The sequence below is a fragment of the Staurois parvus genome, unplaced genomic scaffold (assembly GCF_062004578.1).
Source record: "Staurois parvus isolate SC_StPar_1 unplaced genomic scaffold, SC_StPar_1.0 ptg002942l, whole genome shotgun sequence".
Classification (NCBI taxonomy): domain Eukaryota; kingdom Metazoa; phylum Chordata; class Amphibia; order Anura; family Ranidae; genus Staurois; species Staurois parvus.
This window is the reverse complement of record NW_028320738.1, coordinates 8,696-80,784: the sequence shown is the minus strand read 5'-3', so window position 1 is coordinate 80,784 and position 72,089 is coordinate 8,696. Positions and strand designations below refer to the sequence as shown.

The window sequence follows — 72,089 nt, the reverse complement described above, 5'->3', positions numbered from 1 at the left end:
GACGTGGTCAGCAATGCCAAAATATCAGTCTTGGTAGTAGGCAGGAATGTGGTCCATGGTACAGATAGCGGGCAGAGGTGTGGTCAGTTCATGCAGCAGGCAAAGGCATGTTGGCAATAAGCTGGCAGCAGGCAGAAATATCACACTTAGGGTCTCGGTCAGGTAAGACCAGGGGGTAAAGGCTTCGTCCCACCCAATTTCTTTGAAGCCTCTGGACTAACAGACCCTTTTTCAGGAAATACAAAACCCAGAGAAAACCAAAAACGTAGTTTTCTCTACTCCGAAAAAACATTCTGAAGCCCCTCACATATGTGAGACCCCTGTGTTATCTTGAAGCCTACTACTACAGTAGCAGGGCAGAAGATCAGTCCAAGCAGTGGGCAAAAAACGTGGTCAATTAACAAGCCAAGGTCAGCTGAGATGGCAAGCAGAAACGTGGTTGACAGTTCAGAAGGCAAGCAGAGGCATCATCAATAAACAGGCCAGGGTCAGGTCCAGAGGAGGCAGAGGTATGGTCAGTTTAGGCGGCAAGCAGTGACGTGGTCAAATAACTGGCCAGGGTCAGTTCAGGAGCAGGCAGAGGTATGGTCAGTGTAGGCAGCAGGCATAGGAGTGGTCAATAAAAAGGCCAGGGTCAGTTCCAGAGCAGGCAGAGGTATGGTCAGTTTAGGCGGCAGACAGAGGCGTGGTCAAATAACCGGCCAGGGTCAGTTCAGGAGCAGGCAGAGACATGATTGAATGGCAGGAAGTTCAGAATTACATTTACCATACGTCACTAATATGGTAGAGAAGCAGAGTAATGGTGGGAACAGTCACCTATGCAGAGGCCTGGTTGGGAAGGACACTGGGGGACAATAACAACTGGTGTCTCGTCTAACTCCTCTTCTGGAGCACACAACATTTTTTTTTACATCTTTGACTTCTTTCTCCGAGAGGGAATTTTTCAGGAAAATGGAGTTCATGGAGTCTACTCTCTGCATCTGAGCGAACGCTTTCTGGGGGGCCTCCAGGGTACAAAAGGGCAGTGACAATTTCCTCCTGATAGTGAAGAAAGGACATGGGTGTCTCTGGATTCTGATAGATCACATATGTATTATAAATGGCTGAATTGAAAAAATAAATGGAGACTTTTTTGCACCAATGGTGGGTTCTTCTTACAGCAAGGTGGGGCTGGATCATCTGATCATTGAAGTCGACTCCCCCCATGAACAAATTATAATCGTGGACACATTCTGGTGTTTGGATTGTGCCATTTCTTCTGGTGATTTGCACGTGGGTGTCATTGTGAATTGATGAGCATGTAGATGTCTCGTTTGTCCCTCCACTTCATAGGCAATATCTCTTCATTCCGCAAACTCACCGACTCCCCTCGCTGTAGTCTGGTGTTCACCAACCTTTGAGGGAAGCCCTTCCTACTAGCTCTCCTGGTGCCACATGCTAGTGTTCTCCTTCGGTGAAGATTGTGGAAATGGGACAAGCTGGTGTACAAATCATCAACATAGAGATGATGACCTTTTCCAAGGAGTGGAAATACAAGATCCCAAATGACTTCTCCACTGGCTCCAATGTAATCTGGGCATTCAGGAGGATGCAGCTGGGTGTCCTTTCCTTCATACATGAGGAAGGCATACATGTACCTGGACTCCTGGCTGGGCAGTAACAGAGGGGGAGATGTTAGCTGCTCCAGAGTTAGGGGGAAGCCATAGGGGGGTTTGAAGGGCATAAGAAAGAGTGGCATGGGTCCTTTGGGGCTGAGGTGACACCTCACTAGTACCTGGCCTTTCTTGAGGTTCTCCATTTCTGGTGGAAGCCACGTCTCTGCTAGTGGATGTCATTGTGGTACTTGTGGTAGCCTGCTCCTCACCAGAAGGCCTTCATTTGGTGGGCACACGTTCTTCCTCCTCCCATTCTGTAGCAGACACACTGCTTAAAACGGGCTTGTAATCCAATCAGAATCAGACTCTGAGAGCTCCTCGCTGCTCTCCTTGGTCATGGTTAGGATTTGGTAGGCCTCCTCACAGGAAAATAATTGTTTACACATACTGGGGCAGATGTGGCTGCACTGCTGGGTGCTGATGAGGCTGCTGCTGGGTGCTGATGAGGCTGCACTGCTGGGTGCTGATGAGGCTGCACTGCTGGGTGCTGATGAGGCTGCACTGCTGGGTGCTGATGGGTGAGCACTGCTGGGTGCTGATGAGGCTGCTGCTGGGTGCTGATAGGTGAACACTGCTGTGTGATGATGAGACTTCACTGCTGGGTGCTGATGAGGCTGCACTGCTGGGTGCTGATGAGGCTGCTGCTGGGTGAGCACTGCTGGGTGCTGATGAGGCTCCACTGCTGGGTGCTAATGAGGATCCACTGCTGGGTGCTGATGGGTGAGCACTGCTGGGTGCTGATGAGGCTGCACTGCTGGGTGCTGATGAGGCTGCTGCTGGGTGCTGATGAGACTGCACAGCTGGGTGCTGATGAGGCTGCTGCTGGGTGCTGATGGGGGTGCATTGCTGGGTGCTGATGAGGCTGCACTGCTGGGTGCTGATGGGTGAGCATAGCTGGGTTCTGATGAGGCTGCACTGCTGGGTGCTGATGGGTGAGCACAGCTGGGTTCTGATGAGGCTGCACTGCTGGGTGCTGATGGAGGTGCACAGCTGGGTGCTGATGAGACTGCTGCTGGGTGCTGATGAGGCTGCTGCTGGGTGCTGACGAGGCTGCACTGCTGGGTGCTGACGAGGCTGCACTGCTGGGTGCTGACGAGGCTGCACTGCTGGGTGCTGATGAAGGAGCACTGCTGGGTGCTGATGAGACTGCACTGCTGGGTGCTGATGAGGCTGCTGCTGGGTGCTGATGAGGGAGCACTGCTGGGTGCTGATGAGACTGCACTGCTGGGTGCTGATGAGGCTGCTGCTGGGTGCTGATGAGGCTGCACTGCTGGGTGTTGATGAGGGAGCACTGCTGGGTGCTGATGGGTGAGCACTGCTGGGTGTTGATGAGGGAGCACTGCTGGGTGCTGATGAGGCTGCTGCTGGGTGCTGATGAGGCTGCACTGCTGGGTGTTGATGAGGGAGCACTGCTGGGTGCTGATGAGACTGCACTGCTGGGTGCTGATGAGGCTGCTGCTGGGTGCTGATGAGGCTGCACTGCTGGGTGATGATGAGGGTGCACTGATGGGTGCTGATGTGAAGTGATGAGATTGTACTAATGGGCACTGATGAGGTTGCACTGATGTGCAATAATGCACTGCACTGATAAACATCCAATATAAGATGCGGCGCTATATCACAAATATTTAAGCAAAAAAACCGTCCAAGATATGAATGTATAGTGATTAGGTGACTAATGTGATCCCAAACATTATGTCACAGAGTAACATGCAGTGCAAAAACAGTCTTAGTGACAATTTCTCTCCTTCAAAGTGCTGCTTCCATGCGGTGAACGTGGGAAGGATGAGGCTGCGCACTCACCAGACGCAGTGTAACTGCACATTTACAGATACGTTATCTCTATTAGATCCATTGGCAGCTCCTAAAGGTCAGGCCAGATATTCCTCCACCCACTGGGTGGAAGAGAGAGATAGCGGGAGATTCAAGCGGCTTCTATGAGCCACCTAAGAGAGAGACCGTGGATTATCAGCAACACCCAGCGGGTGGAGGAATATCTGGCCTGACCTGACCTTTAGGAGCTGCCAGTGGATCTAATAGAGATCTGTAAATGTGCAGTTACACTGCGTCTGGTGAGTGCGCAGCCTCATCCTTCCCACGTTCACCGCATGGAAGCAGCACTTTGAAGGAGAGAAATTGTCACTAAGACTGTTTTTGCACTGCATGTTACTCTGTGACATAATGTTTGGGATCACATTAGTCACCTAATCACTATACATTCATATCTTGGACGGTTTTTTTGCTTAAATATTTGTGATATAGAGCCGCATCTTTTATATTTTATGTTCCTGTAAGGTTTTTGGTGTCCTTTCTGATGCTGTGGCTGCTTTATTTTTCATAGCGCTCACAACTTCTTTTATACTGATAAACTTCCACTGATGTGCACTGGTGGGTGCTAATGAGGATCCACTGATAGGGTGGCACAGATGTGTATGAATAAGTGGCAGTGATGAAGCAGCACTGATGACCACTGGTAAGCTGCAGTAATAAGTCAGCACTGGTGGACACTGATGAGCCCTCACTAATGGGCACTGATGAGCACAGATAGGGCACTGATGAGCACAGATAGGGCACAGACGGGGCACTGATGAGCACAGACGGGGCACTGATGAGCACTGATGAGCACAGACGGGGCACTGATGAGCACTGATGAGCACAGACGGGGCACTGATGAGCACTGATGAGCACAGATAGGCCACTAATGAGCACAGATAGGCCACTGATGAGCACAGATAGGCCACTGATGAGCACAGATAGGGCACTGAGGAGCACAGATGGGCACTGATGAGCACAGATAGGGAATTGATGAGCACAGATGGACACTGATGAGCACAGATGGGGCACTGATGAGCACAGATGGACACTGATGAGCACAGATGGGCACTGATGAGCACAGATAGGGAATTGATGAGCACAGATGGACACTGATGAGCACAGATGGGCACTGATGAGCACAGATGGACACTGATGAGCACAGATGGGCACTGATGAGCACAGATAGGGAATTGATGAGCACAGATGGACACTGATGAGCACAGATAGGGCACTGATGAATAAATAAAAGGCTCTCCCTATAGAGGGAAGCTCCTCCCCTCCGAAGTGACAAACTTTGCCTGGAAGAGACTCACCTTTGCAGTGCCTTCTAGTAGGTTGTTAGTAGATTTAGGTACATTTTGGGTTTTTGGCTCCTCTGTAGCCAGTGAAGTTTGATTGCTTTTGGCTGTTCTGGGTCCTGCTGGTTGCAGCTCATCTACTTCCCCTGTTTAATAGTAGTTTCTAGAATATAGTGGGATGGGAGAGTGTAATGGCAATTTTGGGCCTACATCTTCATGAAGGTTATTGACTGTTGGGGGATTACAGTACAAAAGACTCAATGGAGCTGAGGGGGATGGAAGGCAACTTGAATTTCCTGTTCTCTCTTTTATTTAAACTGGTCATTGCTCTGAAGCCCACCCATTTGAGGTGTGATTTACTTGCATGGGTGGTTCTTGGGATGGTCTTTTGTAAAGTGCATAAAACACCTTGGACAAAGGAGAAGCCTCCCTTTTGTGCCATGTGCCTTCCACAGCACAGACCTCAGAACTTCAGGATGGCTGTAATGTATCACCATTGCTCTGTCTTTTTCTTGTAACTATCTCTCTCTTGTAGTCTTTGTATTGGTAACATTCTGTATTATATTTTTGTTGTATTTGATTAATAGAAAGCTTTCTTGCTTTGTAAATAAATTAGATGTTTATTTTTTGCACAGTGGTTATCTTTTAATATTAACACTATTGGCTAAATTCAGGTATAGACAAAGGGTTATAATCACTTATTACATTTATAATCTGTATAGAACCAAGTAAATAAGTGTGGGTAGGAAAACCGCCAAAACAAATGGTGCCCCTTTAGTGAGGAAGTCTGAATGTTTAGGTAAATGTTACTTCTTGTGTGGAATAGATAATTATTTACATCTTTCTTTGTTTTCATGCCTATCTTCCATTTCTGTCTAAAATACCTAGACTAGTAAGCTTTGTCGAATGTCATTTCTACCTTTTGTCTTTACTAAAATTTTGATGAGATGATTATGAACAGTATAATTGAAATAAAATTGTACTGAGAGTGTATGAGGAAATATCATAACTGCTGGGTTGCACCTATTGCAGCGGGGTGTGAGTGTGAATCTGTCCTCTTTGTAATTTACTAACTGTAGATTGTAAGCGTGTAGTTAGATCTGTGAGAACCAGCTATATTGTAACTACTACACACAATACTGCAAGTAGCTGTGTCTCACGCCTGATGCACTCCAAGCACTCAAATTTTGATTATTTAAGTTTGCTCTAATCCTTCTTGGGATAATAGGAGCAATTTAGGAAAAAATCTGTCAGAATACTTCAGAAACGTCCACGGGGGGGATTGAACTATCAAGTTCGGGTGATCCCTAGGCTGCTTGAAGGACTATATTACAAGTAGTGAAAAGCAGCAACGGTGACAGGGGCAGAACCTGTCAACCCAATCATTGGCCAGAGATTAGCTACCTCTGGGGGCAACCGCTTAAGGTTGGGGCAACCGCGTAAGGTTGGGAAATTATTCCGGGGTCCGGTATCCGTAAGGATGGGTAACAGCATCAACTCAAGGAGGGCGTCTAAGTGTGGCAAACCCTGCCAACTGACCCCAAGGGAAGAGATGATTGGTAAATATGGACCCTGGGTGGTAGAATATATACATGATTGGGAGCGCTGGACTGGAATGAAGTATTCTAAAAGAGGTACTTTTAAACCTAAGACCTGGGAAGACCTCTGGTATGATCATCGTAAAAAGATGACACGACCAAATGAAAGAGATGCTTGGAGTATATGGTTGTTAGAGTCAATGAGTAGGGAAGCAGGGAATGTTTTTAATATGGAATCATTCCATGAGAATGCATTCCAAACACTTGAAAGTAAATGTATAAAGGAACAGTCACAAAAGTCTAAACCCCAGAATTGTGGCAATGATGAACAGGGGGACAATGAGCAATCTTCAGGACTGGGGCCTTATGCAGTTACCCAGTCTTTGCCAGTGGAATTCTCAAGCACTGATATGGACTGTTATCAGCAGTTGATGAAAAGGGAGAGCCACAAGGTAAGGCCAAAAGACTGTGAGGAACAGGAACAGAATGAGGAAAACAGAGAAGTTAGTCAGAGAAAGGCCATACTGGAATTAGAAGATACAAAATCAAAACCTAGCGGGAAAAGTTATAGTAAGCGTGCGGGAAAGACTCCACTGATCTTTGCTGCCTGTTGGATGGCTAAGGAATATGAGCATCAGAAGGTGCAAAACGAATCACTACAGGAAGCTCTTGAAGTATCCAAAAGCGACCTGAGTAGTTTAAAAATTTCTGTAACCAATTCTGATGCTAGCCACCAACAGCTAACAAGAGATAACAAAACATTACAGGAGGAAATTGATCAGTTAGTAGAAAAATTGAAGAATGCAGAAAGTGAATTGAATCAATTTTCTGTGGACTGCCAGAAGCAGCTCGCTCATTTTCCCGTTAGATTAGATGATAAAAAGACTGATTTAAGTATTTGTGAAGTCAGTGAAAAATCATCGTCTCCTAGTGTATGTGTGAACATCTGTAAATCTCTGGATGGTGGGAGCGATTGTATAGCTGCCCCTTCATCTTGTAAGCAGCCAGAAAACATTGCTAATCAGGTGTCAGTCACTGAATATTCTCCATCTAACACAAAGCCTTTAGTTAATAGATGCCGGACCACCTTAGAAAAGATCAAATGTTATGCATGTGGATTATTTGGCCACATTGCACGATTTTGTTGATCCTCTTCTGCTGGAAAGGTAGTGAAACAAAATCCATACAGGACAATGAGACGTGATGTGGAAGTGTATTCAGCACGCTTTGGAACATGGCCGAGGTGTAGTAAGTATGAACGGCCGAGATCACGGGTCCCATTCCAGCAGATGAAGGTAGAGAATGCATCTACACAGGCCGAGATCACGGGTCCCATTCCAGCAGATGAAGGTAGAGAATGCATCTACACAGGCCGAGATCACGGCTCCCATTCCAGCAGATGAAGGGAGAGAATGCATCTACACAGGCCGAGATCACGGGTCCCATTCCAGCAGATGAAGGTAGAGAATGTATCTACACAGGCCGAGATCACGGGTCCCATTCCAGCAGATGAAGGTAGAGAATGCATCTACACAGGCCGAGATCACGGGTCCCATTCCAGCAGATGAAGGTAGAGAATGCATCTACACAGGCCGAGATCACGGGTCCCATTCCAGCAGATGAAGGTAGAGAATGCATCTACACAGGCCGAGATCACGGCTCCCATTCCAGCAGATGAAGGGAGAGAATGCATCTACACAGGCCGAGATCACGGGTCCCATTCCAGCAGATGAAGGTAGAGAATGTATCTACACAGGCCGAGATCACGGCTCCCATTCCAGCAGATGAAGGTAGAGAATGCATCTACACAGGCCGAGATCACGGCTCCCATTCCAGCAGATGAAGGTAGAGAATGCATCTACACAGGCCGAGATCACGGCTCCCATTCCAGCAGATGAAGGTAGAGAATGCATCTACACAGGCCGAGATCACGGCTCCCATTCCAGCAGATGAAGGGAGAGAATGCATCTACACAGGCCGAGATCACGGGTCCCATTCCAGCAGATGAAGGTAGAGAATGCATCTACACAGGCCGAGATCACGGGTCCCATTCCAGCAGATGAAGGTAGAGAATGCATCTACACAGGCCGAGATCACGGCTCCCATTCCAGCAGATGAAGGGAGAGAATGCATCTACACAGGCCGAGATCACGGGTCCCATTCCAGCAGATGAAGGTAGAGAATGTATCTACACAGGCCGAGATCACGGGTCCCATTCCAGCAGATGAAGGTAGAGAATGCATCTACACAGGCCGAGATCACGGGTCCCATTCCAGCAGATGAAGGTAGAGAATGCATCTACACAGGCCGAGATCACGGGTCCCATTCCAGCAGATGAAGGTAGAGAATGTATCTACACAGGCCGAGATCACGGGTCCCATTCCAGCAGATGAAGGTAGAGAATGCATCTACACAGGCCGAGATCACGGGTCCCATTCCAGCAGATGAAGGTAGAGAATGCATCTACACAGGCCGAGATCACGGGTCCCATTCCAGCAGATGAAGGTAGAGAATGCATCTACACAGGCCGAGATCACGGCTCCCATTCCAGCAGATGAAGGGAGAGAATGCATCTACACAGGCCGAGATCACGGGTCCCATTCCAGCAGATGAAGGTAGAGAATGCATCTACACAGGCCGAGATCACGGCTCCCATTCCAGCAGATGAAGGTAGAGAATGCATCTACACAGGCCGAGATCACGGCTCCCATTCCAGCAGATGAAGGGAGAGAATGCATCTACACAGGCCGAGATCACGGGTCCCATTCCAGCAGATGAAGGGAGAGAATGCATCTACACAGGCCGAGATCACGGGTCCCATTCCAGCAGATGAAGGTAGAGAATGCATCTACACAGGCCGAGATCACGGCTCCCATTCCAGCAGATGAAGGGAGAGAATGCATCTACACAGGCCGAGATCACGGGTCCCATTCCAGCAGATGAAGGGAGAGAATGCATCTACACAGGCCGAGATCACGGGTCCCATTCCAGCAGATGAAGGTAGAGAATGCATCTATACAGGCCGAGATCACGGCTCCCATTCCAGCAGATGAAGGTAGAGAATGCATCTACACAGGCCGAGATCACGGCTCCCATTCCAGCAGATGAAGGTAGAGAATGCATCTACACAGGCTGAGAATAAGCAACTGAAAAGGGAAGAATCATTAAAGGAATCTCAAACTTCCAAAATGGATTTTATGGAAGTAAAAAGTCCAGGTTATTGGAGAAGACATGCTGGTATTAGTGGTATGTAGAGTTTGTCTTTGAGATAACAAATTGTAAGAGTGTGTTTATGGATCCATGTTGTCTTGTCTGAAGGTAACTGGAATGTATGTGTTAGAGCTTCAAAAAAATCGAATGTCTTCTCAGCAGCTGACAGCCCACCAACAACTGACCCCCCTGTCTGTATAGCCAGGTCTGTGAGTGGAAATGACTATTCATATGCAAATGTACTGAGCTGTATTCACTATAATGTGTTTGTTTTTCTAGAAAGACGAGTTTGGAGAATTTTCTTGGTGAAGTACAACATTTTGTAAATGAATGGTAACACTAAAATGTTTGTTTTGAGCTGCTCATTTTTATTTTAACCATGGTGAACAATGTTTTTTTTTTTTTTTTTTTGGATATTAATGGTATACCATAAGCTAAATCCACGTGGTAATAATTAGTTGACGTCAACAATTTTTTTTGTAATACAAAAAGTGCACTCTTTAAACATCTGAGAAAATGTTTTTTTTTAATGTTCACTGTAAGCTGTGTTGCTGTTGTAAAGCCCTAACCATTGGTTGTTTATTTTTTAGGTGGAAATGTAATGTTTTATTTCTAAATTTTATTGGTGTTTTACCTCACAGGTTTTGTCTTTGGCTTTCAGGGCTTTCCGAACAGAAGGCGATCATCTCGTTCCAAAATGATCTTTCTCCTGTATTGTCTGTTTTCAGGTGTCCGTGTTTATGAGTTTCACCCCCCATTAGTTAGATGGTGCTTGTTTGCGTTTGTCAGTCAGGTTGTGTCTTACTGTTCAGGTCTAGGCGTGTGTTGTATGTTCTAATTGCTTTGTTGTAACCACGTGATCGTTCATTAAAACTTTTGGCCCCATATTGGTGATCCTCAGTGTGCTGGTGACAATTTGCTTTGCTTGATTCTGTTCAGTTCCAGCAGACGGTCGCTGCAGCACCCACTTATACACACCGCCATTGGTAATGCAGGAACGTGTGCGTTTGGATTGTACGCTTGTATGTCCTAATCTGACATGTATGGAGCTCAAGTATGAACAAGTTTCTTTGCTCCACTGATTGGTGACTAGGTAAAGCCAGTTTTCAGATGGAAATCTGATTAGGACGGCGCTAAAAAGTGTTACTACATCTATTGTGTTTGTGTTTTGTGAAGATATTCCTAAGGATCAGTAGGTATGATGGTAGATGTAGTGCCATGGCTTTACCTTGTAAGGTTTGGCTGATCCTTGTTGTCTCACAAAACTTGTGTTGTGGACTGGTTAACCTCCTGCTGTTAATTCAGTTAGCTACACCCCCACCCCCCAGCCAGGCTATCTCTTTTCAGGCTTGTCTAATTACCATAGGCTTGTCACCTTATTGTTCCTAGCAGCCTGCCTTTGTGTACCCAATTGTATTTTAAGCCCGTTTCCTGTCCAGTGTCACTGTGCCCCTCTACCTGTCTTCTAAAGATTTCGGTTTGTTTGCATGGCTGTTTTTATGTGTTTTTGTATATTTGTCCCCAATATCTGTGTGTCTCTATGCACACCTGTCAACTTGAATTTTGCCCCCTAATGTTCAGTGATCCCAGCGCCTCAGCGCTGCAAGAGATTCTTATTTGTTTATTGGCCAATTGAGCCCAATAGTAGCTGTTCCTTGAACACTGTGCCTCGGCTCTTCCAAGAGCCCATCACCTTGTGATACATTCGGGTATGCTGTAGTCTCCTCACATAGTACCCATAGGTGCCCTTCCTGTCCTAGACTCCTAGTGTACCTCAATTAATATTACACTACGGATCTGGAGGCACTCAGAATCAAATTGGGAGGTCTGATACATGTTGGTGAAGGGGTCAGGAAATCCAGCCTGTTCTGTCCAGTACCCAGGTACAATCAGAGGTGTCCCAGGACCTCGGAGGAATGATTGCCTCTTTCTCAGTGGGATAATTTCCACTTTGCAGAGACCCGGGTAGGGTAGTATCCACGTTTGCTATGAGTCATAAGGATTGGTGGATGGCTCAGGTCCATGGCTATCAATGCCTGACTTACGCTGTCTCATCCCTGTGTCCAGCTGCAGGGACTGAACAACGTGCGTATACCGCAGTCAATTTGGGTACTATCCTGTCGGACTTTACTGTGTTATACCCCCGAGTCCATCATGTTTTGATGGTTTATGAGTCCGGACATCCTCAGATGATTGATACTGATGGGTGCTGGAGAGAGGAGGGTGTTATGTTAGGCTTGGGGGTTTACAGGAGACAGCAATGCTGGCACAAAGAATAGCAGAGACACAGGGATATACCCCTATTACCTCAGGGAAAAGGCTTGGTCTCAAACCTGACACCCCCATACACCTACAGAAACTTCCTTTGGAATCTGAAGAAGAGTTAAAACGTTTGGTTTTGGGCAACCGGTTTTAGATAGCACCAACAATTTGTGCAGAGCATCAACAGGAGGGCCCAGCTCAAGGGGCTTATAATCTAAAGGGAGGGGGTGGTACAAAAAGTAATAGCTGCAGGAGAATGGTGTGATGGAGCTGGCTGAGGTATAGTTTTTAGGTGGAGGCAGATGAAGTTTCCCTAAATAAATTAATTATCTGGGATCACCTAGCGGTGAACAGGGTAGGAGTTGGCTGGACATACTGGGGAGGGGAGTTCCAGAGGTTCTGGAGCAGTCCTGATGATGAGCATGGGAGAAGGTAACAGGGGAGCTGGAGATCAGGATGTCTTGGGAGGAGTGGAGTGGTCAATTTAGGTGTTACCTTTGGATCAAAGTCGATTAATACAAGTAACACACACAGTAGAGAGATGCTAAGGTATGCTGATGAGTTCTAAGCAATATGGTAGTGTGACAAGAGCACCCCTACCTGAAAAAGAAGGTTACTAAATGATCCACGCGGAGTAATATGAATTCAAAAGAATTTTAACAATACTTTATTTGATCACATAGATCATAGGGAGGTTAAACATGAGCACGGTGTACATGTAAAAAAAAAAATAAAATCATGTTAAAAAACACTTAGCGTCTTCAATTTAGGGTCATCTTAGCAAATAGAGCACCATATAAGGCAGAGTTGTATAATGATGAGATGATTATCCTGGGTTTCCGTGGGTTTCCCGCTTATATTTGAGTAAACCATGTGTTCAACAGATGTGTTCCCAATATATGTCAGGGACCTCCTAGGATGTAAAAGCTGGAACACAAAAATACATAGTATATGTATAAAAAATATGAAAACCAATTCACATCCAAAATTCACCAGGCCTCCCTCCACATTTGTCAATGGATACTACTATTACCTTCTCAATAGTGAGACTATCATACCAGCTTCTCAAGTATAGGCACTTCCTGGATAGCCACCCCAAGTGAAACAAGGTCCACAGTACCAAATGATTCTGAGGATATATATAGAAAAAATAATAATAAATAATAGATATGTAGATCATGGGCATCAAGTGACCCCGAAAACAAAACACACACAAAATGTGGGTATATTACCATGAATAAAGATCAAGAAGACTCCTGTCAACTTGAATTAGGATCAGGTCCTTGATGCTTTTCAAAAATGCATATGGGGGTGAGGAGCCAGGTAGTCACAATGCGTGGATTCCGAACACATATATAATGTGTATGTAGTATATAGCAGGCCGTAGATACCTGAGTTTAATATACCCAATAAAGGGTTTCCAAAAATTGCTCAATTAGAGAAGGTTATTGCGGTTTTTTAAGGATGTGGCTATGTCACAGCAGAGAATGCCTGAATAGGATAGCGTATATATATATATACATGTAGATTATCCTCCAAGGAGGGTTTCCAAAAAATTCCCCGAATATACAGGGTAAATTAGGCCCATAAAACATGCCCTTTTAACACCATATATGCTCTATAAATCTCAACAGCCGTAAGCTTTAAATAACTTGCCACCGGTGGAAGGTATGTTTCCCTGAGAGATTGCCGTTTGCGAACCGCTGTAATATTAGCCCAGTGGTAGTTCTCAGAGGGTCTTAGGCCTTCCTAGCAGGGAGCTGTGACACCGCCGTTCCTTCCCACCTCGTGGGCGCCGCACCCAGTGAAGACGCCGAGCGTAGTGACGTCAATACGTTGACGCGTTTCGTCCGCCAATCACCGCAGACTTCGTCAGAACTGGGAGGGGACTTCAATCCTTCGCCTTATATGGTGCACTAATTGCATACCAAAGAGTCTCCACCTCGCCATCTTGTGTTGAAAGAGTATCACTACATTGGGAATATCCAAAGTGAATTAAAACACATATCTTGAATTTTAAAATGATTGCTGGATATGAAAGAGGAGCCTAATTGCTATAGATCAAATCATCTTCTAAGAGGATAATAAAGAGGAGATTATTATTAGCAAATTTCTTATTCACATATGGAAACATCAAGACCAGGTCCAGCTACCGGAATTTCAAATATCAGTCCTATTATTATACATGCTCACCACCCAAAAGGGAATAGAGAAGATTGCATAATTAAATTCATATTTTGTCCACAAAGGTCCATATTTAATTCATATATATGGTATCCCAATATAGATTATAACTCAGGATATATGAAGAGTTCAAGGGAATTCATTTCAAAAACACCCCAAAGTTGAGTTCTGTATTTAGTCCAAATGGGACAAATGCCCCCAGGGTATAGATCCAAAATTTTTCTTTTTGTAGGAGGACTTTGTCAAAGTCCCCCCGACGAGCCGAAATATTCAGCAAAAACATCCCTTTCACTTTCAAACCATCTGTTTTGCCCCCGTGTACTTCTCTAAAGTGTTGTGCCAATGGGTTCTCTTTTTCTCCCTTCCTTACATTCCTATTTTCATTTCTAATATCTCTCAGATGTTCGCCAATCCTAGTCCTGAGGCTTCTTTTTGTTTTACCTATATATATCTTTTTGCATGGACATTCTATCATGTATACCATTTTACTACTAGAGCAGTTAATAAAGCTTCGTATTTGAAATATCCTAGAGTTATCATTGTTGAAGAACTGATTGGACTTATGTACAAATGGACAAATCTGACAGTGGCCACATGGGAACATTCCATATACACCGGTCCTCCTAGTTAGCCAGTTTCTTTGTGGTGCCCTCTGAAATTCTGATTGTACTAGTATATCATTTAGATTCCGAGTTCGTTTTGCCACCATATGGGGGCTCTCTCCTACCACTTTCGCTATCTGCGGATTTTGAGTTAGTAAATGCCAATGAGAGTCCAGGGCCTTCTTGACTTCACCCCATTGTTGTCCAAATTTAGTTATGAATCTTACCGGTTGATTTACAGTGTTCACAGCTGCCTTTGGTTTTGGTTTATTAATAAGTTCCTCTCTTGTTTTACCGAGGGCTCTTCTTTTTGCTCTTCTTAGGGTTCTATGTGAATAGCCCCTCTCTCTGAACCTCTTATAGAGCTGGATAGATTCATGTCTATACTCTAATTCTTCTGTACAGTTTCTTTTTATTCTCTGAAACTGACCAATAGGAATTCCCTGTTTTAAACTCCTTGGGTGATAGCTATTAGCATGTAGAAGTGTGTTGGCCGCTGTTTCCTTTCTAAATGTTTTGGTGACCAATTCATTTCCGTGGATAGAGATTGACAAATCCAAAAAGGTTATCACCTCTCTATCCACTGTGTAAGTAAGTTTGATATTTCTGTCATTCTTGTTCAAAAATTCCATAAATCTTTTAAGCTCATCGATACCTCCATCCCAAACCATCAGTACATCATCAATGTATCGCAACCAGGTTATTGCGTATGGTTTATAGGAAGTGGAGGGATATACTAACTCCTCTTCCCATAAACCTAGATGTAAACACGCAAATGCCGGAGCCCAGGGTGCTCCCATAGAGGTGCCACATATTTGCTGATAGAAGGAACCCAGAAACTGAAAACAGTTATGGGTCAACATAAACTCCAGCAAATCCAATATAAATTCATTTTGAGCCTCCATTTCAGGAAAATATGTCTCCAAAAAACACTGAAGATTTTTCAGCACAAAGTCACTTATTTCTCTGTGGGACATTATCATTATATTATATTACTATTTCTTTTTTATTAACTGTTCAGTGTTTTTTATTTTTGCTTATGTGAGTTGATTTTTACAGATTCACAAATGCAGTCATTTATGTATATCATATACACATTTATTTGTCTAGATATATAAGATTGAAAGGTTGTGAGCGCAATACTACATTTTTATTTTCACGCTTTTTTCACATTGGTAGTTATGTGTTATAAGTTTGCGATCCAACAATAGGAATTTTTTATTACTTGGCTCGCAAGATTTCTTTCAAATAATTGAGACATGTTTAACCTCCCTATGATCTATGTGATCAAATAAAGTATTGTTAAAATTCTTTTGAATTCATATTACTCCGCGTGGATCATTTAGTAACCTTCTTTTCCAGGTAGGGGTGCTCTTGTCACACTACCATATTGCTTAGTATGTAGTCTTTGGGTTTATGTATCCACACTTATACAAGTGAGTCGGAGATATGTTAATGACACCAGCAATTCGTGTCATTTTTGGTGGCCTGTTTTTGCTTTATTGTTGTGATGCTGATGAGTTTCTTCAGGTACAGTCCTAAAGCCACAGCTTTCATAAACATCTTACTCCACCCTCCTCACCTGATTTGTGTAACCCTGTTGCTCTTCCTGATGCAATTAATAATGTGCATCACTGTCAGGAAAATGATCACCAAACTTATAAGAAGGTGTACCTCAATGAGGTATCTCCTATAGAGAAACGGAGAGGCCATTAACTGCTCTCTAAAGAACCTGATCCGATACACACAAAAGAAATTTGCACATTCAAGAGAGGACCCTAAAACAACATAAAGGAAAAGGAAACTCTTGATGTTCTTTGTTTCTTTTTTCCCCTTTTTTATTGGTTTTTTTGGTTTGGTTTGTTTTAGGGAGAAGCCTCTAAATTGGAGCAATAAAATGCAGTCAGGTTTATCTAAATTCTAAAAGTTTTTTCAATCAAATTTTTTTTACTCTCCCCGTTTTTGTGTACCTGACCTGCAAATATACTGTTGATTATAGTATGGGGGAGGACTTGTCTAGTGTCTAGTAACTGCTGCAATTTTTGCAATGTTTTTGTGTTTTAATGCAGTTACCAACAGTTTTCCCAGGCGACTATATATATATACAGTATATATTATAATTTTTTTCACCTTTTCTCATTTTTAACTTTTTTGTATGAATACAGATTCATTGCTCTTTACCAACCTAAAGTGAAGTAAAAGTCGTAGTTGGAGGGGCATTAAATCTGTACCTTTTTTTTATTTTTATTACATTATGTTTATGTTTATGCTTTTGCTTTTATTACTCTTTCCTCCATTTCTTTTTCCTTGTTTCATATAATTTTTTTTAGATAAATGAGCTGTGAATTATAAGGCTGTGGCATTCGTGCCCGACTCAGCTTCAAGAGTCCGATGGGGATCCACAGGCTTAGAATTGCTTCCTGCAGACATCCCTCAATCTGTATATAGTTCCACCCCGAGCTCTGTGAGTGGGTGGGGAGAACCCAGGAACTGAGACCTGACAATAGCATGCAGCATCGGCCATCCCCACCTTCAGGGGCCCTGGTAAATACCGGCTGTTGCTCAGACTCTGCATCCTGTGGGGATCCCGCTTTACTTGCCCACATTAAGACCCCTATGCTTAACAACCTTAAAGGCCAAACAACTGCTTCACGTTTTTTTTTTTTTTTGTATCCATGTATGATTGTCTGGAGGCCTGCCCTACCACCACCTGAAGAAACAACAACCACCACGTCATCTCTTCATCTCATCATCATCTCATCTCGTCATCTCAAGGGTGCAAAAGCTAGACCTTCCTCAACAATCTTTCACCATGCTGAATAGTGCCATTTTGCGGTCTGATCCAATCTTTGCAAACATTGCAGTGTTCCCAAGCTACGGGACTAAAGATACCAGGATCCCGCCATCGATTGTTGGAGTTCCGTCCCTCCAAGGCAGAGGGGTGAGGAAACATCACAGCACAGGCATTCATGGTGCAAATGTGAGGTCTCGGAGGCACCAGGACTTCTTTGTTTACTAGGAGTTCCTTCGTGATCAAGAAAGAAGAGGAGGCCGCAGTGGTGGTGGGGGGGTTGGGCTTCTGGGTGGTCATGGGTGGGTACAAAATCATTGAGGGAGGGCATAAGTTCTCCAATGAACTTTAGGGGGAAATGTAATGGCAATTTTGGGCCTACATCTTCATGAAGGTTATTTTGACTGTTGGGGGATTACACTGCAAAAGACTCAATGGAGCTGAGGGGGATGGAAGGCAACTTGAATTTCCTGTTCTTTCTTTTATTTAAATTGACCATTGCTCTGAAGCCCACCCATTTGAGGTGTGATTTACTTGGGTGGGTGGGTTTAGGGATGGTCTTTTGTAAAGTGCATAAAACACCTTGGACAAAAGAGGCACCCCCCTTTCGTTCCATGTGCCTTCCACAGCACAGACCTCAGAACATCAGGATGCTGTAACGTATCACCATTGCTCTGTCTTTTTCTTGTAACTATCTCTTTCTTGTAGTCTTTGTATTGGTAACATTTTGTATTATATTTTTCTTGTATTTGATTAATAGAAAGCTTCCTTGCTGTGTAAATAAATTAGATCTTTATTTTTTGCACAGTGGTTATCTTTTAATATTAACACTATTGGCTAAATTCAGGTATAGACAAAGGGTTATAATCACTTATTACATTTATAATCTGTATAGAACCAAGTAAATAAGTGTGGGTAGGAAAACCGCCAAAACATTACTGAACCCCAATTTTCTGTAAAAACAATAAACCCCCCCAGTCTATAGTGCGCCAAGCACAACATATTGCACCCCAGCACCAAAATCCCATCCCCCACAGAAAATAAAGGGGGAATCCCCTAAAATCCCCATCATGTCGGAAAGGCCAAGAAGGAGAGGCAGATTCTCACAGGCAGCTAAGAGAGGGCAAGCAGCCTCTGTGTCCACAGTGACCAGTGGTGGCCGTGGACATGGTGGACCCTCTGCAGGCAGGGCACGCTTGTCCTTTGTTTCTGGTGCTGGCCGTATTATTGAGCCACAACATGCAGAAGAGGTGGGGGAGGGGATAACTCAGTCATCCTCATCCTCCTCATCCTCTGTCACCCAGGATCATACTATTTTGCCTTCCACCGCAGCTGCCAAAGCAGCCTGTTCCACAGGCTCCTTGTCCACCACAGCTGCTCCTTCCGTAGCCCCACCATCATGCATGGAGGAGTCACCTCAATCATGTGATCCTGGTGTCAGTCCCATGCTGCTGGAGGATGGGCAGCAATCTGAATGCTCCGATGTTGGTTCCCAGGATGAGGAAAGGAGTGACGTGAGCCTAGAGAGAGGGGGCGCCAGTGAGGGAAAAGAAATTGGCAGTCATGTTCCCCCAGCCGCAGCACACTGCCAAGTTGGCTCCAGTGATGAGGAGGATGGGGATGATGAGGTCACTGACTGTACTTGGGTGAGAGAACAGAGGAGGACAGTGAGGAGGAGGCAGAACTCCAACGAGGCAGGATGTCCTCCAGGGACAGGCGTAAGGACAGCCAACCGATGGCATCACATGACAGAGCTCCTCAGGGGCGGGGCACTGCTGACTCCATGCAGACTTCCTTAAGTTCTCTGGTGTGGGCTTATTCCAATACATGTGCAGCAGATCGCAGCATTGCTATTTGTAGTCTCTGTCTGAAGCAGATCAAGCGTGGCCAAAACACCAGCCGCTTGGGCACCACATGCTGGACCAGACATATGACGAGCCGCCATGCGACCCATTGGCAACAGCACCTGAAAGGCCCACATCCGAAAACAGTGCAGACTTCTTCTTGGTCCTCATCTGGGATCTCTACCTCCTCTGTAACACATCCGGTCTTCTCAACAGCCTCCCCTGAGAGGAGTGATGGTACAGCAATGGGGGCCACAGGTCCTGCACCCCATCTGATAGCAGTACACCACCTGATCATTTCAGCAGGAACATTTCACTACCCCATTTGCTGAACCATGAAAAAATACTGCCCCACCCATCCACATGTCCCACCCGTCCACATGTCCCGCCCATCCACATGTCCCACCCATCCACATATCCCACCCATCCACATGTTCCAGCCATCCACATGCCCCGCCCATCCACATGTCCTATCCATCCACATGTCCCACACATCAACATGTCCCACCCATCCACATGTCCCAGCCATCCACATGTCCTATCCATCCACATGTCCCACCCATCCACATGTCTCACCCATCCACATGTCCCACCTATCCACATGCCCCACCCATCCACATGTCCCGCCCATCCACATGTCCCACCCATCCACATGTCCCACCCATCCACATGTCCCAGCCATCCACATGTCCCACCCATCCACATGTCCCACCCATCCACATGTCTCACCCATCCACATGTCCCACCGATCTACATGTCCCACCCATCCACATGTGCTATCCATCCACATGTCCCACCCATCCACATGCCCCACCCATCTACATGTCCCACCCATCCACATGTGCTATCCATCCACATGTCTCACCCATCCACATGCCCCACCCATCCACATGTCCCGCCCATCCACATGTAACAGCCATCCACATGTCCTACCCATCCACATGTCCCACCCATCCACATGTCCCACCCATCCACATGTCCCAGCCATCCACATGTCCTACCCATTCACATGTCCCACCCATCCACATGTCTCACCCATCCACATGTCTCACCCATCCACATGTCCCACCTATCCACATGCCCAACCCATCCACATGTCCCAGCCATCCACATGTCCTACCCATCCACATGTCCCACCCATCCACATGTCCCACCCATGCACATGTCCCACCCATGCACATGTCCCAGCTATCCACATGTCCCACCCATCCACATGTCTCACCCATCCACATGTCCCAGCCATCCACATATCCCTCCCATCCACATGCCCCACCCACCCACATGCCCCTCCCATCCACATGTCCCGCCCATCCACATGTCCCACCCATCCACATGTCCCAGCCATCCACATGTCCCACCCATCCACATATCCCTCCCATCCACATGTCCCAGCCATCCACATGTCCCAGCCACCCACATGTCCCTCCCATCCACATGTCCCTCCCATCCACATGTCCCACCCATCCACATATCCCTCCCATCCACATGCCCCACCCATCCACATGTCCCGCCCATCCACAAGTCCCACCCATCCACATGTCCCGCCCATCCACAAGTCCCGCCCATCCACAGGTCCCACCCATCCACATGTCCCGCCCATCCCCATGTCCCAGCCATCCACATGTCCCGTCCATCCACATGACCCGCCCATCCACATGTCCCGCCCGTCCACATGTCCCACCCGTCCACAGGTCCCGCCCATCCACAGGTCCCGCCCATCCACAGGTCCCACCCATCCATATATCCCACCCATCCACATGCCCCACCCATCCACATGTCCCACCCATCCACATGTCCCGCCCATCCACATGTCCCAGTCATCCACATGTCCCACCCATCCACATGTCCCACCCATCCACATGTCCCACCCATCCACATGCTCAGCATCTAAATGCTAGCCTGGCCAAATTGCTGCATTACAACTTCTGCCTTTCCATTCCAGTGGCAGGTTCTGAAAAGACAATTCTTATCACGTAAGTCCATTCCAGCTCTGTACCATCATGTGGAAGACAATGTTTTGGCCTCGTTGGACAGGGCGGTCAGCAGCAAGGTCCACATTACTGACACGTGGTCCAGCAGGCGTGGTCAGGGATGTTACATATCCTTCACGGCACACTTAGTGACTCTGCTAGCAGCTGGGAAGGATGCAGGACAGGGTTCAGTGCTGGAGCTTGTTCCACCACCACGCCTCAAAAATCTAGTGGTTATTCTGCCACATCTGTCTGCCCCACCCCCTCCTCTTCCTCTGCCTCTATGGCCTCTTCTGCTGAATTGTCCTCTGAACCAGCAGTGCTCCGTAAGCATTCAAGGGGCTACACAAGCAGTCAGGCTAAGAAATGCCACGTGGTGCTTCAGCTGGTCTATCTAGGGGACAGGAGCCACGCCGGGCCAGAGATTCTGTCAGCTCTGCAGGGGCCGGCTCAGAGATGGTTGACACCATGGAAGATTGAGCCATGATTGGTTGTGTGTGACTATGGCCCCACCCTTCTCTCCGCCCTCCAACAGGGACACTTGGCACATGTTCCATGCATGGCACACGCCCTGAATTTGGTGGTGCAGTTTTTCTTGCACAGGTACCCAGGCTTTCAAGATCTTCTGAGGCAGGCCAGAAAAGTCTGTGGCCATTTCCGGCGGTCATACACGGCCAGTGTTCGTCTGGCTGACATTCAACGGGAATTCAACCTGCCCACCAACCACCTCATTTGTGACATGTCCACCAGGTGGAACCCAACATTGGCAATGCTGCAGCGGCTGCACACACAGCAGAGGGCCAACAATGAGTACCTGTGTGAATATGGCACAAGGACAGGCTCAGGGGAGCTTGGCTTCTTTTCACCACACCAGTGGCTGCTGAAAAGGATGCATGCACTGTCCTGTCACCATTTGAGGGGCCACAGGGATGGTGAGCCGTGACAATGCATGTATCAGTGACATTATCCCTCTAGTCTTCCTGCTGGAGCACACGCTGCATGGAATCATGGGCAGGACACTTGAGGAAGAACAGAGGGAGGAAGAGGAGGATTTCCTGTCCTCTCAAGGCCCCCTTTATGCAGAAACCATTCCTGAGGGGCCACAAAACACACAGCAGGAGGAGGAAAAGAAGGAGGAGGAGGATTGCAGCAGCATAGAAGTAGAGGATCACATACAGCAGTCTTCAAGGAGTGGTGTTCAGTCCCCAGAAACCCAACCAGGAGTAGTACATGGCTGGGAGGAGGTAGTTCCTGATAATGTCATCCTCAGTGACCCAGAGGACTCAGAATCTCCTGCCTCCTCAAACTTACGGTGCATGAGCTCCCTGATTCTGCAAAGCCTGCGTAAGGGCCCGAGGATTCGTGGTATCAAGGAGAGGGATCAGTACTGGTTGGCAACCCTTCTTGATCCACGTTACAAGGGTGAAGTTGCAGAGCTCCTCCAGTCTTCACAGAGGGAGCAGAGGATGAAACATCTTGAGGACGCCATGAAAAAACATTTGTGTAGAACCTTTCCAGACAATGGGAGGTCACCATTTCCTGGACAACGTGTTTCTGGGGCTTCGTTCTGTCAAAGGAAGAGCGGTGGAGAAGGTGGCCGGCTGACCGATGTCTTCAAACAGTTCTTTAGTCCTCAGTGCCCAGGACTGTTAGGTTTAAGCACCCATCGGCAGGGTCTGCATCATATGGTGCAGGATTATCTAGGGACAAGAGCAGACTTGGAGACCTTTCCAACTGAACATCCACTGGGTTACTGGGTCTTGAGGATGGATCACTGGCCAGAACTCGCTCAATATACCATCGAGCTACTGACCTGTCCTGCACCCAGCGTGCTTTCCGAACGGACATTCAGTGCTGCTAGAGGTTTTGTGACGGATAAAAGAGTGCGTCTGTCCACAGACTCCGCTGACCAGCTGACATTTATCAACATGAATCAGTCCTGGATCAACAGCAACTATCTTGTCCCTGATGCTGATGTAACGGATTCCATTTGTTAGGGATCTGGGATCCCTTGAAGACTGCCTATGCTGCCTATCCTATTCCTCAATCCTGATTATGGTCGCTTCCAACTATTTGTTTGGTTTAGGGCCCCGCCAACACCCAAGGCACAATTTTATTTATTTTGTACCCCTTACTCATTAACAAGGGGGCAGCATCAGGGTGCCCCCCCTTATTTGAAAGGGCACCCTGATACTAATGAGCCCCCTGCCCGCAGACCCCCACAACCAGGGTTTTGGGGAAAAGGCCCTTGTCTCCATGCTGAGGGCATGTGTCCTGGTAAGGCCCAGGGAGGGGAGGGCCGCTCATTCATCCCCCCCTTTCCTGGCCTGATAGGCCTGTGCTGGGATCAAGGGTCTGGTAGGAAGTTAGGAGGGACCCGACACCTTTTCCCCTTATTTTTGGGAGTGTTGTTCCCCTTAGAAGTCCTACCAGGCCTAAAAGGCCTGGTATGGCTTTTAGGGGGAATCCCACACAGTTAAAAAAAAAAATTCACTTTGGGGTCCTCGCTAACCTTCCCACTGGGCCTAAAGGGTCTGTTATGGATTAGGGGGGACCCCACACATCTTTTTTTTAGTATAAATGTCAGTTGTGCTGCAGCAGGTCCTATACATTGTACAGATGTGCAACTTTGCAGGGAGTTTATGGGGACCCCCCAGGCATGAAATAAAAAATGACAGCCCTTTAAAAATGGTACTTTTTTCCCCACTGATTCCTGTCCCTCAGGGCCGTCCCCGAGTCCCCATACCACTTCTGGGGCCAATAACTGGCATAAAAGCCTTCAGAATGGACACTTTTCCATTTACAAGTTCCAGTCCCATAGACTTGCATTGAGTTCGAAGTTTGCAGTTGAACTTTCGTCAAGTTGGAATGTTGGACCGCGAACCGAACAGGGGGGTGTTGGACCCGTCACTACTTATTACATGTCTGTGTCCTTCTGTAGAAGAATTCTTCTAGCTACGTGACTCAGTCCCAGCCTCTCCCTGTGTAGGAATGTACACCTCGCCCCATGTAGGAGGGTACAGAACGGGTCACATTGGATACGGAGTGTCAGAGACTTTCCCCGTCATTCTGTCTTCTGCTCTCAGCGATGGCGTCTTCTGATCTGAGGAAGGAGCTGGAATGTTCCATCTGTCTGAACATTTATACAGATCCTGTAACCCTGAGATGTGGACACAACTTCTGCCGGGACTGTATTGGCCGTGTGTTGGATACACAGGAGGGGTCTGGAGGTTATTCCTGTCCTGAATGCAGAGAAGAGTTCCAGGAACGTCCTGCACTGCACAGGAACATAACACTACGTAACATAGTGGAGAACTTCCAGTCTACCCATCCAGAGCAGGAGGAGTCCGGGGTCTTCTGTACTCACTGTATTCACACTCCTGTACCGGCTGTGAAATCCTGTCTGCTGTGTGAAGCTACTCTGTGTGACAACCACCTGAGAGTCCACAGCAAGTCACCAGAACACGTCCTATGTGACCCCACCACTTCCCTGAAGGACAGGAAATGCTCCATCCATAAGAAGATCCTGGAGTATTACTGCACCGAGGACTCCAAATGTATCTGTGTGTCCTGCAGTTTGGTTGGAGAACATCGGGGACACCAGGTGGAGACTCTGGAGGAGGCCTCTGAGATGAAGAAGAAGAAACTGAGGAATGTTCTGCAGAAACTGATGACAGAGAGAGAGGAGACGGAGAAAAGAGTCCAGAGTCTGCAGGAACGCAGGAGGAAAGTACAAGGAAAAGCAGATGATGAAACCGAGAGAGTCACTGCCCTGTTCAGAGACCTCAGGAGACGTCTGGAAGACCTGGAGAAGAGAGTCCTGAGGGACATCTCCGGGTGGGCAGAGCGGGTCTCCCATCCCATGTTGGATTATATTCGGGATCTGGAAATAAAGAAGGAGGAGCTGTCCAGGAAGATGAGGGACATTGAGGAGCTGTGTAACATGACGGATCCACTGACTTTCCTACAGGAACCAGACACAGGTGACTTGTGTGATACTGAGGATGGAGATGATGAGGACAGAGAGAGACATGAGAACCTCCTCCATGATGGAGGGGATGGGGATGTGGGGGGGATCTCACACACATTACACACGGGTTTATCTGATATCATGTCTGGGGTCAATGTACAGAAATGTACAGGCACACATGTCTCTCCACATTCTACTACAAAGGGCGAAGGTTCCATCAATGGTCAACCATCCAGGAAACGCCTCAAACCCTCCCCCACTGGAGGACCAAATATTGGGGCTGTACAGCAAACACGGGGGGTGTCGGGGGTTACAGACATATTACTGGATATGAGGACAGTTGGTGATCATCTATATATATCAGATGACGGGAAAACTGTATTCTCGTCATCACATCAGAATCGGCCAAAAACACCAGAGAGGTTCCAGGATTGTCCTCAGGTGATGAGCAGTCAGAGCTTCTCCTCCGGGAGACATTACTGGGACGTGGATGTCGGGGGGTCCCGGTACTGGAGAGTCGGGATGTGTTACCCCAATATAGACAGGAGAGGACTTCAGTCAGGGATTGGATATAATAAGAAGTCCTGGGGGTTGGAGGGGTTGGAGGGGTTGGGGCGTAAGGAGTACTCAGTGAGACATGACAGTATTATGACCCGATTCCCCGGCGGTGTCTCCAGTACCAGAGTCAGGATAGATCTGGATTATGAGGCCGGGCGGATCTCTTTCTATGATCTGTGTTACCCGATCCGACACCTCCACACCTTCACCACCACCTTCACTCAGCCCCTCCATGTCGGGGTATGGGTAGGGGGAGGTGGTATAAAGATATGTGGGAGGAGCCAGAAGTGAGAGATCCGCCCAGAGACATCACAAGAGGATGATCTGATTGGTGATTGGTGCAATACTCAGCCAATAGGAGGAAGGGCAGGAAACAGGAGTGATTTGTGGAGAAAGCTGCAGGTTCCGGGGCCGTCATCTTCATCCTAAACCTCACTTCACTCCCTAGTGTGTCACTGACCAGGAACAAGCATGCAGGAGGTCCGAGTGTTCCGCCTTCACTGGCTGCATGCTTGCCACACATATTTTTGACAGTGGAAACAAATGACAGTTGAAAATTGAGGGGTTTTATGACAATTTAAAAAATGACAGATTTATTGGAAGTTTCAAAATGACAGTTAAGTTTATTAAGTTGAAAAATTACAGTTTTTTTGACCGTTGAAAAATGAGTATTTTTTTGGTAATTTAAAAAATGACAGTTATATTTTCATTTTAAAATGAGTTATTTTTTACAGTTGAAAAATGACAGTTATATTTGACAGTGGCAAAAAACGGAAATTGAAAAATTATGGTTTTACTGACAGTTTAAAAATGACAGTTAATATTTGTTGATAAAAAGGAGTTATTGTTTACAGATATTTTGTCAGTTGATAATTATTTTTGACACTTGAAAAATAACAGCTTTTTTGGCAGAGGCAAAATATGAGTTATTTTTGACAATTAAAAATTAGGGTTTTTGTCTGTTGAAATATAGCAATTATGTTTTGTCAGTTGAAAAATGACAAAAAAATTTGACATTTGCAAAAAAAATGACAATTGAAAAATGAGGTTTTTTTGATATTTTAAAAATGACTTTTTTGTCAGTTAAAATTTTATTTTTGAAAACCAACAGTTATATTTGAGAGTAGAACAATTAGTTATTTTTGAAAGTTCAAAAAATGGCAATTGAAAAACAAGGGTTTTTTTGACAGTAGAAAAATGTGTTGTAAAAAAGTCAAAAATAATTGTCATATTTCAACTGACAAAAAATAACTAATTTGTTTAAAATTACAAATAAAACATCATTTTTAGATGTCAAAAATAACTTACAAAAAATAATGCATTTTTCTACTGTCAAAATTAAATGTAATTTTTCAATTGACAAAAAAAAAACAATCTTTTTAAATGTGATTTTTTTTTTTTTACTGTCAAAAATTATCTGCATTTTATTGCCAGTGTAAAATACTGTCATTTTTCAACTGTCAAATATAACTGACATTTTTTGACTGTTAAAAAAAAAATAAATGACTTTTTTCAACTGTAAGAAAACCCTAATTTTTCAACTTTAAAAAAACCTCATTTTTCAATTACCATTTTTTTCCACTGTAAAAAATTACCTGTCATTTCTTTTGCTACTGTAAAAAAATTAACTGTGATTTTCAACTGTCGAAAAAAACCCTCTTTTTTAAAATGTGATTTTTTTTTTCACTGTCAAAAATTATCTGCATTTTATTTCCACTGTAAAAAAAAAATTCCAACTGTCAAATATAACTGTCGTTTTTCAAATGTTAAATGTAATGTTTCAACTGTAAAAAAAAAAATAATTTTTAACAAAAAATAACTCATTTTTCAACTGTCAAAAAACCCTAATTTTTCAACTGTCATTTTTTCCACTGTCAAAAATTAACTGTCATTATCAATTGTCGAAAAAAACTCCTCATTTTTCCACTGTCATTTTATTGCCACTGACAAAAATATATATATTTTTTGCAAAAATAAAAATATAACTGTAATTTTTCAACTTTAAAAAATGTTTTTTTTTACAACAAGAAATAGCTGTCATTTTTCAATTGTCAAACACACTCATTTTTCAATTGTCATTTTTTTCCACTGTAAAAAATTAACTGTCATTTTCAAATGTCAAATATAACAAATTTTTCAACTGACAATTTTTTTTTCTTTTAATGACAACAAAAACATTTTTTATAACTGTCAAAAATAACTGTCATTTTTTTATTGACAAAAAAACCCTAATTTTTCTACTGTCAAAAATAAATTTGTTTTTAACTGACAAAAAAATAACTCTGTAAGAAAAAAATTGTACTTTTTCAACTAAAAAAATTATCATTTTTCAACTGTCAAAAAACCCTCTTTATTACATGTGATTTTTCTTTCACTGTCAAAAATTATCCTCATTTTATTGCCACTGTAAAAAAAAACTGTCATTTTTCAACTGACAAAAAAACAGTAATTTTTCAACTGTCAAAAAACCCTCATTTTTCAAATATACACTAATTTTCTGTCAAATATAACTGTCGTTTTTCAACTGTAAAAAAAATAAATAATTTTTGACAAATAATAACTGTCATTTTTCAACTGTCAAAAAAACCTCATTTTTCAATTGCCATTTTTTCAAAATGTCAAAAATACATTTTTCAACTGACAAAAAATAACTGTCATTTTTAAACATCACAAAATCCCCTGATTGTGGGAGTGTCCGGAGCAGTCTGATTGGCTGCATCCCCCCCAGCTCTGCTGTACTCACAGTTCCAGCACACAGCAGTGGGCGGAGCTGACACCCCAGAGGAGAGGCAACAGACTGGTGACCCTCAGGGAGATGACAAAGAAGAGGAAAGCTGAGAGGAAGCTCCTCCCCTCGGGGGGATCCCAGCCATCCCCAACATGGCGGCAGCAGCAGCTCAGGATCCTCCTCCTCTCACTCAGCACACAGCTTCTCCTGTGACACCTGGTTAAGCAGGTGTCAGCACTCTCTCCTCCTGCAGCCGGTCTCCTCTGCGTAGAATGACAGATATGAGCCCACAGCATGCTGGGACAGATTCTCCCACTAATACTTCCCATTCTGCAAGTCATTCCTCCCATCCAATGGGTAAGTCTCCTCCTACTAGTCCGCCTATTTCTCATCCATTCATGAAGGAGACATCATCCATACCGTCACCTATCATTCACTCTGCAACCAATCAGAGATGAAGGATCTCCGCCACAGAGCTGGGAGAATCCGCCCCTTCCTTTACCACCCTAGTAGACACGCCCACCCCCAAAGGGATGAATAAAGGGATTTGCTGAAACATAAAGTGTCAGCTCTGGAGGATAGATCACGGCGTAACAACATCCAATAAGCGGCATTCCAGAATCCATCCAATCCGACCAATCGGGAGCCGATCCCCGAGAGATCTTTCCTGGCCTCCTACCTGAGGCTACAAACCCAGATGTGACCACGGATGGAATCCATGACCTTCCCAAACCCTCCTATGTGACACCTAAACCCCTCCACATGTCTCCATGACAACTCATTGTTGTCACCTCCAAGAACGAATCCCGCAAATGGCGCCCAAACCCTCCTATGTGACACCTAAATCCCTCCACATGTCTCCATGACAACTCATTCTTGTCACCTCCAAGAGCGAATCCCGCAAATGGCGCCCAAACCCTCCTATGAGACACCTAAATCCCTCCACATGTCTCCATGACAACTCATTGTTGTCACCTCCAAGAACAAATCCCGCAAATGGCGCCCAAACCCTCCTATGTGACACCTAAATCCCTCCACATGTCTCCATGACAACTCATTGTTGTCACCTCCAAGAACGAATCCCGCAAATGGGGCCCAAACCCTCCTATGTGACACCTAAATCCCTCCACATGTCTCCATGACAACTCATTCTTGTCACCTCTAAGAATGAATCCCGCAAATGGGGCCCCAACCCTCCTATGTGACACCTAAATCCCTCCACATGTCTCCATGACAACTCCTTGTTGTCACCTCCAAGAAGGAATCCTGCAAATGGCGCCCAAACCCTCCTATGTGACACCTAAATCCCTCCACATGTCTCCATGACAACTCCTTGTTGTCACCTCCAAGAAGGAATCCTGCAAATGGCGCCCAAACCCTCCTATGTGACACCTAAATCCCTCCACATGTCTCCATGACAACTCATTGTTGTCACCTCCAAGAACGAATCCCGCAAATGGCGCCCAAACCCCAACCTGTGCCTGCGCCATTCTCCTCTTTACAGCTTTTCACAGATTTATCTAAGCGCACCGTGCCACTCGGGACCGATCTCCTCCCGATAACAAACCACAAAATGATTGGACGTTGGGGTCACCCCACTAAATTGATGGTCCCCAGAATGAGTCGATCATCACAATCCACAGCCTAGAGGAAGGGGTGCAATGTCTCGAAGAGTGCGACATTCTCCCACAAAGCCACGCACAACATTCTACCGCCACCAGAGCGTCTCCAGAGTGGAACCTGGTCACTGGCCAACGCCAAACATTCACCCTATACCGCCATCTCACGGTCCCGCCCACATGGCATGTCACAGGTGTAAGCCCCGCCCCTGAGGGGTACTACCCAACACAGTACAATGCGGTTTTCTTTGCGTTCCGATAGCGGCTGAGATCCTATTTGTTACGGATTTGTTCTCTGTATTTGTTTGTTTGTTTCCAGTCCAGACACTTTCCCCCCTTCCAGTCCGGACACTTTCCCCCCTTCCAGTCTGGACACTTTCCCCCCTTCCAATCCGGACACTTTCACCCCCTTCCAGTCCGGACACTTTCACCCCCTTCCAGTCCGGACACTTTCACCCCCTTCCAGTCTGGATACTTTCCCCCCCTTCCAGTCCGGACACTTTCCCCCCTTCCAGTCCGGACACTTTCACCCCCTTCCAGTCCGGACACTTTCACCCCCTTCCAGTCCAAACACTTTCACCCCCTTCCAGTCCGGACACTTTCACCCCCTTCCAGTCCGGACACTTTCCCCCCCTTCCAGTCCGGACACTTTCCCCCCTTCCAGTCCAGACACTTTCCCCCCCTTCCAGTCCGGACACTTTCCCCCCCTTCCAGTCCGGACACTTTCCCCCCCTTCCAGTCCGGACACTTTCCCCCCCTTCCAGTCCGGACACTTCCCCCCCTTCCAGTCCGGACACTTTCCCCCCCTTCCAGTCCGGACACTTTCCCCCCTTCCAGTCCGGACACTTTCACCCCCTTCCAGTCCGGACACTTTCCCTCCCTTCCAGTCCGGACACTTTCACCCCCTTCCTGTCCGGACACTTCCCCCCCTTCCAGTCCGGACACTTTCACCCCCTTCCAGTCCGGACACTTTCACCCCCCTTCCAGTCCGGACACTTTCCCCCCCTTCCAGTCCGGACACTTTCACCCCCTTCCAGTCCGGACACTTTCACCCCCTTCCAGTCCGGACACTTTCACCCCCTTCCAGTCCGGACACTTTCACCCCCCTTCCAGTCCGGACACTTTCCCCCCTTCCAGTCCGGACACTTTCACCCCCTTCCAGTCCGGACACTTTCAGCCCCTTCCAGTCCGGACACTTTCCCTCCCTTCCAGTCCGGACACTTTCCCCCCCTTCCAGTCCGGACACTTTCCCTCCCTTCCAGTCCGGACACTTTCACCCCCTTCCAGTGCGGACACTTTCACCCCTTCCAGTCCGGACACTTTCCCTCCCTTCCAGTCCGGACACTTTCACCCCCTTCCAGTGCGGACACTTTCACCCCTTCCAGTCCGGACACTTTCCCCCCCTTCCAATCCGGACACCCTCGTATTACCGCTTTAGGGGCCCCTTGGTTTGGCCCCCATTAATGTCGGCAAATCGATCGATTCAATGGCTATAAAAATGATATCTATTAATGGCGATGGCTTGAATCATCCGGCCAAACGTACACACATGTGGGAACAGGCATTCCAACATACATGTGATATACTCCGTGTTCCAGAGACTCATTCCCTAGATTGGGCCCCTCCTACATGCTGACACAAAACGTTTCCACGTGTCTGTACTGCCAATGCCTCTGAAAAACAAAGAGGAGTCGTCACCGCCATCAGAGACACACCGAACTTTGTTCTTCATACCAATATCTCCGCCCCCGAAGGCCGGCACCTGATACTTCTATGGACTATAGATAATACCGGTGACACCATCATACATTCATATCACCCAATACTCAGCAAACAACATACTATACCCTCATCTTCACACTCCTCTCCAAAAATCGTTCTGCTTCCCTCATACTATGCCGGGACTTCATCCTCATACAGTCGCAAGAAAAAGTATGTGAACCCCTTGGGATTCCGTGGAGTTTTGCATGAATTGGGCATAAAATGTGCTCTGAACGTCATCTAAGTCACAACAATAGAAGAACACAGTCTGCTGAACATAATACTACACAAACATTAGATGTTGCCATGGTTTTATTGCACATAACATGCAAACATTCACAGTGCAGGGAGGAAAAAGTATGTGAACCTTTGGACTTAATAACTGGTTGACCCTCCTTTGGCAGCAATAACCTCAACCAAACGTTTCCTGTAGTTGCAGATCAGACCTGCACAACGATCTGGAGTCATTTTGGACCACTCCTCTTCACAAAACTGTTTCAGTGCAGCAATATTCTTGGGATGTCTGGTGTGAATCGCTCTCTTAAGGTCATGCCACAGCATTTCAATGGGGTTGAGGTCAGGACTCTGACTGGGCCACTCCAGAAGGCGTATTCTGTGCTGTTGCAGCCATTGTTTTGTTGAATGACTTGTCTGCTTTGGGTCATTGTCCTGTTGCATCGCCCATCCTCCGCGGGGCTGAAAAATAGTGACAAAGAAAAAATACAAAGAATTCCCATTTGTTTGGGAGATAAAGAATGAAAGTATCTGGAGATAAAACTGTCACCTCAACTAAGAATCTGTATAAAACCAATTATATTTCACTATTAACCACTTCCAGACCGGACACTTCCCCCCCCCTCTCCAGTCCGGACACTTCCCCCCCTTCCAGTCCGGACACTTTCCCCCCCTTCCAGTCCGGACACTTTCACCCCTTCCAGTCCGGACACTTTCCCCCCCTCTCCAGTCCGGACACTTCCCCCCCTTCCAGTCCGGACACTTTCCCCCCTTCCAGTCCGGACACTTTCCCCCCTTCCAGCCCGGACACTTTTACCCCCTTCCAGTCCGGACACTTTCCCCCCCTTCTAGTCCGGACACTTTCCCCCCCTTCCCCCCCCCCCCAGGGCAATTTTCAGCTTTCAGCGCTATCACACGTTGAATGACAATTGCGCGGTCATGCAACACTGTACACAAATGAATTTTTTACCATTTTTTTGAGACAGATAAAGCTTTATTTTGGTGGTATTTATTCACCGCTGGGATTTGTATTTTTTTTGCTATGTAAATGAAATGTCCAAAAATTTTGAAAAAAAGTGTTTTTTTTATAAAATTTTGCAAATAAATAATATCTCATCATAAATCTTAGCCAAAATGTATTCCGTTATCTTTTTAGTAAAAAAAAAAAAAATCCAAATTAGTTTATAAGCAAAAATTATAATTTTTAAACATTTTTTTTTACATTTTTATTTTATTTTTTTATATTATTATTTTTTTTTTTTTTTACATACTGTCACCCTAGCAGTGTGGGGTCACCATGGTGACACTGTACTACTTGTGGGGGGTGATGACATTTTTTTTTTTTTACTCTGCTTTTACACCCATATAGGATGTAAAAGCAATCATTTCTCTTTCTCTCTGGCTGCATTCTTGCAGTCATTGAGAAGTACTGAGTGAGCTGTGATTGGTCACAGCTTGTCACATGGTACAAGGCTGTTGTGAATGGCCCTGTACCATGTGACCTCTGTGATCATTCACAGATTTCACACGTAGTAAGCAGTGATGTCAGAAGTGACATCTTGCTTACTACTTTGCATGTGATCACTGATTGGCCAATCAGTGATCACATGATCGGGATCTCGTACAGAGGTCCCGTCCAACGATTGGTGTTTCACTGTGTACGGAGGACACAGCGGGCACCGGATCGTGGTGCTGCGCGGTCCCGGGGAGCGTGCACAAGCAGGGTGCGGGGAGGCCGTTTATAAATGTCCACCCGTCCCTGCACTGCCACCGTCCAGCCGTTTATATACAACAGCCGGACAGGAAGGGGTTAAATGAGGTTAAGGAGGAGCTGAAGAGAGTGGGAGGTGCAAACCCGTCCTGGATGGGGCATAAACCTCATAAAAATGGTAATCGTGCCCAAAGTATTATATAGATTTCAAATGATTCCAATCAAACTTCCAGAGGCGTATATTAAAGAACTGATAAAAATGATGATAAGATATATATGGAGGAATACAAAGCCTAGAATACGCCATGAAACGCTGACTAGAAGTAAAGAAAGAGGGGGAGGGGGTACCAGACTGCAGGAGATATTATAAAGCGGTGAGAATTGTGAGAATTTGTGACGGGACTCATAATCCAGAGAAACGGGTCAAAATGGAGAATCCACGGAGTGGAAGACATGTGAGTAGGATTGTATGAGTGCCTGCAGAATATCGGGGACTAGAGGACAGCACAAGTATGTAGACACTTCATGTATTATGTGGGGGAAATGTTACACAGACAGAGGGGGGGCTTTTCAATTCACAGGTAATGCCACTAAGGAACACAGAATATTTTATTCCTGGGCAGGAAAACATCGCAGGAAATGGATCATAAAACAAGAGGCACAATTGAGGGATATAATGGTGGGGGAGGAATTGGGATCGTATAGAGAAATGGAGAAAAAAAAGGGAGAAGTCTTCAATAAGATGGATAGATTACGATATCACCAATGTTTCTGAGAGTCTCCCAAAGCCCATGAGAACTAGAAAAGAGTGGAATCCATTGGAGAGATGGAGACATGGGGTGATGGAGACATGGGGTGATGGGGGACACGGGGTGATGGGGGACACGGGGTGATGGAGACACGGGGTGATGGAGACACGGGGTGATGGGAGATACGGGGTGATGGGAGACACGGGGTGATGGGAGACACGGGGTGATGGGAGACACGGGGTGATGGGGGACGCGGGGTGATGGGAGACACGGGGTGATGGGAGACACGGGGTGATGGGAGACACGGGGTGATGGGAGACACGGGGTGATGGGGGACACGGGGTGATGGGGGACACGGGGTGATGGAGACACGGGGTGATGGGAGACACGGGGTGATGGGAGACACGGGGTGATGGGGGACACGGGGTGATGGGAGACACGGGGTGATGGGAGACACGGGGTGATGGGAGACACGGGATGATGGGGGACACGGGGTGATGGGGGACACGGGGTGATGGGGGACACGGGATGATGGGGGACACGGAATTGCACACATACATAAGATATGAATAGAATTAGACACGGACACAAAATGAATGTACATAGAGAAGTGGGAGAGAGATACGGGAAGAGAAATCGATGAAGGAAAATGGTTCGATGAATTCAGGAAAATCTCAGTCTGCGGGAGGTGGAGACCAATGAGAAGTGTTGGGTGGCACATCACACCTAATGTACAGCACACATTGAATGGGGAGATCTCACGGTTGTGTTGGAGCGGAGAGGTGGGCACGTGGTATCATGTATGGTGGGAGGGTCCAAGAATACAGGTGTTTTGGAGGAAAATCGTTTATTTAGGAAGGAAAATCAGTGAGATTAATATTGGATTAGACCAGAGTTATGTCTCCTCCATATCACAGAGCTCCCAGTAAAACTATACAAGGTCTCGGGATATGGCATTATCTGAGTGCAGCCAACAGCTCCATACCCGGGTTTTGGGGAAAAGAGGTGCCAACAGAGGAGGATTGGATGGGCAGAATGAATCAGATCTGTGGGACAGAAAGATTGTATTACATGTATATAGATAAGATGGAGATGTATAATATAAAGTGGAGAAAAATGGGAAGAATACAGAGAAAAAGTGAAATATATGAGGACATAATACCCCTGGAAATGGAGTTAGAAATAATAGAAATGTATGATGTAAAGGAGAAGAGAGAAAACGCAGAGTGGGAGGGGAAGGGGGGGGGGGGGGGACCGTCCTGGTATTTGGGGGGGTTTGTACTGTCCTGGTATTTGGGGGTGTTTGCACCATCCTGGTATTTGGGGGTGTTTGCACTGTCCTGGTATTTGGGGGTGTTTGTACTGTCCTGGTATTTGGGGGTGTTTGTACTGTCCAGATATTTGGGGGTGTTTGCACTGTCCTGGTATTTGGGGGTGTTTGCACTGTCCTGGTATTTGGGGGTGTTTGCACTGTCCTGGTATTTTGGGGTGTTTGCACTGTCCTGGTATTTGGGGGGGTTATACTGTCCTGGTATTTGGAGGGGTTTTGTACTGTCCTGGTATTTGGGGGTGTTTGCACTGTCCTGGTATTTGGGGGTGTTTGTACTGTCCTGGTATTTGGGGGTGTTTGTACTGTCCTGGTATTTGGGGGTGTTTGCAGTGTCCTGGTATTTGGGGGTGTTTGTACTGTCCTGGTATTTGGGGGTGTTTGTACTGTCCTGGTATTTGGGGGTGTTTGTACTGTCCTGGTATTTGGGGGTGTTTGTACTATCCTGGTATTTGGGGGGTTTGCACTGTCCTGGTATTTGGGGGTGTTTGTACTGTCCTGGTATTTGGGGGTGTTTGCACTGTCCTGGTATTTGGGGGTGTTTGTACTGTCCTGGTATTTGGGGGTGTTTGCAGTGTCCTGGTATTTGGGGGTGTTTGTGCTGTCCTGGTATTTGGGGGTGTTTGTACTATCCTGGTATTTGGGGGTGTTTGTACTGTCCTGGTATTTGGGGGTGTTTGCAGTGTCCTGGTATTTGGGGGTGTTTGTGCTGTCCTGGTATTTGGGGGTGTTTGTACTATCCTGGTATTTGGGGGTGTTTGTACTGTCCTGGTATTTGGGGGTGTTTGCAGTGTCCTGGTATTTGGGGGTGTTTGCACTGTCCTGGTATTTGGGGGTGTTTGTACTGTCCTGGTATTTGGGGGTGTTTGCACTGTCCTGGTATTTGGGGGTGTTTGTACTGTCCTGGTATTTGGGGGTGTTTGTACTGTCCTGGTATTTGGAGGTGTTTGTACTGTCCTGGTATTTGGGGGTGTTTGTACTGTCCTGGTATTTGGGGGTGTTTGTACTGTCCTGGTATTTGGGGGTGTTTGCAGTATCCTGGTATTTGGGGGTGTTTGTACTGTCCTGGTATTTGGGGGTGTTTGCAGTGTCCTGGTATTTTAGCCCCCCAGAAATGTGAGGGGCAGTCAGAAGTACAAGCTGTGTGCACCCCATGATCTCTCCCATAGTTTGTATCTCTATAACTGTCACACAAAGCAATCAATAGACACTAATTGGGAATTTTTTAACCAAAAACATGGAGCAGAATACATTTTTTCTACATTTATGATGACATTTTAGTTTTTTGGATATTTTTTATGACAGAAAATATTTTTTTTTTAAAACGTTTTTTGTTTAGAGCGCCAAAAATAAAAAGCGCACAGGTGATCAAATACTACTGAAAGAAAGCTCTATTTGTTTTAAAAAAAGGAGATACATTTCATTTATGTACCGTATTGCATGACCGCGCAACTGTCCGTTAAACTAGCGCAGCGCTGTATAGCAGAAAATGGTGTAAATTGCAGTATCTCTCCCATAGTTTGTATCTCTATAACTGTCACACAAAGCAATCAATATACAATTATTGGGATATTTCACCATAAACATGGAGCCGGAGACATTTTGGCCTAAATTTATAACTAACTTTGAGTTTATTATATATTTTTTATAGCCAAAAGTAAAAAATATTGTTTTTCTTCAAAATGTTCGGTCTTTTTTTGTTTATAACGCAAAACATAAGTGCACCGGTGATCAAATACCACCGAAAGAAAGCTCTATTTGTGGAAAAAAAGATGAAAATTCTGTTTGGGTGTAATGTTGCATGACCGCGCAATTATCAGTGGAATTAGTGCAGCGCCGAGTAGCAAAAAGAGGCGTGGTCATTAAGGGGGGTAAATCCTCGGGAGGGGGAGGGGTTAATATAACAATTATGTGAAAAAAAAATATTTATTTACTTTAATTTTTCAAAGAATGTGTACTTTCCAAAAAACTGTCATTGGGGGAATCTGTCCTGTCATGGCTTGTCTCCAGAAATGATATCAGCCGTCAGTACATCGGGTGTGGTCAGGTGTGGTCAGGTGTGATCAGGTGTGGTCAGGTGTGATCAGGTGTGATCAGGTGTGATCAGGTGTGGTCAGGTGTGGTCAGGTGAGATCAGGTGTGGTCAGGTGTGATCAGGTGTGATCAGGTGTGGTCAGGTGTGGTCAGCTATGATCAGGTGTGGTCAGCTGTGATCAGGTGTGATCAGGTGTGGTCAGGTGTGATCAGGTGTGGTCAGTTGTGATCAGCTGTGATCAGGTGTGGTCAGGTGTGGTCAGCTATGATCAGGTGTGGTCAGCTGTGATCAGGTGTGATCAGGTGTGGTCAGCTGTGATCAGGTGTGATCAGTTGTGATCAGGTGTGGTCAGGTGTGGTCAGGTGTGGTCAGCTGTGATCAGGTGTAGTCAGTTGTGATCAGGTGTGGTCAGGTGTGGTCAGGTGTGATCAGGTGTGGTCAGCTGTGATCAGGTGTGGTCAGTTGTGATCAGGTGTGGTCAGGTGTGGTCAGCTGTGATCAGGTGTGGTCAGGTGTGGTCAGTTGTGATCAGGTGTGGTCAGGTGTGGTCAGGTGTGGTCAGTTGTGATCAGGTGTGGTCAGGTGTGGTCAGGAGTGGTCAGGTGTGGTCAGGTGTGGTCAGGTGTGGTCAGGTGTGGTCAGGTGTGATCAGGTGTGGTCAGCTGTGATCAGGTGTGGTCAGGTGTGGTCAGGTGTGGTCAGGTGTGGTCAGGTGTGATCCAATGGTTGGTACCGTATCTTGCAGACTCTATAACTTCCACACAGACTAAGTAATACACACAGATTGGGATTATTGTTACCATAGTAATGTAGTTGTAGACATTTTGGCCCAAATTTATAAAGGAAAATTACTTATTAGCATTTTATAACCTCGTACTAATTACATACCGCCAGAAGAAATCTGTATTTGTGTGAATAAAGGACAAACATTTCCTTTGTGTACAGTGTTGCATGACTGATCAATTGTCATTCAAAGTGTGAGAGCGCTGAAAGCTGAACCTTGGTGTGGGCAGGAAGGGGGTAGAAGTGCCGGTATTGAGGGGTTACCTGTTCCTGCAGTCCCATTACTCCAGTCACTTTCCGGGTAGTTACCATCCCCCATTATTATCACTGGCCCCGCCCTTTCCATCTGTGGGAGGAGCTGAGTCTCCACCTCCTCATTAACACTGGGAGGCCTATAACAATCTCCAATGATGACCTTTGTCAATATAAGAAAAGGAACATAATATACGGGATCCGGATACACAGGAACCGGGCAGAAGACAACAACAACAAATGAATAGCAGATCCCCAGAATAATAAAAGGAATGTACCCTGCAGGACAAATAATCAGAGGAAAGCTTGTCATTCACAAGTGAGACGTCATATTCATACATATATGGGAGAGTTCAGGACTGGAGACCTTGACTCCGCCCCAAAGTGGAACATATCGCTCCATAGTCACAGAAAGGAGACGTCATATGGGTAGGAGTACATTTACATCAAACAGATTCCCAAGGATTAGAACAAAAACACTGAATAAGAACCCCTGAGGGATAGGGATAGGGCCTTGGGCTAACAACTCCTACTCTGCCCTACAGGTGTAAAAGAAAGTCCCCCAGGGTGGGGGGGGTAATTTCCCATAATAGATGTAGGGTCCGAGACCTTCATGCAGCCTAGGGTAGTAGTCAGGTTGGATTTAGCATACCAGGCTGTGTATTGAAATGTAACCATAAGTTGATTTATTTCCCATTGAGAGAACGTATGTTCGATAAAGACCTTCCAACGTGTGAAAAAAACACTTGGTGGGGCCAAAATTTTGGACCGGGGTATCCAATTTTTCCAGGTATAAAAGTGATTTCAGATCTCTCTTGACAGAGGACAGGGTGGGGGTGTGAGGAGATATCCAGGCCCTCAGTAACACTCTCCCAGCAGACAGAAGACACAGATGGACCCGGGGGGGTAAAGGTTTGGGTCGGTCCATGCTATGTGGGGTGGTTATATAAGCGGATATTGGGGAGGCCCATTCCACCATCACACTTGTCATGATTTATGTAAAGATTGGATATCTGTATGCTGAGGCAATAAAGGAAAGGTTTGCAGGGGGTATAAACGTCTCACAAATGACACCATTGTAAAGAGATGGCACCTGATGAAAAGTGAAAGGGGAAGAGTAGACCATTTATCCAATTCCCGATTAATCTTCTCAGAAACGGGGAGACAGTTGAGCCGATAGAGAGATGATGGATCCTTCCCTATCTGGATACACAAATAGGTGATATGATGGGAGGCTATCTGAAGCGGGGAGGACGTGATCCATGACCTGGAGTGATATGGGGGAAGCGGGAGAATTTCCCTTTTGGTGAAGTCTATGTGTAGGCCAGAACAGAGCTGGAAGGTGGTGAATAGATCCTGAATAACAGGGAGATCAGTGGGCACTGCAGAGGAAAAGATGAGAATGTTGTGAGTATGGGGTGAGTATGCTGGCTACAGCCTGAGCGATCTTTGTGTGTGAGAAAGAGCTGCCCGCCATCTCTTCTGCAGGAGGAATAGGGATATCCACATGCTGGGTGTGTTGTATGGCGGCGGCCATCTTGGGAGTTCCCTCCAGCCCGGAGTCAGGATCCCACCGGGGTCCCTGGGACAATCGAGGAGCGGACTGCTCCAAAAAGCGGTCCATCTGGTCCCCTAGGGCGGGGGGTATGAGAACCGCCCGGGTGATCGGTGATCTGGCGCAGTATCAGAGTGAAGAGGGTGGCGGGGCTGGGAGCAGCGACAGGTCACTCCATCCTCACATGGTGCCGGAACCGGAAGTCCCACCCATAATACTTCAGCCTCATCACACTCTCCATCATCTAGGTCCACCTTCACACTCACTCTGAGATGACTCCTCACATAGAGACACCAACACCTCTCCTATTCCCCCGTCTCTCCGAAAGGTAACCTAGCCAGGAATATGAATGGCCCAGTCATGTGACGAATGAAGTCAAGATTCAGCAATACCGATTCAGTCCTAGTTCTCTTCATTCACCGAACCTTCCAACTCACCGATTGTGCTGGGCAGACATCTGACATTGGGGAACAAACACTTCCATTCACTGACACCTTGTTCATTCACTGACACCTTGTCCATTCACTGACACCTTGTCCATTCACTGACACCTCCTTCATTCACTGACACCTTGTTCATTCACCGACACCTTGTTCATTCACTGGCACCTTTTTCATTCACTGGCACCTTTTTCATTCACTGGCACCTTGTTCATTCACCGACACCTTGTTCATTCACCGACACCTTGTCCATTCACCGACACCTTAATCATTCACCGACACCTTGTCCATTCACGACACCTTGTACATTTACCGACACCTTGTACATTTACCGACACCTTGTTCATTCACTGACACCTTTTACATTCACTGACACCTTGTTCATTCACCGACACCTTGTTCATTCACTGATACCTTGTTCCTTCACTGACACCTTGTACATTCACTGACACCTTGTACATTCACCGACACCTTGTCCATTCACCGACACCTTGTTCATTTACTGACACCTTGTTCATTCACCGACACCTTGTTCATTCACCGACACCTTGTTCATTCACCGACACCTTGTACATTCACCGACACCTTGTTCATTCACCGACACCTTGTTCATTCACCGACACCTTGTTCATTCACCGACACCTTGTTCATTCACTGACACCTTGTTCATTCACCGACACCAAGAGGTCCTCTTTCACACTCTTTATAATTCAACCTTTAAATGGTGTCTGAATTTTTCCAAAACCACCATCCAGATGAAATCATTGCTCCTATGTGTATAAATGTTGATATTTAAATTCAGATACTGTAGGTGCTGCTATTATATATCCACTGAATTAATATCCACACTTTGTGATAAATAAAAAACACAAATAATAGCGCAACCCCCACACCTCAATAATTCATTTCATTAATTAAATAAATAACATTGATTGAATGAATCCCCCACCATCCATGTGCACAAATATACCATTAATTAAAAATAAACCCTCATAAAGTCCATTCACAGAAGTCCATATAAATTCCAATATGATCCCCAATGAATGGAGTTATGATCTCTTCCTTCACCAATGTGACTTCAGTGCTTTAACCCCTCGCCTACCGGGCACTTCTACCCCCTTCCTGCCTACTGGGCACTTCTACCTCCTTCCTGCCTACCGGGCACTTCTACCCCCTTCCTGCCTACAGGGCACTTCTACCCCCTTCCTGCCTACAGGACACTTCTACCCCCTTCCTGCCTACAGGACACTTCTACCCCCTTCCTGCCTACCGGGCACTTCTACCCCCTTCCTGCCTACTGGGCACTTCTACCTCCTTCCTGCCTACCGGGCACTTCTACCCCCTTCCTGCCTACAGGACACTTCTACCCCCTTCCTGCCTACAGGGCACTTCTACCCCCTTCCTGCCTACCGGGCACTTCTACCCCCTTCCTGCCTACCGGGCACTTCTACCCCCTTCCTGCCTACCGGGCACTTCTACCCCCTTCCTGCCTACCGGGCACTTCTACACCCTTCCTGCCTACCGGGCACTTCTACCCCCTTCCTGCCTACAGGGCACTTCTACCCCCTTCCTGCCTACCGGGCACTTCTACACCCTTCCTGCCTACCGGACACTTCTACCCCCTTCCTGCCTACAGGACACTTCTACCCCCTTCCTGCCTACAGGACACATCTACCCCCTTCCTGTCTACAGGGCACTTCTACCCCCTTCCTGCCTACCGGACACTTCTACCCCCTTCCTGCCTACAGGACACTTCTACCCCCTTCCTGCCTACAGGGCGCTTCTACCCCCTTCCTGCCTACAGGGCGCTTCTACCCCCTTCCTGCCTACAGGGCGCTTCTACCCCCTTCCTGCCTACAGGGCACTTCTACCCCCTTCCTGCCTACAGGGCACTTCTACCCCCTTCCTGCCTACCGGGCACTTCTACCCCCTTCCTGCCTACAGGGCACTTCTACCCCCTTCCTGCCTACAGGGCACTTCTACCCCCTTCCTGCCTACCGGGCACTTCTACCCCCTTCCTGCCTACAGGGCACTTCTACCCCCTTCCTGCCTACAGGGCACTTCTACCCCCTTCCTGCCTACCGGACACTTCTACCCCCTTCCTGCCTACAGGGCACTTCTACCCCCTTCCTGCCTACAGGGCACTTCTACCCCCTTCCTGCCTACCGGGCACCTCTACCCCCTTCCTGCCTACAGGGCACTTCTACCCCCTTCCTGCCTACAGGGCACTTCTACCCCTTTCCTGCCTACCGAGCACTTCTACCCCCTTCCTGCCTACAGGGCACTTCTACCCCCTTCCTGCCTACAGGACACTTCTACCCCCTTCCTGCCTACAGGACACTTCTACCCCCTTCCTGCCTACAGGGCACTTCTACCCCCTTCCTGCCTACCGGGCACTTCTACCCCCTTCCTGCCTACAGGACACTTCTACCCCCTTCCTGCCTACAGGACACTTCTACCCCCTTCCTGCCTACAGGACACTTCTACCCCCTTCCTGCCTACAGGGCACTTCTACCCCCTTCCTGCCCACCGGACACTTCTACCCCCTTCCTGCCTACAGGGCACTTCTACCCCCTTCCTGCCTACCGGGCACTTCTACCCCCTTCCTTCCTACCGGGCACTTCTACCCCCTTATTTACCAGGCCATTTTTCAGCTTTCAGCGCTGCCGCACTTTGATTGACAATTGCGCGGTCATGCAACATTGTACCCATATGAAATTGTGATCATTTTTTTCTCACAAATAGAGCTTTCTTTTGGTGGTATTTAATCGCCACTGGGCGCTTTACTTTTTGCACTATAAATAAAAAAATTTAAAAAAATTTGAAAAATAAAAAAAAGTTTCTTTGTTTCTATTATAAAATTTTTCAAACAGGTATTTTTTCTCCTTCACTGATGTACGTTGATGAGGCAGCACTGATGGGCACTGATAGGCGGCACTGATGGGCACTGATAGGCAGCACTAAAGGGCACTGATAGACAGCACTAATGAGGTGTCACGGATAGGTGGCACTGATATGCAGCACTGATAGGCGGCACTGATAGACAGCACTAATGAGGTGTCACAGATAGGCGGCACTGATATGCAGCACTGATAGGCGGCACTGATAGACAGCACTAATGAGGTGTCACGGATAGGCGGCACTAATATGCAGCACTGATAGGCGGCACTGATAGACAGCACTAATGAGGTGTCACGGATAGGCGGCACTAATATGCAGCACTGATAGGCGGCACTGATAGACAGCACTAATGAGGTGGCACGGATAGGCGGCACTGATAGACAGCACTAATGAGGTGGCACGGATAGGCGGCACTGATAGACAGTACTAATGAGGTGGCACGGATAGGCGGCACTGATAGACAGCACTAATGAGGTGTCACAGATAGGTGGCACTAATATGCAGCACTGATAGGCGGCACTGATTGGTGACACTGATGATGGGTACTGATAGACGGCACTGACTGGCATCACTGCTGGGCACTGACTGGCACAACCGCTGGGCACTGACTGGTGGCACTGACTGGCAGCACTGCTGGGCTGCACTGGTGGGTGGCACTGGTGGGCGGCACTGGTGGGTGGGCACAGGTGGGTGGGCACAGGTGGGTGGCACTGCTGGGCACAGGTAGGTGGCACTTCTAGGCACAGGTGGGTGGGCACAGGTGGGTGCACTGCTGGGCACAGGTGGGTGATCTGCTGGGCACAGGTGGGCGGAGCTACTGGGCGCACTGCTGGGCACAGGTGGGCGGAACTTGTGGGTGGCACTGCTGGGCACCGATCATCAGTGCCCTGATGATCGGTGCCGATCCTCGCTCTGACAACTGCCGGTTCTCGGCAGTACTTTCCTCACGATCTGACAGCGTGAGGAAAGTGCAACCGAGAACCGGCACTTGCATTTCCCTCTGATCAGCGTGTCATTGGACACCGCTGATCACGTGGTAAAAGGCCGCTGTGATTGGCCTTTTACCACATCACGTGATCAGCTGTGTCCGTAGGACACAGCGATCACGGAGATCGTCGGGTGCGCGCCCCCTGGGGCGCGCAGGAGAGCGCGTTCTGGGAGGACGTCATATGACGTCCACCCAGAACTGGCCGGCCGCGGTGAAGCCGTCATTCAGCTATCTGCGGTGGGCAACTAGTTAACACCTCATCAGAATACACACCAGATACTGGTGACAAACCAGCATGTCTGTATATAACCAGCACGTCTGTATATAACCAGCACGTCTGTATATAACCAGCACGTCTGTATATAACCAGCACGTCTGTATATAACCAGCACGTCTGTATATAACCAGCACGTCTGTATATAACCAGCATGTCTGTATATAACCAGCATGTGTGTATATAACCAGCATGTCTGTATATAACCAGCATGTGTGTATATAACCAGCACGTCTGTATATAACCAGCACGTCTGTATATAACCAGCACGTCTGTATATAACCAGCATGTCTGTATATAACCAGCACGTCTGTATGTAACCAGCACGTCTGTATGTAACCAGCACGTCTGTATGTAACCAGCATGTCTCTATGTAACCAGCACGTCTGTATATAACCAGCATGTCTGTATATAACCAGCATGTCTGTATATAACCAGCATGTCTGTATATAACCAGCACGTCTGTATATAACCAGCATGTCTGTATATAACCAGCACGTCTGTATATAACCAGCACGTCTGTATATAACCAGCACGTCTGTATATAACCAGCACGTCTGTATATAACCAGCATGTCTGTATGTAACCAGCATGTCTCTATATAACCAGCACGTCTGTATATAACCAGCATGTCTGTATATAACCAGCATGTCTGTATATAACCAGCACGTCTGTATATAACCAGCATGTCTGTATGTAACCAGCACGTCTGTATATAACCAGCACGTCTGTATATAACCAGCATGTCTGTATGTAACCAGCATGTCTCTATATAACCAGCACGTCTGTATATAACCAGCACGTCTGTATATAACCAGCATGTCTGTATATAACCAGCATGTCTGTATATAACCAGCATGTCTCTATATAACCAGCACGTCTGTATATAACCAGCATGTCTGTATATAACCAGCACGTCTGTATATAACCAGCATGTCTGTATATAACCAGCATGTCTGTATGTAACCAGCACGTCTGTATATAACCAGCATGTCTGTATATAACCAGCATGTCTGTATGTAACCAGCACGTCTGTATATAACCAGCATGTCTGTATATAACCAGCACGTCTGTATATAACCAGCACGTCTGTATATAACCAGCACGTCTGTATATAACCAGCACGTCTGTATATAACCAGCACGTCTGTATATAACCAGCATGTCTGTATATAACCAGCGTGTCTGTATATAACCAGCATGTCTGTATATAACCAGCATGTCTGTATATAACCAGCACGTCTGTATATAACCAGCACGTCTGTATATAACCAGCACGTCTGTATATAACCAGCGTGTCTGTATATAACCAGCGTGTCTGTATATAACCAGCGTGTCTGTATATAACCAGCATGTCTGTATATAACCAGCATATCTGTATATAACCAGCATATCTGTATATAACCAGCATATCTGTATATAACCAGCACTCCGCCACTGTCATGGAAATTTTGTATTGTTGGTCGAACTTTAAATGTGTCATATATTCGTGTTATTCATATGTCTCTCGTGTGGCTTAATTAAAGCTCTGAAGGCTGCAATTGGGCCATGCGCATGTACAATGTATGTATTACAGTACTCAGCTTGGTAATGGATGAGATGGCAGATCTGCGCTTATAGACCGGCATGTATACCACCACGGCATTCCATGCGAATGCTGCTGTCAGTAACACGCGGGCCTGTATCCACATATCAGCAGCATGGTACCACGTGGGCTTCATAACGCAATGCGCAAGCGGTGTGAACTCCACGTGTAGGCTTATGCATATCTTACAACCCATTACCAACTTGAAACTGTATCTTGGATGGATGTGTTTTAATAAAGATCGTATCGGGCCCATCCAGGTACAGACTGATATTTTTAGGGAGTGCTTGTGCAGAGAATTTTACATACCAATAGAAGCTAGTAGGACAGGAAATATGACCTCAGATGGCTCATAGGGGGGAAGGGGAGGAAGTCTGCTGACCTCAGAAGGTTCATGGGGGAGGACCAGTGATAGATAATAGCAAAGGCTATGCTCCAATTGGAATGTACATCCTCTGTATAGTGTCTTGGAAATTCGCTTTAACGAATTTCTCCTTACCGTGAGTACTCGCAGTTGGATGCGCAGAAATCCCCCATAAAGCTGTGCGAATCTCGCTTACCACGACTGCAGCCAAACTACACGATTCCTGCCCATCCAAATACTTTGGTTCTGTTGAATTTGTGGGTGATGGAGCTCCGTTACCCTAGAATGATCACACGACACTCTAAGGCTGGTTGCAATCCACATAAGGGCTGATTTTAGGCTCAGCTCTCTGTTTTATTAAGAATACACACATGCCCCCCACATGAATAAAGTCAATCCCTCCCACCGAACAATACAATGGGGATTGCTTATACAGAGGATGTACACTCCAATTGGAGCATAGCCTTTGCTATTATCTATCACTGGTCCTCCCCCATGAACCTTCTGAGGTCAGCAGACTTCCTCCCCTTCCCCCCTATGAGCCATCTGAGGTCATATTTCCTGTCCTACTAGCTTCTATTGGTATGTAAAATTCTCTGCACAAGCACTCCCTAAAAATATCAGTCTGTACCTGGATGGGCCCGATACGATCTTTATTAAAACACATCCATCCCAGATACAGTTTCAAGTTGGTAATGGGTTGTAAGATATGCATAAGCCTACACGTGGAGTTCACACCGCTTGCGCATTGCGTTATGAAGCCCACGTGGTACCATGCTGCTGATATGTGGATACAGGCCCACGGTCTACTGACAGCAGCATTCGCATGGAATGCCGTGGTGGTATACACGCCGGTCTATAAGCGCAGATCTGCCATCTCATCCATTACCAAGCTGAGTACTGTAATACATACATTGTACATGCGCATGGCCCAATTGCAGCCTTCAGAGCTTTAATTAAGCCACACGAGAGACATATGAATAACACGAATATATGACACATTTAAAGTTCGACCAACAATACAAAATTTCCATGACATTCCCTCCTGTTTTATCATATTCTCCTCGTGTCCCTTCTTGATCTTCTTCAGCTTGATGGGTGTAGTCTCAAACTTCAAAGAGTTCCTGTAGTTGTCCCTGAGAATAAAGCTCCACGGGGTACCTGAAACAACAAGACCCGACGCAGACTCGACGCAAACAGGCTTGATTGAAGCGATGATCCTCAAGAGCGTTGGAACCTTCACTACAGGAAGGCTCCTGCAAAAACCACAAACAGACTTGTGGTATGAATAAAGCTTGTGATCCCACGGTGGTCTGGGGAGATCCAGCAACAGATTCTCAAATTGCCCCTGCAGACGGGGCCACACAAGGCTGGTCTCGACCCAGACAGTTTTCCAAATCGCAGACACAAACCATGATGAGGCTTGAAGCTTGCTTGAAGGTCTTGGAGAATGTGGTCTTCAGAGAGATAAATTAGAGGGAAGCCAGGACGTAATCTGTAGAGAAGGTGGATGGTTGGTGAGGTCTTCCTCCGATCAGTGGTTGGAGTGGGATCCCAGGAGCGGGCATGGAGATGTGGTCGTCTGCCCGAGCTTGGTTTACACGGTCGATGAGGCAACAGGAACATCTCACCGCGGCATATAAAAGGCAGATGAAAAAGAGAAGCATCAGGATATACACTCCCACTTCCTTCAACCAAGATCCGATGGAGAACAGGAAATCTCCCAATCCTCCCAAACCCTTGAACGGATTCCAACCCTCACTAGCTATAGCTCTAGCTTTTCCCTGTAGTTCACTAACTTTGTCCATATGGGCCTGGACCTTGTCATCGGTGTCTTCTATCCAAGTACAACAATCCTCTCCGATGAACTCACAGAACCCCCCTTTGGCGGCTAAAAGGTAATCAAGGGCCATCTTCTCCTGAAGCACTAAAATTCCCATCTGCCGTTGTTCTTGGGCAATTTCTCTGACAGCCTCTACGGTCTCGTTAAACATACTATCCACGATGACAGAAAAATTGTTCAGGCGCTTCATAAGTTCTATTCCCCATCCTGTCCATGAGGGGAACCAAGCCCATGCCTGGTCGCCCTCAGAGAACAGCTCCCTGCGAACTCTCCCTGCCATCCTTACCTTCTTGTGGACCATCAACTCTTCATGGTCCATCACTACATAGGATGCGGGGACTAGCTTTATGAGGGCACACGAACCTTTCGCGTTCTGGGGAAATGTTCTATAGGCTGCCGAACCACACAGAAAATAGTATGGACCTGTCAGAGCAGAACAGGAGGAGTTCCTCGTTCGGCCTCTGGCACTGAGCAACAGTTGCACAGACTGGGGGATTGCTCCCTCAGTCTGCACATCACATCCGTCCTTCCAACACACGTGGTCTGGTCGGTCAGTGTGGTTACTCAGAAGGGAAGTCTGGTTAGTCAGATTGACAGTTATACCTCCCTCGCAGGTGGTAGTCCCAACAAACTTGTTACCTGTGCCAAAGCTGATGTTAAAGCACACCTGAGGGCTGCCTAGCTGCCCAGTTACCCATAATGGACTGGTGAGGGCCCTACAGGAGCTAGAGCTAATATTGGTGCTGAAACTGATGTTACCTGCTAAAAATGTGTCATTAAGTTCTACCGACAAATGTCTACGTGGGGGCTGACCAGGGGTCCCTTGCTTTTTCATGCCGACGCGGATGTCATATAGGGCATGAACAGCGGCCATTGCGGACATGTGATGACTGGGTGGGGGCTTAGAGCATACCCAACAGTTGGTTTTGTTGGCGGTTCTGGCTAAACGCAGGTGCATTTTAAATAAAAGGTTGGGGTATCTGCCGTCTTTTCCTCCGTTCACACACATGTATGACATACAAACAAAAAGAAAAAGGAAAATGACACCCCTCATTCTCTGGTGTAGCTGAGAAGCTTCTTGCAGTGGCTTGCGTGCACCCAGTTGTCTCGTCCCTCGAGCTTGAGTGAGGTAGGTGTCGTCAGCTGGACTTGGTATGGTCCGGTGAACCGTGGCTCGAGTCCGGTTCTTTGATGTTTCTTTAGGACGACCCAATCACCTGGCTCAATAGAAAGAACACCTGTTATTGTATTTGGATCGGGGAGCGATTCGCGAACCCGATGGTGTATCTTCTGCAGCTCCCGTTGCAGAGATTGCACATAACCTGTAAGCTGTGAATGCAAAGACGACAACTGTTGAGGAAAGTACAACCCTGTTTTGGGAGGTCCCCCAAACAACACCTCGTAGGGTGACAGCCCATGTGGTTGCCGAGGGGCATTCCGGATGGAATAGGGGGCAATGGGGAGACACTCAGGCCAAGGTTTTTGGGTATCGGAAGACGTTCAACCTTACCGCTACTCTCGGGGTGATATGGGGTGTGTCGCCGCTGACTCCAGTTCCACCAAAGAGATGCAGTCGTGTCCTTTGGAAGAGAGATTAGTAGTGGACAAAGAAGACATGTTAGCAGAAGAGGTGTTAGTATTGTTAGTCGTGTTGCAAAATTCAGCACTGTCATTGCTGTCCTCCCCCCCCTTCTCATCTTCCGACACAGGAAGAAGAGAAGCTGGGTTAAGAATAGTGCATCGTTTGATAGTGAGGTTAGTAGGGGTTAGGAGGGTTTTCCCCTGAGAGGGGTACCTTGCCTTGGATGGCCTGTTTTCGCAGGACCGTTCTTGCTGCACTGGTGTCGGTGAGGCAAGGGAGGGGATATTTTAATTCCTCTAGAAAAAGATGGATCTGGGCCGACACCGATTTGTCAACTTCCTATGAGAATTCATAGGAGTTACTTACCATGGTGGTCATAGGGGCGGAGGACTCATCAGGAATGAACTGCCACCGACCTTTAGGTAATTGGGGACAGCTCCTCCTCATGTGCCCCGTTTGGTGGCACTGGAAGCACCTGGGTGGGGGCCTATTCTTCCTGTGACCCAGATCCCTTGGTTTTTCGTGTGGGGTCTGGGACATAAGAACTTTGGCCTTGTCTTGTTTTCTTCTATCCATTTCCCTCTCTATTGCCGCAAGAGTGGAAAGGATAGCAGGGATAGACATCTCATTATATTCGGGTCGGGCCAGAACCAGCCTTTCCCGAATTTTAGTATCGATGCCTTCCAAAAATTTGGCCCGCAACAGAATGTGCGTCGCGGTCACCTTTACCCCTTCAGTTGGAGCATCAGGTCCAACTTCCAGATCCGCATCCAGTGCCGTCTGCTTGAGACGGCGCCAGAAGCAGGCGCTTTCCTCATTAGGACCCTGGGTGAGCTTCATCATGTCCGTAGTAGAGGTAGCACCATACATTTCTGGAAGCTTTGCCTTTAGCTGTGTACAGAACTCTTTGCCCCCTGAAGTCATCTCCTCATGCGTGGTTATAGAGCACCCTGCAATCACTGTACTGGCCACTTCCATGCCCACCTTTGCCCGTAGGATCTGTGCACAATCTGACCCGCTCATACCATAGCTGAACTGGTTTTGTCCAAACATTCGAGCAAATCCTCTCGGATTGACTCGATAGTCCGGGAGCTCAGCCAGAATAGTGCGGATCTCTGCCGGGGTGAAGGGGACATGCCAAACTACCCGTTCCCCTAAAGTCCGTTCCCCCCGTGCATTGGGAGGACCTTCAAATTGCTGCACCCTGACTGGATAGGCCTCGGTCCGGGAAGAGTGCAAGGGCTGACCCAGCATCATCGGTGGGCTTAGATTAACCACCTCGCTTACTGCACCTTCAGGTTTGAGGTCCCTCAGATCAGGGTATAGCTGGGGGGGCAGGGGTTTGATCAGTGGTTCGTAGCGCTTTGATGCAATCCGCCCTGTTTTTTAACCGGGTGTCTATTCCCCTTGATTCACAGATAGTCTGCAAATCGGTTGTTGAGAAGGCTTCATAGTTGGAAACAGAAGGAGCTGGGGTGAAGCAGGAAGAAAGGAGAGGTAGAGGTAGAGGCTGAGGCATAGAGACAGAAGGTACATCAAGAGTGACGTCACTAACAGAAGAGACAGGTGCACTTATCTCAGTCACTGTTGGTTGTTGGGGAACCCCAGCAGACCCTGATCCTGCCTGCCTTAGTAGAGTCAGCCCTGAAAGAGCTTCCTCCACCTCTGACACCGGATCCTCCTGTTTTATTCCCTCTGGAGGCCAGGTATACATCACCTGGTTCTTCCGGACAGACACCAGTTTATGTATGCCTTGCTTCCCTAATCGGATTGACCTGTGAAGCCATAGCTGTGCGATCTCTAGTTCTGACGCCTGCATCCGTGGTCCAAATTCAGAGATGAATTTTTCCCACCTCCATGCGTCAAATGTACCTTCCCGGGGAATTTCCCATCTGGTACCCTTCGACCATTTATTCCACCTTTTGAGGGGTTCTGTAGACTTCCCCCCCAAACTCACCTTCATCAGTTGTGCAGCTGTCCTTACCCTGAAGAGGGCTGGTTCCCCCTCTCTCTTCATGGACTGACTACTGCCCATCGTGACTAGTCACTGGTATATATCCCGCGTCCGGGTACCTGTTTACCCCCTGGAGCACTCGGTGGGATCCTACCGAGAGGCCTGATTCCACCACTTTCCCAGCACAGCGTAATTTATGTGATACTTATCGATCACCCGAAGCGCATCAAGTGGCGGTCAGACTGAGAGCACACCTCCCACTCCCACAGCGCAATTTGTGTGATCCTGACCACCCGAAGTGTTTGTGGTAACCAGGATTTCCCTGGACCGCCCACTCACACAGCGTAATTTATGTGGTTCTCATCACCCGCTGTGTTTGGCAGGCCACACCGCACAATGATGAAAGTGGCTTTTCTCTCCCTGCACACAGTAGCTAACACAAGTCAAAACAAAAAGAGGGGTTCTTGGATGTTACTTAGGGGTCACTGGTTGGGCAGAAACCTGCTAACTGACCTTTAGGAAATTTGTGTAAAGAAAAAAAAACTTTCCTAATACACACAGAAAAACCCTTTTTCAACCTGAAAAACTGTTAAAAAGGACAAAGTGGATCCTTATGAAAAACACGGGACGTTTCACAGTAAAACAATTACACAGAGGTAAACCGAAAAACTGCGCCAAAAGTAACCTTGTTGCTGACGCAAAAATCACTCCTATCAGCACCGCTAAACGATCCACATTATACACGCAATCTTTACTGCAACCACCTAGAACCGTTTACACAAAAAGTCTGCTGGACGTGAAACACGCGACACAGCAGCTTAAAACAAACCCGCTTTACAATAAGGAACTACTTTTAACAGGAAAAACACAAGAAAAACATAATCACTATACAAGAAATCTATGTGCAAAAACCCAGACTTCACAGCGCTCATTAAATGTGGAACACGTGAAGGGAAAACTCGCTTAACACACTTTAAATTGGCTGGCAATACGCAAATTTAAAGCTAAAAGCAAACAACTTAAACTGTAAAAAATTTGGATTAAAAACACAATATGGGTCAAATGCATATAGGAAACTTCATGCACATTGCATAGAGATTACTGCACATATGGTAGCCAACAAAATGGCCACCAAACAAAAGGAGTCCATGTGGTTTAGTCAAGAAAATGACCCCCCACAGAGGAGCACATGGCAGATACTAGAATGACCCCCCACAGAGGAGCACATGGCAGATACTAGAATGACCCCCCACAGAGGAGCACACGGCAGACTCTAGCCTCAAAATTGCCTCTTACATAAAACAGACTTTTAGACAGAACATACACTGGACAATTACACAACAATACACAGCACACATACAACACAATTTGGGCACAATCACAGAACGGACATAAAACACCAACATATCACACTAACATGCACATGTAACAGAAAGGACCCCCTGCTGCATGCTTGCTGGGAGCAGTAATACCACAAAACATTGTACAGATCACATACACACAGAGATCTTACAACAGTTAACAATTAACCTAAGCCTTTCAGCACTGTAATAATTACCTCACGTGGAGGGGGGTAAAGCAATCACCACAGTACCTACAGCCCACAAATACTTACCTAACACTATGCAACAACTTTTACCCACTAAAACATATACCCGTTTAATTTTTGGTTGGAAGATTTTTAAACTTGACCAAATCCAGCCAACCAAACCCACCCCCCCTGCTGCTCTCAGCAGAGACAAACCCTCGTCTTTTCACCCACAAATCAAGAGTTTAGGACAAAAAACGAGGTCCTTGTTAAGCGGTATTTCTTGTTAGCTAACAGAGAGCGAAATCAGCCACACGAACACGCAAAAAGCGATCCTCTTAATGGCAGAGAGACCTGAAATGTGCCGGCATACTTTTTGCTAGTTCATGATGGCCATTCCCCCCTCGTTCTAGGTTAGCTACGCAAGAATACGCGTTAGTATCCACCAGGCTCGCCAAACTGTCTTGGAAATTCGCTTTAACGAATTTCTCCTTACCGTGAGTACTCGCAGTTGGATGTGCAGAAATCCCCCATAAAGCTGTGCGAATCTCGCTTACCACGACTGCAGCCAAACTACACGATTCCTGCCCATCCAAATACTTTGGTTCTGTTGAATTTGTGGGTGATGGAGCTCCGTTACCCTGGAATGATCACACGACACTCTAAGGCTGGTTGCAATCCACATAAGGGCCGGCTTTAGGCTCAGCTCTCTGTTTTTATTAAAAATACACACATGCCCCCCACATGAATAAAGTCAATCCCTCCCACCAAACAATACAATGGGGATTGCCTATACAGAGGATATACATTCCAATTGGAGCATAGCCTTTGCTATTATCTATCACTGGTCCTCCCCCATGAACCTTCTGAGGTCAGCAGACTTCCTCCCCTTCCCCCCTATGAGCCATCTGAGGTCATATTTCCTGTCCTACTAGCTTCTATTGGTATGTAAAATTCTCTGCACAAGCACTCCCTAAAAATATCAGTCTGTACCTGGATGGGCCCGATACGATCTTTATTAAAACACATCCATCCAAGATACAGTTTCAAGTTGGTAATGGGTTGTAAGATATGCATAAGCCTACACGTGGAGTTCACACCGCTTGCGCATTGCGTTATGAAGCCCACGTGGTACCATGCTGCTGATATGTGGATACAGGCCCACGGTCTACTGACAGCAGCATTCGCATGGAATGCCGTGGTGGTATACACGCCGGTCTATAAGCGCAGATCTGCCATCTCATCCATTACCAAGCCGAGTACTGTAATACATACATTGTACATGCGCATGGCCCAATTGCAGCCTTCAGAGCTTTAATTAAGCCACACGAGAGACATATGAATAACACGAATACATGACACATTTAAAATTCGACCAACAATACAAAATTTCCATGACAGTTGTGGCGCTAAGTGTGGATAGTATTTTAAAGACATCTGCCCAGAAAACTTGGACGGTTGGACAATCCCACCATATATGAGAACATGTGCCCTGAAACAAGCTGAGGGGTCATTGGGGGTATATTTGGCAATTCTAGCTGGGACTAGGTACCAGCGGGTCAGGATGTTGTAATTGGTCTCCAGGGCCACAATGTATTGTGATGACTCTTTGGTATTGGACCAAATGAGGTCCCAATCTGAAGAGTCGATTCTCCAGCCCAGGTCTGCTTCCCATTTATGGGTGTATGAGGGCAACGATGATGATGTTGAGGTCGTGAAGAGGGAGTATAAGTATGAGATGAGGCCTCGTCTATGGGGGTCTTTGTGGCATGCCCGCTCAAGAGGGGACAAAGAGGATACTGGATTGGCAGCTGTTGTGTATGGAGCGAAGAAATGTTCCAATTGCAGATACCGGAATAGCTCGGAGGTTGGGAGGTCATGGGATTCACATAATGAGGTAAAGGATCTACATTTATTCCTGAGCACGAAGTGGCGGGTTGGGTAAGACCTGCTGTGGACCAGCGAATAAAGACGTGATTTGAGGACCAGGCTGGGGGAAAGGCTGGATTTCGGAGGTATGAAAGAAGAGGATTGTGAGGTGATTGTAGGAGATAACGGGATTTCAATTTATCCCAGAGGAGCAAAAAGTGAGAGGTAATGGGATTAGTAATGGTACGGTGGTCAACGGGCTTCCACCAGAGAAGGTTTGCTGTTGATCGGGGATCGCACTCAATGGATTCTAGCATAACCCACTGCGGGGTTTGGTAGGTAGCGGGATATTTAGGTAGTTGTGCTACGTGTGCCGCGTGGTAGTACTTGCTGATTTCTGGGAGGCCCAGTCCGCCACTGAGTTTGGATCGATAGAGAGTAGAGCGAGGAACACGTGGGCAGAGTTTGCCCCAGACATAGGAGAGAATACGGCACTGCAAGGCACGAAGGTAGTAGGCGGGTACTGGGATAGGGAGAACTCTGAAGAGGTAAAGGATTTTGGGTAGATCGACATCTTCACAACTGCTATCCTGCCCAGCCAAGCTAGTGGGAAGGAGGACCATTCAGTCACAAGTGTCGTCAGGTGAGCTAACATGGGGATGTAGTTGGTGGCATAGAGGCCTGAGATATGCAGGGTGAGTTTTATGCCCAAAAAGGGAACAGAGCCTTGCGACCATGTGAATGGCAGTATCTGCTTCAGGTGGGTTAACTCGTTAGGGGGGAGTGAAATATTAAGTGCCAGTGACTTCTGGGGATTAACTTGAAGGCCAGAGAGCAAGCCAAACCTATCTAGTAGGCGGAGGAGGGTAGGTGTGGATGTAAAGGGGGAGGTGAGGAAAAGTAGGACTTCATCCGCAAATAGACACAATTTATGAGAGGTGCCTCCTATCTCAAGTCCATGGACATCTGGGTTGGCCCTAATCAATAGGGCCAACGGTTCTATAGGTAGAGCAAAAAGCAGAGGGGACAGGGGACAGCCTTGTCTGGGGCCACGTAAGATTGGAAAATAAGCAGATCGGTGTCCTAAGTATTTGATTCTGGCCGAGGGTCCTTGGTAGAGGGAAAAGATCCAAGTTAAAAAATGAGGGCCAAAGCCCCATCTGCGCAGAATGTAGTGTAAGTATGGCCACGAGACGGTGTCAAATGCTTTCCGTATGTCCAGGGACAAGAAGCAGGCGGGAATATTGCTGGATTTAGCTATTTGTGCTAGAAGGGATGCACGTCGGACATTATCCCCAGCTTGACGGGTTGGTATGAAGCCAATTTGGTCGTTGTGGATTAAGGATCCAATGCATGTGTTGAGGCGTGTAGATAGGATTTTGGCTAACAGTTTTACATCTATGTGAAGAAGGGACATTGGTCTGTAATTAGACCATTGCGTGTCATCTGAGCTCGGCTTAGGGATCATCGAGATGTTGGCTTGTACTGTGTCTGAGCTAAACGTTTGGCCCGAAAGTATGACATTAAATGCGTTTGTTAGAACAGGTGCGAGTATGTGGGCAAACGTTTTGTAATATGCGGCCGAAAAGCCATCGGGTCCTGGGTGCTTGCGGGGCTTTAAGAGGTTAATGGCATGTAAGGTTTCGGCTGCGGAGATGGGTCGCTCTAGTGCTGTTAGGTGGTTTTCGGCCAGTTTCGGGAAAGGGAGAGAAGCGAAAAGGGCATCGGCCTGGGAAGGGTCAAAGGGTGAGGAGGTAGAATAAAGACATGAGGGATGCTTGTGGAAAATTTGCAGGATCCGTTCCGGGTTGCTAATGAGATTGTCAGAAGAAGTCCGTAACCGTATAGGCTTAACGGCTCGATCTAGTCTATGGAGTGAGAGGGCAAGAAAGGTGCCGGGATTATTGGCCTTAGTGTAGTATTTGTGCCGAGATCTACGGAGGGAGAGGGCAAGAAAGGTGCCGGGTTTATTAGCCTTAGTGTAGTATTTGTGCCGAGATCTACGGAGGGAGAGGGCAAGAAAGGTGCCGGGTTTATTGGCCTTAGTGTAGTATTTGTGCCGAGATCTACGGAGAGAGGGCAAGAAAGGTGCCGGGTTTATTGGCCTTAGTGTAGTATTTGTGCCGAGATCTACGGAGGGAGAGGGCAAGGAATGTGCCGGGTTCATTGGCCTTAGTGTAGTATTTGTGCCGAGATCTACGGAGGGAGAGGGCAAGGAATGTGCCGGGTTCATTGGCCTTAGTGTAGTATTTGTGCCGAGATCTATGGCGTGAGAGGGCAAGAAAGGTGCCGGGTTTATTAGCCTTAGTGTAGTATTTGTGCCGAGATCTACGGAGGGAGAAGGCAAGGAATGTGCCGGGTTTATTGGCCTTAGTGTAGTATTTGTGCCGAGATCTACGGAGAGAGGGCAAGAAAGGTGCCGGGTTTATTGGCCTTAGTGTAGTATTTGTGCCGAGATCTATGGAGGCAGAGGGCAAGAAAGGTGCCGGGTTTATTGGCCTTAGTGTAGTATTTGTGCCGAGATCTATGGAGAGAGAGGGCAAGAAAGGTGCCGGGTTTATTGACCTTAGTGTAGTATTTGTGCCGAGATCTACGGAGAGAGGGCAAGAAAGGTGCCGGGTTTATTGGCCTTAGTGTAGTATTTGTGCCGAGATCTATGGAGTGAGAGGGCAAGAAAGGTGCTGGGTTTATTGGCCTTAGTGTAGTATTTGTGCCGAGATCTATGGAGGCAGAGGGCAAGAAAGGTGCCGGGTTTATTGGCCTTAGTGTAGTATTTGTGCCGAGATCTACGGAGGGAGGGCAAGGAATGTGCCGGGTTTATTGGCCTTAGTGTAGTATTTGTGCCGAGATCTATGGAGTGAGAGGGCAAGAAAGGTGCCAGGTTTACTGGCCTTAGTGTAGTATTTGTGCCGAGATCTACAGAGTGAGAGGGCAAGAAAGGTGCCGGGTTTATTGGCATTAGTGTAGTATTTGTGCCGAGATCTATGGAGTGAGAGGGCAAGGAATGTGCCGGGTTTATTGTCCTTAGTGTAGTATTTGTGCCGAGATCTACGGAGGGAGAGGGCAAGGAATGTGCCAGGTTCATTGGCCTTAGTGTAGTATTTGTGCCGAGATCTAAGGAGGGAGAGGGCAAGGAATGTGCCGGGTTCATTGGCCTTAGTGTAGTATTTGTGCCGAGATCTACGGAGGGAGAGGGCAAGAAAGGTGCCGGGTTTATTGGCCTTAGTGTAGTATTTGTGCCGAGATCTACGGAGGGAGAGGGCAAGAAAGGTGCCGGGTTTATTGGCCTTAGTGTAGTATTTGTGCCGAGATCTACGGAGGGAGAGGGCAAGAAAGGTGCCGGGTTTATTGGCATTAGTGTAGTATTTGTGCCGAGATCTACGGAGGGAGAGGGCAAGGAATGTGCCGGGTTTATTGGCCTTAGTGTAGTATTTGTGCCGAGATCTAAGGAGGGAGAGGGCAAGGAATGTGCCGGGTTCATTGGCCTTAGTGTAGTATTTGTGCCGAGATCTACGGAGGGAGAGGGCAAGAAAGGTGCCGGGTTTATTGGCCTTAGTGTAGTATTTGTGCCAAGATCTACGGAGGGAGAGCTCGGCTTGGTCTGTAAGGAGGAGATCAAGGGCTAGTCGGGATTGTTCTAGGGCGGGGGAGGGGGATGCTTGGAAAGCAAGGTGGGATTGATCATAAGCTTGTTCAAGAAGAAGTTTTTGTCTCTTCTCCCTGTTTAGGAAGGAGGTTTTACAGATGCAGATTCCGCGTAGTACAGGTTTGTGGGCTTCCCAAAGAAGGAGGGGGGAGATTCCGGGGGTTTTGTTCAGTGAAATATAATCCTTAAGCACTAGTTCTATATCCGAGCAATGTGATAGGTTAGCTAGCAGGCTCTCGTTAATGGTCCAGGAGAGATCAGGGGGGGGGGGAAGAAGCCAGAGAAGCAATGGAGGTGATCACAGAGCAGTGATCCGACCAGGGAATGGGGAGGATGTCAGAAACCAAAATACGGGGGAAGAGCTGGGAGTCATAAAGATATGATCAATTCTTGAAAATGCCTTATGAGGGTGGGAGCAGAAGGTGGACTGGAGTTTTGTAGGGTTGAGTTCTCTCCATGTGTCACCCAATGAGTACTGTTGTAATATGGATTGGAAGGATTGTTTGGGAGTGTGCGGAGAGGGGGATTGAGGGGATTTGTCCAGAAAGGGGTATATTATACAATTAGAATCTCCACAGACTATGAACGTGCTACGTTTGTGATAATCAATAATTGATAGGAGATGGGAAAGGAATGGCAGAGGACCCTGGTTCGGGGCGTAATATGTGGCGCTGGTGACCTCAAAGTCCAGTAGTTGCCCGACGAGCAAAAGATAATGACCCTCTGGGTCTTAAATCTCAGTGTGCAACTTAAAAGGCGTAGTATGGTGGAGGGCAATGAGTACCCCTCTGCGTTTAGTAGCAGCAGAGGCCACGTAGACTTGTGGGTAGCGAGGGCCAAAACATTTGGGAATAGAGGTAGGAGTGAAGTGTGTCTCCTGAAGACAGACTATATGGGCATTGTAAGATGCAAACGAGCGGAAAGCCTTGTTGTGCTTCTGTGGTATGCGAAGACCCTAAACATTCAGGGTGAGAATGTTTAGGGAGCCCATGGGGAGAGCAAGTAATGAAAGGAGAGATAGTGAGGTATCAGCTGAAAGAGGATCTTGCGGGTCAGGCGTGAGGATGATATGTGGGTGAAAAAATCAGGCAACGACGTGGAGTCGTACGTGGGAGCAAGGGTGGGGATATGATAGGGGGAGGTGTTCTGGGAGGGACAAAATAGGTCATAAAACTGCCAAAAAGCGGTCCCCAGGAGCACCTAGAGCCCGGGAGGCCTGGGGAACGGTTGTAGCCCAAGTGGTGTAAATAGAAAAACGCGACACCAGGGGGGCTAGTGGAGAGTGCACAGACACGGGGGCGGCTGGGAAGACAGCATGTGGACAATAGCATGCTAAAGCGATCCTGGTGGGAAAGAAAACAACAAAATCTGTGAGCAAAGAACCGAGAGAACCTCAGGGCGGGCGGCTTCGGCCAGTCAGGCTTGACTACAGGGAAGCGGAGACCAAACCGACCGAGCCGCCGGAACCGAGGGTCCTCCGAGTAGGATAGAGGTACAACAGCAGGGGTCAACTGAATAAACCCGCAAGTGTCAACTGTGTGGGTGGCATCGATCATCTGCGTGAGAAGTAGGCTGTAGAACAAGATGTGACTGGCAGGATTCAGTCCATAGAATCTTGTGGGGAAGGAGCAGGTGATGAGAAGCGTCCCCGTTTGTGGGTGTTGAGTTGACCATTGGGGATCCGTGGTGGCTGAGACTTCTGTGGTGAGCACGATGCCGATTGTCTTCTGGAATTCTCTGACGGTGCTGCTGGAGGGTGCAACTGGAGGTTCCGTAATGCGTCCAGAAGCTTGTCTGTGGACTTACATATGTGGCCCCGGGCTTGATACCGGAAACACACCGCAAAGGGGAAGCACCATTTATATGGTATACTATGCAGCTGAAGTACTAGCAGGGATGGCTTCATGGCCCTACGCTTGGTGATGGAAGTGGGGCAGAGCTGGTAAGCATGACCCTGGAATGTGAGGGACTCCGAGTTGCGGGCAGCTTGTAGTAGTTGCTTCTTCGTTCAGAAGAAATAAAGCTTAGCTATGATGTCTCGTGACGGACCATCGGTGCGTTTCGGAGATAGTGCCCTGTGAACCCCATCCATTTCAAGGCGTTCTATTGGAATAGCAGGGGCAAGCTCTAGAAATAATGCAGTAACAGTGGACTGAACATCAATAATGACTCAGGGAGGCCACGAATTCACACGTTTGAACGTCTGGCCCGATTCTCAAAGTCCTCTAAACGCGCCTGAAGCATAATGTTTTGTCACGCAATAGGTCAAGCTCATCCCCTTGCGTTTGAAGTGAGGTGTCAAGGTCATCCACCCTCTGCTCCAGGTCTGCAGTGCGTTGCCCCAGCTCGCGGATTTCCCTGCATAGCTTGTCAGTAATGCGGTCTGAGGTCTGTTTCAGGGCCTTGTGCAGCATTGTTTCAGAACGTGCCGGTATGTCGGGGGTTGTAAGGTCAGGTGTGGAGGCGTGTATGGGGGTCTCTGTGTCTGCATCAGACTCACCCTCAGAAGTGCATGGATGGTGTCAAGGATTCATTAAACGATCACCCTGTCACGTGTCCACCACACGCCACGCCCACAGCGACTAGCTAACCGTGACGCACGCGTGCGGCCGAGACAGGGTGGTAAAGAGGGGATAATAAAGGGATTTACACTTAAATATCTCAAACCGTATATAAGATCAGCCGTGATACCTTTTCACAGCCCGCACTACCTCTGGCCACCACCAGATGGAGACTCCACTCCAATCCAGCTGGTCGACCACACACTGGCAGATACGATCTTACATACAACCTGGTGCCCTGATTAGAGTTGAGGACCAGCTTAGCAATCACACACCCTTCTAAAGGTCCCTTCAGCTATCCTAGCTTGAACCCCGGTGCTGATAACCCTTCCACTGTCCACACACCCCCACACCAGATGCACCACAAAGGTAGCCTGCCACCACCCAACAGTTTATCAGCAGAATGGTCTGTTGAGACACCACACACACACAGATCTCCGTCTGGCAGATCTGTTACCTTTGCAATCTGCGTACAATCTGCCCACTCACAGTGCAGTTGCATACAGATTGGCAATGAGCTTAACCGAGCATTTTAAAGGCACTAAAATACAATACAATATAACCCAATCTAATCTCTCCGATCTAGTCTTACCGATCTAGTCTCTCCAATCTAGTCTCTCCGAAGATATGAGCCCGAGCTTAAATACACAGAAGTTCACTAATTAATTTTAAGATTTAATTTCCCAAAGTGGGCGGTGCATAAAATATGTACAAAATATAAAAAGTTACAGAAATACAAAAGATATAAGAAGACACACAAATGACTAATTACTATAAAATAAAAGGGAATAAAAGACAGAATAACACTTTACCCTGCGGCTGGAGCAAGCCAGAAACTCAGCAATCCATTGGTCAATCGAACCAGCTCCGTACGGATCACCCTGTCCAAATGTCCGTGCGCTCAATTTATGGCGATTTGGACATGGGCGGGACATTAGTCTTCGGCCAATTGACTCTGGGGGAGGTGGTCCTGACCTGCCCACAAGAGGTACTGTGTATGGACCTGCCCAAGTTCAATTGGGCCGAGACTGGCCTGAACACCAAGTCGGGGATTGGATTTCTGACACCAGCGCATCAGCCCGATCGCAACAGTACCAAACACCATCCGACTGTCGCACCCCCGCGTCATCTAATCATTCCATGCATTTCCCTGGCTTCCTCCCCAAGCCACAAATATGATTCTTATATGTAAATGTAGCGCACAGAATGGCCTACAAGAAGGGAGTATGTTCATATCTCTCCAACTAATATTTTGGCTTTTATAAGAGATTAAACATACTTCTTTGATGTGAATATTACCTATAGAGCTTTCCACATAAGGCACACAGTCTGTCTGCTGTCACTGGTTTTCCCAGAAGGTGATAACCTGATTGACACACAAAAGTTGTCACCTCCAGGAGGCGGGGCTTTAGACTAATTAATGCTAAATGATGGTTGGGTCTGTAAGGCCTATGGAGTAATTGTCTATACATACACATCTGATCCCAGACCATTTGTTTGTACCTTCTATTCATTTCCCTACTGCCCAGGGGCTCAATGTACATCCTTAATTTCCAGACTGTTCCTGCACACACCTTTGTAATGAAAGGGCGTGGCCTCATCTAATCTACTCACCTGTTATGGCTATGATACCATATTTCCACTCAAATCTTACATGTCCGTTACAATAAATCTTACAAGTCCGTTACATCTCCCCTCTTCCAGATGATGCATAGCTGAGCCTAAACGGGTCGGCTAACGCGTCTACATGGAAGGTTCCCTAGGTTGGGGGGGGGAAGTTCTCCCAACTAAAGTTTGACACTGCTGACAGCTCAGCCCATCCCCCTGCTGATGGGAAAGGGCTTCTGCCCATCTCTCTGACTGATCCCAAAGGGTTTGGGTCACCACTGGCCAGCAGATCCCCCCGCGGATCCATTTCATCTGCTGGCCACCGACTATCGACTGGACGGGTACTCGCAAACCTGTCATTGTGCGCTGTCAACATTTTCAGCCACTGGCCAGGGTCATCTGGTGGTTCGCCATTGGCTGCGACACCCAGATACCTGAGCCTGACATAAGGTTGTTCCTGGGTGATCTGGACCTGGTTCCATGGCTTGGATACCAGAACCTCCACCCTTGGACCTGTCTCCCACACTTCTGCTCTTTCTGCCTCAGCCAGAGACTGGTCAGCACAACCCCTGACTTCCTCCGGGCTGACATCAAACCTATCAGCCAGCAAGAATACAGTGCTGTCAGCTCCAGCCTCTGAGAAAGCAGATTCAGAGGGGGTCAGTGTTCCCCCATCATCCTGTGATCCTTCCCTTGCTGTGCACAGCAATGAGTCCTCAAAAATGATACTCATAGCTGTGGGGACAAAGGATAAATCCACAGACTTTACTCCACCAGGGGTCATCCTCTGACCCGTGCCACACCCTTCTACTCTGTCCTCCTCAGCAGAACATCTGTCAGCACCACCCCTGAGCTCCTCCAGGCCAACCTCAAACCTATCAGCCTGGAAGGACTCAGTGATGTCAGCTGCTGAAGTGGAAGACACTGATTGGGCTGAATTTGCCTCAACATCCTGCAGACTTCCCTCTTCAACACACAGAAATGAGTCTGCACTGGCAGCACCCACGACTGGTGATAGAGGGGAAAGTTACAGGAGAAAGGATTCCACTAGGGGTTATCCTCTGACCCACGTCACACACTTCTACCCCGTCCTCAGCAGAGCGTCTGTCAGCACCCATGAGTTCCTCTGCGCTGGCATCAGATGTAACAGCCTCTGGAAACTCAGGGCCGTCAGCCACAGCTACTGAGGGGGTAGAGTCAGAAAGAGTCAGACTTAAACCCTCACCCTGTGGTCCCTCCTCTGTGCTCCACAGTCCAGGATCCAAAATGGCATTACTGGTATCTGTGGTGTCAGGGGAGCAGACAACAGAGAACTTCATCCCACAAGGGGAGAGGGGCACACAACACTGGTCTACTGAAACCCAATGTGCCTTTTGCCCGGGGACTTCAGAAGAACATCCTGTAGCTTTACATAGGGGTAAACAATCAAAATCCTTTTGCCCATGCACCCCCATCCTGCTAACCACCGCTGGCGGTCCTTCAGCCAGACCCCTGAGATCCTCTGGGTTGCCATCAATTCTCAAAGCTCCAGGGGACTCAGAGCTATCTGCCACAGGTGCCAGGTGGACAACAGTCTGAGGAGACCTTAGGCCCTCTGGGCCATGTTCACAAGGGTCCAACCCAGCTAGATTGGGCCCTTCCACAGACAGTCCCTCTGTAGCAGTGGGCAATGACTGGTCCGGGGCCACCTGGTGGGCACCCCGAGTCACCACTGCACCAGAGGGAAGGTCTGCCTTGCACATGTCATTACACTCATCATCACATACAACATTATCAGTTGCAGAAAGATACAAAATATATAAAAATATACAAAAATACAAAAGATATAAGAAGACACACAAATGACTAATTACTATAAAATAAAAGGGAATAAAAAGACAGAATAACACTTTACCCTGCGGCTGGAGCAAGCCAGAAACTTAGCAATCCATTGGTCAATCGAACCAGCTCCGTACGGATCACCCTGTCCAAATGTCTGTGTACTCAATTTATTGGGATTTGGACATGGGCGGGACATTAGTCTTCGGCCAATTGACTCTGGGGGAGGTGGTCCTGAGCTGCCCACAAGAGGTACTGTGTATGGACCTGCCAAAGTTCAATTGGGCCGAGACTGGCCTGAACACCAAGTCGGGGATTAGATTTCTGACACCAGCGCATCAGCCCGATCGCAACAGTACCAAACACCATCCGACTGTCGCACCCCCACGTCATCTAATCATTCCATGCATTTCCCTGGCTTCCTCCCCAAGCCACAAATATGATTCTTATATGTAAATGTAGCGCACAGAATGGCCTACAAGAAGGAAGCATGTTCATATCTCTCCAACTAATATTTTGGCTTTTATAAGAGATTAAACATAGTCCTTTGATGTGAATATTACCTATAGAGCTTTCCACATAAGGCAGACAGTCTGCTGTCACTGGTTTTCCCAGAAGGTGATAACCTGATTGACACACAAAAGGTGTCACCTCCAGGAGGCAGGGCTTTAGACTAATTAATGCTAAATGATGATTGAGTCTGTAAGGCCTATTGAGGAATTGTGTATACATACACATCTGATCCCGGACCATTTGTTTGTACCTTCTATTCATTTCCCTACTGCCCAGGGGCTTACTGACCAGACTGTTCCTGCACACACCTTTGTAATGAAAGGGCATGGCCTAATCTAATCTACTCACCTGTTATGGCTATGATACCATATTTCCACTCAAATCTTACATGTCCGTAACAATAACTTTTACATGTCCGTTACATCTCCTACGACAGTTCAGAATTGCTTCCACCTCAAATTCTTCTTGTCCCTCTACTGTATATAGCCTCAGGGGGCCTGGATTCCCGGTCCGGAAATGGGTCTGCGACCACTGGTTTCAGCAATGAGACATGAAACACTGGATGGATCTTAAAGGTCTCCGGAAGGGCAAGCTCATAAGCCACCTCGTTGATCATGCGTTTAACCTGGAAGGGGCCTAAAAATTTTGGTCCTAGCTTTTTTGACGGACAACGTAATTTTAGGTTAGTTGTTGCCAGCCAGACCTTATCTCCTGGCTGCAGCACCAATTCCCCCCTTTGCTTCTTGTCAAACGCCTCTTTGTTGTCTTCCTGGGCTTTAGCCATGGCCTCCTGCAACAGTTTGTTGTTATCTGAAAAAAAAATCGATCATGCTTTGGGTAGCTGGAACCGTGCTTTCAACAACCAGATCAGGCATGAATGTGGGGTGGAATCCATAATTCGCAAAAAATGGCGATTGCCCTGTGGCGGAGTGGTTTGCATTATTGAAAGCAAATTCTACTAAGGGCAAGAGGGTCAGCCAGTCATTCTGTAAAAACGATGTGTAACACCTCAGGTACTGTTCCAACGTCTGGTTGGTTCTTTCCGTCTGTCTGTTGGTTTGTGGATGAAAGGCGGAGGAAAGTGAGAGCTTAATGCCCAGAGCCTTGCATAGGGCTCTCCAAAACTTAGAGGTAAATTGTACCCCCTGGTCAGACACTACATCTTCTGGAACCCCATGTAATCTGACCACTTCTTTGATGAAAATCCGAGCGGTCTCTTCAGCTGATGGGGTACCTTTCAGGGGTACAAAATGGGCCATCTTTGACAGACGGTCCACAATAACGAAGATTGCCGTATGGCCCCGGGACGAGGGTAATTCCACTATAAAATCCATTGCTATCATCTGCCAGCTTCGAGCAGGAATGGGTAGTGGGCGTAGCAGCCCCCAAGCCTTATTTCTGGTTGGCTTATTCCTCTGGCAAATCGCACAAGACTTTACGTAGCGTTTGCAATCCTTGTTCATGTCAGGCCACCAGAAGGTGCGTTTAAGCAGCTCCAGCATTTTTGCCACTCCAAAGTGCCCAGCCATTGGGTGATCGTGACAGTGCCCTAACACCTGCGTCTGCACATCTTCCGGTACCACAATTAATCCCTCCTTTCGTAACAATCCTCCTTCGAGGGAGAGTGGTATTCCTGGTAGAGGGGGGCAAGTCCCAGATGCATCTTGCAGCTTAGCACGCAGCTCCGTTTGGAGGGCCAAAAAGTTTCCTGATGACAGAATGGTATCTGGCCTGAGTTCTTCCTTGGGATCCTCAAACATGCGCGAAAGGGCATCTGGCTTTGTGTTCTTTGAACCCGGCCTGTAGGTGATGTGGAAGGAAAAACGTGAGAAGAAAAGAGCCCACCTGGCTTGGCGTGGCCTTAAGCGTTTAGCTGTTCTCAGGTATTCGAGGTTCTTATGGTCAGTAAAAATCAAAATTGGGTGGGCCGCTCCTTCCAGCAGGTATCTCCACTCCTCCAGGGCGGTTTTGATGGCCAATAGTTCTCGATCCCCGATGTCATAGTTGCGTTCTGCCGGAGTGAGTTTCCTGGAGAAGAATGCCACTGGGTGCAACAATTCTTTTGGTCCTTCCCTCTGGGATAAAATTGATCCCACCGCGTTCTCGGATGCATCCACCTCTAGCACATAAGGTAGTGCAGTGTCTGGGTGACCCAGAATGGGGGCGGTGGTAAACAGTCGTTTCAGGGTCTCGAATGCTTCCTGAGCTTCTGATGTCCATTTGAAGCGGGTCCCTGACTTAGTCAACTGCGTGATAGGGGAGACCAGACCTGAAAAATTCCTAATACACTTCCTGTAGAAGTTGGCGAACCCAATAAACCGTTGGATGCCTTTTTTATCGGTTGGGATCGGCCATTCAAGGATTGCCAAGACCTTTTGGGGATCCATTGCGATCCCCACAGTGGAGATGATCAACCCCAGAAAGGAAATGTTCTGTTGCTCAAAGCTACATTTATCGGCCTTGGCATATAGGCCGTGTAGGCGCAACCACTCCAGAACCTTAATCACATGAACTCTATGGGTGTCTAGGGATGGTGAAAATATCAAAATGTCATCCAGGTAAACAATGACAAAAATGTCCAGAAAGTCCCTAAAGACATCGTTCACAAAGTGCTGGAAGGTGGCCGGAGCATTTCAGAGCCCAAAAGGCATGACCAAATACTCAAAGTGGCCAAACCGAGTACGGAAGGCTGTCTTCCACTCGTCCCCTTCTCGGATGCGTACCAAGTTGTATGCCCCACGGAGATCCAACTTAGTGAAGCAAACCGCTGCCCTTAGGCTTTGAAAAAGTTCGGGGACCAGTGGTAGAGGGTAGCTGTTTTTAATTGTAACCCGATTCAGTTCCCGATAATCAACACAAGGCCTTAAAGTCTTATCTTTCTTCTCCACAAAGAAAATACCCGCCCCTGCCGGTGAAGTGGAAGGACGAATAAATTTCTTCTGGAGATTTTCTTCAATGTACTCTTTCAGTACCCCCAACTCCACCTCAGATAACGGGAATATGCGACCAAAAGGGATCTCGGATCCAGGCAGTAAGTCAATGGGACAGTCATATGGTCGATGAGGGGGCAAAGTGTCGGCCCCACGTTTGCTAACTACATCCAGGTAATCATGGTATACCACTGGAACAACCTGTCTCAAGCTGGAATCCTCCTCTGCACATAGGAGGATTTGGGGGGCCCGGGGCCCGGAGGCATGACAGTTTTCCCGACAATAGGCCGAGGGAAAACTGAGGGACCCAGTTTCCCAGTTGATCTGAGGGTTGTGGGCTTGTAGCCACGGAAGCCCCAAGATCACTGGGAAAAGGGGTGACGCGATAGCGTCAAAACATAATAACTCCCGGTGAAGGCCCATTATGGTGGTGAGTATAGGGGGAGTTTCTTGGTCAACCAAACCCGATTTAATCTGGGAACCGTCAGCCAGGAACAAATTAAGTCCCCATTTCCTGGCCTGTAAAGGTATTTCCTGCTGACGGGCAAAATCAATGTCCAAAAAGCAACTGCAGGCCCCCGAGTCAATGATTGCAGTGGTCTCCATGGTTCTTTCCGGCAGCTCAAAAAAGAGGGGTACTGCTAAGTAACTGGATTGACTCATATTACCCAGGGAACAAAAGGGAACTGTAGTTCTCGACTTAGGTGCCTTCACCGGGCAGTTCCGCACTACATGTCCAGCTCCTCCACAGTAGAAACAGAGGTTCCTGGTGCGTCTTCTCTGGCGCTCCTCTGGGGTGAGGGCCTGCCGAGCCAATCCCAGTTGCATGGGCTCTGAAGTATCCACAGGAATGGCTGATGGAACATCGGTAGGGGCGAGATGACCTGTGCCCCTGGGAGGTGCCCATGTGACTCCTTGACCTTGGCCTGACCTCTCAGACCGGCGTTCCCGCAACCTGCGATCGATTTGGATCGCCAGGGCAATCAGATCTTCCAAGGACTCTGGGAGGCCAACCCGGGCTAACTCATACTTTAGTGCCTCCGAGAGTCCGACCCGGAATTGGCCCAGGGCAGCGTCATTCCAACGCGTGTCCCCCATCCATCGCCTAAACTCGGAGGCATATTCCTCCGCAGCTCAACGACCCTGTCGGAGGGAGTAGAGGGTGGATTCAGCTGAAGCCACCCGCTGGGGGTCGTCATAGAGGACAGACATGGCCTCAAAAAATGCGTTTATGGTCTGTAACTGGGGGTCCTGCGTTTCCCTTAATCTATGGGCCCAGTCCTGGGGTTCGTCTTGTAGTAGGGAAATCACAAATCCTACTTTAACCGACTCAGTGGTGAAGGTACGAGGTTGCAGGTCAAAATACAGCAGACATGCGTTTTTGAAGGACCTAAACCGTGCACGATCTCCCCGAAAACATTCAGGCATGGGAACACGAGGTTCGGCTGGTGAAGCTGCAGCCGCAGCCCCTATGGGAGATCCAGAGGCTACCTCAGGGCTAACAGTTGAGGCCTGGCTCTCAGGAGGAGCCTCAGACATGGTCATGGTGTCAAACCGATTTTCTAACCGGGAGCATTTGTCCTGGAGGGCAGTTACTGCCTGGGTTAGGGCGGACAAATGTCGGCAAATCTCTTCTATGGGAGAAGGCCCCCCTCCAGACTCAGTCATGGCCGAATGGTACTGTAACGGACCGCCTGACAGTACCTCTATCAGTCCCCTGATAGAGCCTCCCCAGAGTGCGGAGTCTAAGTACCGGAGCACTTGTTCACCAGGGCCCCTGATGGTGGGGATGGACTTGGAGCGCTCCGGGACCAGGTCGCAGCTGCTAGGTATCTCTACCAGAGGTAGAGGAGTCTGCCAAGGGCTCCAGCGGGTTAAGAGTCTGATGTGAGGGAGCCCAGGGATCCCTGAGGGATGGATGGACGGATGAGCAAAGTCAGAGTCAAACAAGCTGGGTCGGTAACTAGCGGATCGGTGAGGTACAAGACGATATGCAAAGGATAGTCGGGTCACACGCAGGGTCAATACCAAAAGATCAGATCTATAAGGGAACATCCAGGAGCAGAGTCAGGCAAGCCAAGGGGTCAGGACAGGAGAAGGCAGCAAGGTCAGACAATCCAGATCAGAGTACTCACTACACAGGTAACAGGATACAAAAGACCATTCGGCAACAAGTATCTGTGCAGGGCTGGCTTAAGTAGCCCGCCCTGCACCTGACCGTCGCCGCCTAGGTCTCAGTGCCTGCCTAGTACTGTCAAGACGATGGATGCGCCTGGGTCCTAGTGCCCTGCTACCTGTACGTCTTGACAGATGCCTACGCATGTGTAGACCCATGCGTCGCGATGGTCCCTGACACTGGATGACCTCTCCAGGCTTTTGGGGGTTATACTTTGATCTGTAAGATCATTATTAATGAACAATGGAGGGAAACTCAATTCAAACGTATTCACAGGGCTTTCATTCCAGCATTGATGAACGGATCATCCCCGACTCTAGCAGTATGTTCTTGGTGCGGAGCCCATAGGCCCACCCTTTTCCACACATTCTGGCTTTGTTCACCTATTCAAGCCTACTGGATGACTATTGTCAACTATATTTATGGCATCACTCGCATACATATCCCGCATGACCCGCTATTATGTCTCTTTAGTGCCCCGACACTCATACCTACCGCCCCACATAGCACGGACCTACCCAAACCTTTACCCCCCTGGGTCCATCTGTGTCTTCTGTCTGCTCAGAGAGTGTTACTGAGGGCCTGGATATCTCCTCACACCCCCACCCTGTCCTCTGTCAAGAGAGATCACTTTTATACCTGGAAAAATTGGATACCCCGGTCCAACATTTTGGCCCCACCAAGCGTTTTTTCACATCTTGGAGGGCCTTTATCGAACATACGTTCTCTCAATGGGAAATAAGTCAACTTATGGTTACATTTCAATACACAGCCTGGTATGCTAAATCCAACCTGACTAATACCCTAGGCTGCATGAAGGTCTTGGACCCTACATCTATTATGGGAAATTATCCCCCCTACCCTGGGGGACTTTCTTTTACACCTGTAGAACAAATGGAGTAGGAGTCGTTAGCCCAAGGCCCTATCCCTATCCCTCAGGGGTTCTTATTCAGTATTTTTGTTCTAATCCTTGGGAATCTGTTTGATGTAAATGTACTCCTACTGAGGCGCATGCGTGGACGGTTACTGAATGGACATCGGCCCTGAGACTCCACAGCG

The 72,089-nt window shown here is 47.5% G+C and overlaps 1 pseudogene; it reads left to right on the top strand.

The window, feature by feature from the left end:
- The first annotated feature begins 24,256 nt into the window (after positions 1 to 24,256).
- Positions 24,257 to 25,400, top strand: LOC149428891 (E3 ubiquitin/ISG15 ligase TRIM25-like; annotated as a pseudogene).
- The last annotated feature ends 46,689 nt before the right edge of the window (positions 25,401 to 72,089 follow it).